This window comes from Peromyscus californicus, unplaced genomic scaffold (assembly GCF_007827085.1).
Source record: "Peromyscus californicus insignis strain IS unplaced genomic scaffold, ASM782708v3 Scaffold_16__1_contigs__length_79575227, whole genome shotgun sequence".
Classification (NCBI taxonomy): Eukaryota; Metazoa; Chordata; class Mammalia; order Rodentia; family Cricetidae; genus Peromyscus; species Peromyscus californicus.
This window is the reverse complement of record NW_026294458.1, coordinates 261,976-334,064: the sequence shown is the minus strand read 5'-3', so window position 1 is coordinate 334,064 and position 72,089 is coordinate 261,976. Positions and strand designations below refer to the sequence as shown.

General features: G+C 38.3%; 1 protein-coding gene across 4 annotated transcripts; it reads right to left on the bottom strand.

The window, feature by feature from the left end:
• Positions 1-20,905: 20,905 nt before the first annotated feature.
• Snai2 (snail family transcriptional repressor 2) lies at positions 20,906-69,365 on the bottom strand. Of its 4 annotated transcripts, none has more exons than XR_008218680.1 (5): positions 68,913-69,364; positions 67,705-68,250; positions 65,887-66,797; positions 41,263-41,326; positions 20,906-25,604 (listed from the first exon to the last, which is right to left on the bottom strand). XR_008218680.1 is itself a non-coding variant. In XM_052739934.1 (5 exons), exons 1-4 carry the CDS (start codon positions 68,989-68,991, stop codon positions 41,296-41,298), a joined length of 687 nt encoding a protein of 228 aa, XP_052595894.1. In that variant the 5' UTR covers positions 68,992-69,364; the 3' UTR covers positions 20,906-25,604; positions 41,263-41,295. The 4 variants fall into 4 exon arrangements, 3 of the variants coding, with proteins under 3 accessions (XP_052595894.1, XP_052595893.1, XP_052595891.1); XM_052739934.1 differs by having other exon boundaries at positions 65,887-65,917; XM_052739933.1 differs by lacking the exons at positions 20,906-25,604; positions 41,263-41,326 and having other exon boundaries at positions 65,516-65,917; positions 68,913-69,365.
• Positions 69,366-72,089: the final 2,724 nt, after the last annotated feature.

Genomic DNA, 72,089 nt, shown 5'->3' with positions numbered 1-72,089 from the left:
AATCTGGCTGTTGGTAGTGACTTACAGCACCAGTTTACATAAATATAATCACACTATATATATTATCTTTTATGTGACTTCTGTATTTTAGCAATAAGGGTGTGATTTTTTCATTTTCCTGATAACTAAGGATGTTGAGAAATTCCTTAAATGTTTTTTGGCCATTTGAGATTCTTCTATTGAGAATTCTCTGTTTAGACCTGTATCCTATCCCATTTTTAATAGGATTATTTGTTATTTTAATGCCTAGTTCTTGAGTTCTTTATATATTTTGGAGATCAGGATGATAATTATATAGCTTGGTCTGTTTGTGGGGCCCCTGGCAGTGAGACCAAGATCTGTTTCTGGTGCATGATCTGACTTTTGGGAACCTATTCCTATGGTGGGATGCCTTACTAAGCCTTTATGTGGGTGGGGCGGGGAGAGGAGCTTGGACCTGTCTCAACTTAGTATGCCATGCTTTATTGACTCCCATGTGAGGCCTTACCCTTTCTGTGGAGAGGATGGGGAGGTAGAAAGGAGGTGAGGTGAGGGAACAAGAGGAGAGGAGCAAGGGGAAACTGTGGTTTGCATGTAAAATAAAATTTAATGAAAAAAATAACGTTGTTATTTTTCTACTGCTAAATGAAGCTGCTCCCTCTCACTTTCCATCTCTCTCTTCCTTCCATGTGTTTCCGCTCTTCTGTGTTTTTTCAACTGTTTTCATAAAAGAGAATATTTGTCCCTTGGAACACTGCCTCTTTGTGCTGACTAAGCTTAGCTCTTTCCCACTGACAATCTTAGTCTTCGTTCTAGGCCATCTCCATTCTTTTGTGTCAGATGCCAATCCCCAGAAAGACTTTCTATCAGGGACCCCCAATAATGACCATGTACTAGGATTCATGTTGGTGATTTTCACTGTCCTTCCTGCCCTCCATTACACTCTCTCCAGACTTATTATTAGTCCTATAACAGCCTGCTTGCAATAGCTCCTCTTTTGACTCCACTTCCTTTTCCTGGAGACTTAGCCTCTTGGTAGGTTTTCTAGTATCCCAAGCTCTTCTCTACAGATTCTCTCAACTAGTCCATCTCTACTCCTTTCTGTCTACCCACTGATCCCAAGAAGCATTCTCTACCATGGACTCCATATCTATCACACTTACCTAGAATACAGAGAGAGGAACAGCAACCAAAGAACAGAACATGTACCCAATAAAAGCAAGATCAGATATGTACACCAAAAGCCACCTCAAACATCAAAATTCCAGATGCTTAGATACAAGTGCAAAAACAAAAGCATAAACAAATAGGACAATATACCTCTTTCAGAATGCAGAGAAACTATATTATATTAGGACATGGAAAACACAATTTAGCTCAAGCACAAGACAAGGATTTAAAAATAGCAATGATGAATATGTTCAAGAACCTTACAGAGGATACAAACAAATCCCTTAATGAAATCTGTGAAAACACAATCAATTTAAATAAATAATGAAAAAATTCAAGACATGAAAGTAGAATTTAAAAAACAAATAATCACTAAAGAAAACCCAGATAAATAGTATAGAAAATATTTTTTTACAAAATCATAGAAGAAAAATTTCCCCAATCTAACTTAAAAGATGCTTATCAAGGTACCAAAAGCATTTGGTGTGGTGATATATTGTGTTCCCCAAAATATTGTGCACCCTAGTAAAGCTTATCTGAGGATCAGAGGAAAAAGTCAGCCACTATATTGAACATAGAAGTCAGGCAATGGAAGCACATGCCTTTAATCCTAGCATTTGGGAGGCAGAGATCCATCTAGATCTCTGTGAGCTCAAGGCCACACTGGGGAACAGAGCCAGGCATGGTGACCCATGCCTTTAATTCCAACACTAGTTAACCATAAAGGTCTGAAGGTCTATACAGACAGACAGGAAGTGACAGAGCTGGGCAGGAAGAGGAAGTAATGTAGCTGGGTAGAGAGAAGAAATGAGATGGCAGAACAGAAAGGCATATAGGCATAGGTATACAGGAAGTAGGTCTCTTTGGAGACTGAGGGCTGGTAAGGTGAGATTGGCTGTGGCTTTTCCTATTCCTCTGATTTCTCAGATTTTAACCCAGTTATCTGGCTCTAGGTTTTTTTTTTTTTTTTTATTAATAAGACCATTTAGCAATTCATGTTACAATTTGGAATACCAAGTAGCCAGGATCATAAAAAGAACTCTCCATGATACATAATAATCAAAACACCAAGTGTAGAGAACAAAGAAAAGATCAAAAGCTGCAGGAGAAGAACACAAAGTCACATAAACAGGCAGGCCAATTATAATAACACCCAGTTTCTCAATAGAGTTGATGAAAGCCAAAATGACATGGATCAATGTTCTACAAGCTCTGAGAAACCATCAATGCCAGCCCAAAACACTATAGACAATAATACTATCAATAACAATTGACAGAGAAAGAAAACCTTCAATAATTAAAACCAATTTCAGCAAATTCTATCTACTAAACCAGTTGTACAGAAGGCACTAGAAGAAAAACCAGTCTGAAGAGGCTATCCAAGAAGACACAAGGAATGGATAATCCTAGAACAGTGAAACAAAAGAAGGGAGGGGAGACCCACACCATAACAACAAAATAACAGGAATCTATAAACACTTCTCATCAATAACTCTTAACATTAATGGTCTCAATTACCCAGTAAAAAAGACACAGACTAACAGATTGGATTTAAAAAAATCCATCTTTTCTCTTCATTCAAGAAACATATCTCATTATGAAGAATAGTCATCACCTCAGGGTAAAGGGATAGAAAAAGATTTTCTAGGCAAATAGACCCAAGAAAACTAGTGTACTCATTTTAATATCTTACAAAATATAATTAAAACCAAAATTAATTCAAAGATATAGGGAAGGACACTATATACTCATTAAAAGAAAAATCCACTAAAAGGATATTGCAATTTTAAACATTTATGTGCCTAACAAAGGACACCAAGTTCATAAAAGAAATACTATTATAGCTAAAATCAGATATTGACCCTCACACAGTGATAGTGGATGACTTCAATACCATACTCTGGACTATCACCTATACAAAAACTAAACAGAAAAGGGCTGGAGTTAAATAATATCATAAATCTAATGGACCAACCGAATATCTACAGAACATTTCACCTAAACATAAAAAAGGTATACCTCCTTCTCTGCACCTCGTGGAATTTTTTTCAAAGCTGACTATGTACTTGGCTACAAAACAAATCTCAGCAGATATATGACAAATGAAATAACACCTCGCATCTGACTACCATGGATTAAATCTGAATATCAAGAACAACAGAAACAGAAAATATACAATCTCATGGAAACTGAAGAAGTTAACACTGAATGAAAAAATGGGTCAAGACAGAAATCCAGAAGGAAATTACAAACTTTTTAGAACTGAATAAAAATGAACTCATAATATACACAAACCTAGAGAGCACAATGAAAACAATTCTAAGAGGAAATTTCACGTCACCAAGCACCTACATAAAAAAAATTAGAAAAATCACATATTAGGAAAATAGGAACACACCTTAAAACTCTAAAACAAGAAGGAAGAAATAACAGACATACAAAGTAGACAGCAAGAAATAATAAAAAATTGGGTTTAAATTAATGAAATAGAATCAGCAAGAAGAGCAAATACAATGCAAAGATTCAATGAAACAAAGAGTTGGTTGCTTGAGAAAATCAATAAGATTAACAATAAAATCCAAACTGATAAAATTAGAGATGAAAGGGGGAACACTACCATAGACACTGAGAAAATTCAAAGAATCATCAGGACATACTTTAAAAAAATAATACTCCATAGAATTGCAAAGCCTAAATTAAAGGGATGAATTTATTGATTTACATGACCTATCAAAGTTAAATTTGGGTTAAATGAGCTATTTAAGCAGAGCCACAACTCCTAGTGAAACAGAAGCAGTAAAAAATGTCTTCAAAGCCGGGCGGTGGTGGCGCACGCCTTTAATCCCAGCACTCGGGAGGCAGAGCCAGGCGGATCTCTGTGAGTTCGAGGCCAGCCTGGACTACCAAGTGAGTTCCAGGAAAGGCGCAAAGCTACACAGAGAAACCCTGTCTCGAAAAACCAAAAAAAAAAAAAAAAAAAAAAAATGTCTTCAAACAGCAGCAGCATAAAAGCTATGGCCACATGAATTCAGTGCTGAATTCTATCAGCCTTTCTAAGAAGACCCAACACCAATACTGTTTAAATTATTATACAAAATAGAAACTAAAGGAACATTTCCTAATTCTTTTTAGGAGTCCATTATTATCTGATACTAAAACTGTGCACACATAAAAGAAAATTATTAACCAGTACTCATTATTAATAAAAATGCAAAATTCTTAAAAATATTTTCAAAGCAAAGTCAAGAACACATCAAAGAGAATATCTACTATGATCAAGGTGTCTTTTTAATCACAGAGATAAAGGAATGATTCAACATATGTAAATTGATAAACATAATTTATAATTGATAAACATAAGGAAACAGAAACAGTATGACCATTTCGTTAGATGCAGAAAAGGTCTCTGACAAAATCCAACATCCCTTCATGGTAGAAGCCCTCAAAAGACAAGGGATATGAGGGACAAGCTTCAACATAATGAAAGCAATTTATAGCAATCCCACAGTCAACATCAACTTAAACAGAATGTAAAGTCAAAGGGTTTCTGCTAAAATCAGGAACAAGACAAGGATATTCAGTCTTTCCATACCTATTTGATATAGTACTTGAAGTCTTAATTAGAGTGATAATACAACTGAAAGAAATCAAGAGAATACAAATAGGAAAAGAAGAAATAAAAGTGTTTTCATTAGCATTTGTTATAATTTTATGCATTAAACCCTAAAAACTCTACCAGGACATTTCTTCAGCTGATAAACACTTTCAACAAAGTAATAGGATACAAATTTTTTATAAGTCCATTTATTAATCTTAAATAATATTTAGAATTCATACATTAAAAAATTTACCATTTTACCACCAATAGGTTATTTTGTTCAGAAGAGTCTTCAACAATTGGAAGAGAACTCCAGGTTATAGTTTCTACTCTTACATTCTTTGAGAAATTTTGAACCCAGTTATCTGGCTGTCTTTGGGATTTTTTGAGACAGGGTCTTGATATATAGCCCAAGTTGGCCTCCAATACACAGATTTTGATCACACTTGGCCACTCAAATAAGATTTCTGGAGTCTTTATCTCAAAAGGAATTCTTACTATTCTTCATGTAAAACTGAGTGGATTATGTAGCATTATAGATATTTTAGAACCTTGCAGGAATAGATATAAAACTTAAAGACTTAAAACTTCCATTTGTTTTTATTTTGTGATCTACAGAATGTACACTAAGGAACTATATTTATCCCTGAGGGAGCTGGGACTTTGTAAGTACATTCTTCACAGATAATCCCTGCTGTTTGCTTTGCCTCCAGCTTATGCATTGTGTTTCTTGAAAAAATTCCAGTTTATTTTCAATGAATTAATGTTCACTATTTAGTCATTGTTAAGTATTTGCACTTTTTTGTTGTGATGATGTTGGTATACATGTGAGGATTACTCCATCACTTCTGGAATGTGCTTTTTACAAGTAGCTTTAGGAACAGTCCTGGAACAGTGACTAAGAATAGTAGGATACAAAATTAACACACAAAAATTAGTAGCCTTCTTATATACACATGACAAATGAGTTGAGAAAGAAATTAGGGAAGCAACATATTTCATAACAGCCTCAAAAATTTATAAGGATATCTCTAAAAAAGCAAGTGAAAGACTTGTATAATAAAAACTTTAAAGCCTGGTGGTGGTGGTGCATACCTTTAAACTCAGCACTTGGGAGGCACAAACAGGTGAATCTCTGTGAGTTCAAAGCCAGCCCAGTGTACAAAGCAAGTTCCAGGGCAGCCAGGACTGTTACACAGAGAAACCCTGTCTCAAAAAAAAAAATTAAAAACTTTAAGACATTGAAGAAAGAAATTGAAAAAGACATCAGAAGATAGAAAGATTTCCCATGCTTCAGAATTAGTAAGAGTAATATTGTGAAAATGCAATCTACAGATTCAATACAATCCCTTTCAAATTCCAACACAATTCTTCATGGAAATTGAAAAAGCATTTCTCAACTGTGTGGTTTGAATAGGAGTGGCCCCCATAGACTCATGTGTTTGAATACTTGGTCCATAAGGAATGGCATTATTAGAAGGTGTGACCTTGTTGAAGTAGGTATGGCTTGGTTGGAGGAAATGTGTCACTAGGTGGTGGGCTTCGGGATCTCAGAACCTAAGCCAGTTCTCTGCCTGCTACCTGCAGATCCAGATGTAGAACTCTCAGCACCTTCTCCAGCACCATGTCTGCCTGCATGCCATCATGCTTCCTTCCATAATAATAGACTAAACCTCTGAAACTTTAAGCCAACACCCAACTAAATGTTTTCCTATATAAGAGTTGCTGTGGTTATGGTATCTTTTCACAGCAATAAAACCCTAAGATATTGGCTTCTTATGGGAATACAAAGAATCCAGGAATAATAAAATCCTGAATAGTGAAAGAACTGCTGGAGGTATCACCATCCCAGATTTCAAGTTGTACTACACAGCCATAGCAACATAGAAACAGCATGTTATTGGCATAAAAACATATTTAGTGATCAATGCAATTGATTTGAAGACCCTGATATAAACCCATACATAAGAATGCTTGATGTTGACAAAGAAGCCACACATGTACACCAGAGAAAGGACAATATCTTCAAAAATTGGTGCTGGTTAAACTGGAGGGCTTTGTGTAAAAGAGTGCAAATAGATCCATATTTATCATTCTGTTCAAAACTTAACCCCAACTTGCTCCAGGACCTTAACAGGAGACCAGATATCTTGAATCTGATAAAAGAGGAAGTGGGGAATAATCTTGAACTCATTGGCATAGGAAAAGGCTTTGTGAACAGAATTGTAAGAGCAGAGGCACTAGCAACAATTAACAAATGGTACCTTATGAAACTGAGTGGCATCTATACAGCAATGGACACCATCAATCAGGTAAAGTAGCACCCTACCAAATGGGAAAGGATCTTTACCAATTATAAATCTAATAGAGGTTTAGAATCTAAAATACATATTTTTTAAAAAGTGAAAATTAAGAAAACAATACAATTAAAAATGGACAGACGTGAACAGAGAATTCTCAAAAGATGAAACATAAATGTATGATAAAGAAATGTTCAATACCTTTAGTCATCAGAGAAATTCAAATTGAAACTACTTTGCCATTTCATCTTACCCTAGTCAGAAGAGCCAAGATTAATAAAAATAAATGACAGAATATACTGTCGAGAACGTGAAGAAATGGGCACATTTACTCATTGCTTATGGGAGTGCAATCTGGTGCAGCATATATGGCAATCAATGTGGTGGTTCTTCGGGAAACTGAGAATAGATCTACCTAATGACCCAGCTATATCAATCTTGATCATATACACAAAGGACTCTAACTCCTGTGACGGAGACACTTGCTTATCCATGTTCATTGCTGCTCTATTTATTACCAGAAATTGGAAAGAGTCTAGATGTCTATCAACTGATTAATGGATAAGAAAAATGTGGCACATTTACATAATATAATACTATTCAATTGCTAAGGAAAATTATGAAACTTGTGGTAAATGGGTGGATGTTGAAAAAAAAATCACCCTGAACTGTGGGAGCCTGTTTTCGGGTTCCTTGTGGCTTTACCCAGCATGTCCGCATAGAGGATGATTAGGACCACGGGCCTGAGTGCAGGTGTCTGAGATGGTTTGCACTTGGCTGTGCTGGGGGGGAGGTCTTTTGCCCCACCCCCTTGGCGTCTCTATAAATACCCTGGGGCAGAGACAGTCGGGCCTGTTGGAAAAGGTTACAGGCCCTCTCAAGGCTATCTTTTATTTTCTATCTGTTTATCTCCACAAGATTCTCTGCAATAAATCCTTCTATCTAATATTTCCTGCTGCTCACACTCAAGAAAACTCTGGGGAGCTGTGAGGTTGGTGGGTAAACACCCCACACTGAACAAAATAACTGAAACTCAAAATGACAAATATTCTATTTTTCTCTTAAATGTGGATGTTAGCTTTTAAGCTTCAATATATGTGCTACAATATAGGTACCTCATAAAGGACTAAGTGGGGTAGGATCTCCCAAGGAAGAAAAAACAGAATAATTGTTATGGAGAGAAATTGGGAAAACAAAAATGGTATTAAATTAAAGGGGGTAGAATAAGGGGTAAAGGAGAGCAACTAACACTAAAGTCCATTTGAAAAACAACATGGAAATCTACTACTGTATAATCTCCCCAAAATACATACATATATGAAATAAATCCAAATGGAGTCACCAAGTAATAGGGGAGATGATGCCCCAACCAGACATCTTATGCCACCAACTACAACCTTCACCACTAGGAATAGGTTGAGTCATTAGCCAAAGCAATTCCATAGAGACTGCCAAATATCATTGTCTATTGGCAAGGCTAGTAGTTACTCTATACAACTTAGATAGGGCCTTGTTGCTGAAGACAGCACTTACATATAATGCTGAACATAGAGAACTAAAGCTGGTGGCTAACAAGAAGCTTTACCCCTACTGAATAGTGTTTATGATGCTGTACGGTACCTTTTATATTACTATAGGAGAAAGTTAATCATTAATATCCCTCATCTACAAATGCTAAGAACAACAATGCCCTGAATATAAGATATACTGGTGGAATAGTACCACAATGTTGTAGGAATGACTAATCACTTTCAGATAGGAATTAAGGCCCATTCTATGAGATGGAACCTATATCTGATACTGCTAAAGTGATCAAGAACCTGGGACTACATAGGTCATGGACTAGTGGAAACCTAATAATACTATTCTGCTAAAGAAACTGTAGATGAAACCAACCTTCTTATTAAATAAGAAACACAGAACCAATGCAAAGAAGAAAGCCAAGAGGTCAGAGCTAAGAGCTAAAGCCTTACTCTTCCTCCTGCAGTGGTCCTACCTCTATGAACCAGAGTTACCCCTGTGTTAAAGTCTTTATATAGAGTTCCTGTTCTGCCTTCTCGTTGGTTGTAAACCCAACCATATGACCGCCTCGTCACAGCCTGTCTGTATAGGCCTCCAGGTTTTCCATGACTGGTATTGAGATTAAAGGCATGTGTATCCAATAATGGCTGTATCCCTGAACACACAGAGACTTACCCAGCTCTGCCTACCAAGTGCTGGGATTACAAGTGTATGCCACCACTGCCCTGCTTTCCTATGGCTTGCTAATAGCTCTGACCCCCAGGCAACTTTATTTATTAACATACAAATAACATTTTAATACAAATAAAATATCACCATATTTCCCCTTTTCTATTTTAATAAAAAAGGAAAAAAAGAAAAAGCTTATAACTAACATAAGAAAAACTATATACAAAAGTACAATAACTATATACAATATATACAAGTAGTAAATACCTAAACAATGTCTAATTCATTTGTATTTGACAAATTCAGAGAAAATAATTCCATTATCTATTTTATTGTATCTAATTCACTTTCTATCCTAATTAATCTTCAACTATAACTAACTAATCTTCAACTCCCTCAGAAACCCAAGATAGGGAATAATATTAGCTAACAAAAAAATAAAAACAGGAAGTATATGCAAGCAACTTCCAAAAAATTGTGAGTTGACAGAAACAGCCAGCTGCCTGGACAATCATCTGAGGTTTCTCCGCAGTGTTGGGCCATCATCTTCAGCCTATAGGCTTAGCGTATCTGACAGACTCATTTGTGAAGTAGGATGTACACAAGGTCAACAGTTCAACCTCACATTGGGTGAGAGCAGTCTATATACCAGAAACACCTGAATTCCACTAGTGTCATGTCATGACTCAGGATTTTAAATTCTTGAAATTGTTGATGTTTTTTGAATTCAGCTGTCCATTCTTCTTGGCTATGTGTGTATGTGGCTTCATTTCAGCATCCCGTTCTTCTCCACATCCCTCTATTAAATGCCATTCTACTGTTGAGAGGTGTGAGCTTAATTACTCTTCAAGAATAACTGTTTCAACTACCTTCCCATTGTACATCAGAAGCCATTGGCCCACTGCCTGTTAAGCTGCCTTCTAAGAAAAGGGCACTGTACCTTTCCCGGATTGCGAAGGCCACTTCAGGGATGGTGCCATACTGTCCTGGCCTCAGAAGATGCCTTTTGATAAAGCCATAACCACAATTGTTTTGACAAGAATCAGTAGTCCTTTGTTTCGTGTCCTGTCTGTCCATTTTGTCAGCAGTTGATGCTAGGATACTTTGTTGTCCAGTGGCTAACATTTGCCACAATGAAAGTTAACTCCAATTGCAGTTTTTTCAATGCCCATATTTTCTCTGAAGTAGATTGGTACTGCCAGGAGCCGACATGTCTCATAGTCATAACAAAAAAGAAAAATTTTCTAAGTTATTAAAACATTTTAAATGCCATGTTCTGTAGATCTCTGAAGGGTTTGAAGATAACCTGTCTATCTAAAATATATCTACTCAATCTTGAAAACATACCTAATATAACTTCAAGTTCTATTACAATGTCTAACTACTAACTTTCATTTCTTTATATCCTAATAATTGGTAATAACAACATTCAAGGATCAGAAAATTGCATTACATTGTTAAATGAACAGTACAATTAGAAATATACATATAGCATTTTCTAACAATATCAATTTCAATATATATAATTTGTATACAATATAAAATGATCCAATCCAATGTAAAGTATTTACATTTTTTCTTTTCTTTCTTTTTTCTTTAATAAGAACCTTAAATCTAATCTCCTTTGCTTAGCCCTTTTTCCTATCCCTTGACAACAACTTGTAACCAACCCCCCTAATCAATGAAAATTATCCCAGACCCAAAACCCATTAAAAGACCAAAAAAAACCACCTGCCCCACACCACTTCTTTGGGAATGTGGGCATCGTATTCTTGAAATTGCTTCCTGCTGGGTATGAGCGAAGGTATCTTTATCCTGAAAAGAAAAATTTTCGGTTAATTGTCAAATTCTAGGAAAGGTAACTATATACTTCGTTATCCAGTCTGTGTATAATGCCAAAGTTCAGGGTTTATCTCAAATCCTTATTCAAGTAGTCTTTGAGACTGGATCATCTCAGCTAGTCATCTCAAAATTGCTCTCAGCACTTTGTAGTTCAAAGCTGATCTGTAGATGATGTTTGTCAGCTTAGTGATGTTATTATTGTCCACATGGAATTGTTGTTGTTGTGGCGCCCCATCTTCTTCCTGGAGACTTCAGTTGATGTTAGGCCTGACCGTGATTTCCTGCAAAAAACTGATAAGAGACTCGAACACAAAGACTATATATGCGGCTTTTTAGAATTAGTTAGTACTCTATATGACCATTTATATCTTAACAAAGTTTAAAATGTATATATATATCTATATATATTAATCTTGTAAATTTTGATATAAAATTCATACTTTAAAAAAAGTTTAAAGAATCAAAATAGAATCAAAGAGTTGAGATTAGTAATAGAATAGTCCCTTAATTAATTTGACTTTTCTCCTGTCCCATAGCAGAAGATGGCTCTTTTCTTCTGGCATGATACAGGGAGTTTGCATTTTCCTTTTAACAACATGCTTGAGTTTAAAGAAGGAGAGAACCATTCTCCAACTTCAAAGTCAGTTTTAAATTTTAATTGAACTGGGACTATTAGAAGACCAATAGTGTTAAATCTTTAAAGAAAAGCAGAAACAAACATTTAGGAAGACATAAAATTTTTTAGATAACATACCCATGCGCCATTTCACTCTGTTTCTTAGGATAGATGATTTGTCCCTTTTCTTCAGTTGTCTCATTTGTCCAGTGTTCTTCAAATTCCTTAACCTTCATTCTCCTAAAAGACAAAAAAAAAAACCTTTCCCCAAGGTTTTTTTTTGGGGGGGATGTTCCTTTTTGGCAAGTTATTATCTGATTAAATGAAAAGGCAGTGTTACTGGTATAAGTTAGTTTAAATTGGATGTTCATGATAGTTGATGAACTATCACCTCCTCTAATTAAGAGGTCTCTCTTGTTCAAATTGAACCTTTATCAATTTTGATGGTACCCACAGCTTATCTTCTCCTGTAGGAATAAAAGCAAAACCTCATCCCCAATGTAACACATATCCTGGTTTCCATTCTGAGGTCAGCACATCCTTAAAGTATATAGGTTGATTCAATTCTGTAGTTTTTTTCTATTATCCAGTGTCTCTCTGCAGCTGTTGTTCCTTTCTCATTGGCATTGAGAAAATTCAAAGTTAATAGAGCATTATGTAGTCTATTTCTGGGGGTTTTTGTTACCCTTTTTGTTTATTTAGCATATCCTTTAGAGTTCTGTTTGATCTTTCTATAACTGCTTGACCTGTAGGATTATGTGGTATACCTGTAATATGGTTTATATTATAATAAGCAAAAAACTGTTTCATTTTAACAGAGACGTATGATGGAGCATTATCAGTTTTGATTTGTGCAGGTATGCCCATGATGGCCATAACTTCTAGCAAATGAGTGATTACAGAATCAGCTTTTTCAGAACTCAAAGCAGTTGCCCGTTGAAATCCTGAATAAGTATCGATAGTGTGGTGTACATACTTCACTTTTCCAAATTCTGCAAAGTGAAACACGTCCATCTGCCAGATTTCATTCTCTGAGTACCCTTTGGGTTACATCCTACTGGTAATGGCATTTGATTGTAGAAGGAACAAGTAGGACATTTCTTTACTATTTCTTTGGCTTGTTGTCAGGTTATGGAAAAATCCTTTCTTAAACCTTTACTATTTACATGATTTTTTTTATGAAATTCTGAGGCCTCCAGCACATTTCCTATTAATAATTTATCAATCTCATCATTGCCTTGTGCTAGAGGGCCTGGCAGACCAGTATGGGATCAGATGTGAGTTATATATAAAGGATGACTCCTTTTTCAGATTGTATCTTGTAATTGAATAAATAGTGAAGTTAATTCTGAAGCATCATGGATAAATTCTGCAGTCTCAATATGTAATACTACTCTTTCAGCATACTGAGAGTCAGTTACTACATTGAGAGGTTCTGGAAAATCCATTAATACCAACAGAATAGCCTACAATTCTGATTTTTGAACTGAATTATAAGGACTTTGAACCACTTTACTTAAATTTTCTGATTTGTAACCTGCCTTCCCTTGTTTGTTGGCATCTGTATAAAATGTACAATCTCCAGTTATGGGTTTTTTCCTCACAATTCGAGGCAAGATCCAATCAGCTCTCTTTATAAGATCAATTCTATTGCTTTTGGGATATTTGCTGTTAATTTCTGCCAAAAATTACTACAAGCTTTTTGCCAAGCTTCATTTTCTATCCATAATTTTTCAATGTCTTCCTTAGTTAAAGGTACGACAATTTCTCCTGGGTCTATTCTTGCTAATTGACAAAGTCTCAATTTTCCTTTCCCAATCAAGTCAGAGATTTTTTTCCACATAAGTTTTTAATTTTTTATTTGGTTTATTTGGTAAAAATATCCATTCCAATATAATATCTTCCCTTTGCATTAATATTCCTGTTGGGGAATGCCTAGAAGGTAAAATAACCAAAATGCAATCCAGCTTTGGATCAATATGATCTACGTGCCCTTCATGTACTTTCTTTTCTACCAAGGCCAATTCTTTCTCAGCTTCAGGTGATAATTCTCTTGGACTATTTAAGTCCTTGTCACCTTCTAAGGTTTTAAACAAATTATTCAGTTCATCATTTTTTACCCCAACAATAGTTCTTAGATGAGGAATGTCTCCAAATCATCTTTGAAAGTCATTAAGAGTCTGTAGTCGATCTCTCCTAATTTGCACCTTTTGAGGTCTAATTTTTTTGAAGTTCTATTTTATATCCTAAATAATTAATAGAATCTCCCCTTTGTATCTTTTCAGGAGCAATTTGTAATTCCCAGCAAGGCAAAATTTTCTTTACTTCTTCAAACATTCTTTCTAAAGTTTGAGTCAGCTAATAAAATATCATCCATATAATGATAAATTATAGATTTAGGAAATTTTTTACGTACCACTTCTAATGGCTGTTGTACAAAATATTGGCACAAAGTTGGGGTATTCAATGTTCCCTGTGGGAGAACCCTCCATTGAAATCTTTTAGCCGGTTGAGAATTATTATAAGTAGGCATTGTGAAAGCAAATCTTTCTCTGTCTTTTTCTTATAAGGGTATTGAAAAGAAACAGTCTTTTAAATCAATAACTATGAGAGGCCATCCTTTTGGTAACAGAGTAGGCAAAGGAATTCCAGATTGTACAGAGCCCATTGGCTGGATTACTTTGTTAATTACTCTAAGGTCTGTTACCATTCTCCATTTACCAGATTTCTTTTTAATAACAAATACAGGAGAATTCCAAGGGCTGGTTGATTCTTCAATATGATGAGCATTTAACTGTTCTTCTACCAGCTCTTCTAAAGCCTGGAGTTTCTCTGTTGTTAAAGGCCATTGCTGAACCCATACAGGCTTGTCTGTTGACCATTTTAAAGTAGAGCTGTTGGTGTTTTTGGAAGATTATCAGTTGTTGTGCCCCATTCTTGTATGACATGGATGGCTGGTGAGCACTCATTAGAATAATATCTTTTAATATTTCTCTCAGAAACATGTACTAATTTATGATTTGTTTCTTAGATTGGAGGGATATTAATCTGAGTATTCCATTGTTGTAACAAGTCTTGACCCCACAGTTTCATAGCTATGTTAGCCATATATGGTTTTAATTTTCCTTTCTGTCCTTCTGGACCTATACATTCAAGCCATCTTGCACTTTGTTTCACTCGAGATAATGTCCCAATTCCTAACAGTTGAACGTTTACCTCCTGAAGAGGCCAAGTTGGATGCCAAAATTCTGGTGCAATTATGGTAACGTCCGCACCTGTGTCTACCAGACTAGACAACAAAATGCCATTTATTTTTATTGTTAGTTTTGGTCTTTGTTCATTAATAGAAGTTTGCCAAAAAATTTTCTTTATGTTTTTTCCTGAATTTCCTATTTTCTCTTTTTCATCATCTCGACCAACATGATTTATTCCAATAGACATTTGGTTATTTAGTTGCTTTGAGTAGGGGTTTCCTCTACAACTGCAGGAAAGGTTTGAACTGGATTTACTGTGGGGGCCTGCTTGAGGCCCCTCTGGGAGTTTCCCGAAGCTCGAGACAGAGGGTTACCCTGTCTGTCCCTTGTTGATCTACATTTGTTGGTCCAGTGTTTTCCCTTACCACACCTTCTGCATACTCCAGAAGGAAGGGGCATTCTGTTGCCAGTGTTCCTTGAAGAAACATTATTTCTAGGAATGACCTCTTTACAATCCCTTTTCAAATGTCCTTGCTTTCCACATCCAAAACATCTAACATTTCTCAAACCTTTTGAAATTGCTTTTCCTACCCACATACCATCATGGTCATAAGCCTCAACATTAACTGTGTCTCTAATCCAATCTTCCAAAGGTGCAGATCTTGCCTTTAACGGCCTGATTATTCTTTTACATGCTGCATTTGCATTCTCAAAGGCCAAAGATTCAATTATTATCTGACTAGTCTCTGAATTCAGGACCATTTTCTGTACTGCTGAAGTCAATCTTTGTAAGAAATCTGTGAAAGATTCTTTTGGGCCCTGTATAACCTTTGTAAATGACTCAGTTTTTTTTTCCTGGTTCTTCAACTCTGTCCCATGCATTCAAAGCTGCCGTTTGACATAGAACTAGGGTTTGGACATCATATAAACATTGTGTTTGTACTGAAGCATATTGGCCTTCTCCAATAAGCTGATCCTGGCAGACTTGTATTCTGTTATCCCTCCATTGTTTTTCTATATTTTTAGCCTCATTATTGAACCACATTTTCCACTGGAGATTTTGTCCGAGTTCAAGAACAGCCTGTGCCAAATCCCTCCAGTCCTTTCGTAGAATCCTATTGCAAGTTGACCAGGTGTTTAACATTTGCTTTACATATGGGGAGTGCATGCCATAAGATGCTATTGCCTCCTTAAATCTTCGTAAGTCTAACATTTTAACTGGAACCCAAGTATTTTGTTCATTCTCTTCATCAGGGAGCTGGTGTATGGCTACCGGATAAATTAAGGGTGATTGTGTGAAAGCTGGCTTTCTTTCTGCAACCTTATGATCCAATTTTGAAACAACTTCACTGTTTATTTCTTCTGTCTGAATTTGAATTTCTCTATAATTCATTTTTACTGGTTTAACAGGTTTAACAAATTTTTCTAAGACTGTTATCCTGGCACTTAAATTGACTATCCTTTTAAATAGTAAAATGAGGATAAGAAAAGTAATAAACTGAATAATTCGATCAATATTAATCTTTTCATATAGTTGTTCCATTGTCAGAGTGTCTAAAATTTCAAACAAAGCCCAATTTTCTTCCAATGTACACATAAAGCCCATTTTTTTAATGTTGAAAAAAAATTCTCTTTTAAATAGATATGTTAATTGACTTACCAAGTCTGGGTAGAACAGTAGAATCCGAGGGAATTTCAAAACAGCCACCTGGTGTTCAAGGTGTGAATCCAGAGAGAGAGAGAGAGAGAGAGAGAGAGAGAGAGAGAGAGAGAGGGAGAAAGTGTAGCCGCTTGAGCAGAGTCAAGCCTTGGCTTTACAGGCAGGGGCCCTGTTCGGCAGGGCAGGCCTGAGTTGTTTGTAGCAGTTGCAAGTAGCTCCAGCTGCAGGTCAGTCAGGCCTGGGCCCAAGCTAGGGAGCTGGGCCGCCCAGGCCGGAAACCGGACCTGCCGCCAAACCAAGCCAAGTGGTGTTTAATGGATTCTTGTCACGTTGGGTGCCAAATGTAGATGTAACCAACCTTCTTATTAAATAAGAAACACAGAACCAATGCAAAGAAGAAAGCCAAGAGGTCAGAACTAAGAGCTAAAACCTTACTCTTCCTCCTGCAGTGGTCCTACCTCTATGAACCAGAGCTACCCTTGTGTTAAAGTCTTTATATAGAATTCCTGTTCTGCCTTCTCATTGGTTGTAAACCCAACCACATGACCGCCTCGTCACAGCCTGTCTGTATAGGCCTCCAGGTTTTCCATGATTGGTATTGAGATTAAAGGCATGTGTATCCAATAATGGCTGTATCCCTGAACACACAGAGACTTACCCAGCTCTGCCTACCAAGTGCTGGGATTACAAGCATACACCACCACTGCCCTGCTTTCCTATGGCTTGCTAATAGCTCTGACCCCCGGGCAACTTTATTTATTAACATACAAATAACATTTTAATACAAATAAAATGTCACCATAAGAAACACCACAATAAAATATCTCCTAATGGCAAACTGATATAGCCATAGATCAGTTTCTTCCTCAGCCCTCATTAGAAAGTTTCTTCTTTTAGTACATGGGAACTAACACAGAGACACACAAATGGAAAATTAGTAAAGAATGAAAGACTTTCGACCACTCAGTTATAAATGGAATGTCCTTTTCAATGCTACCCCACCCAAGTCTCAGGAATTTCTGGAGGATGAGGCCAAAAGATTGTTGGAACCAGAGGTGATGAATAAAAAAGAAACAGTTTCTTCCCAACATGACAATACTGCTACACATATGAACTCACAGTCTGTGGCAGAATGCACAAAGCCTGCATAAGTTTGGGCTTAATGGTGTCCCAGCATAGAAAGGGGGATGTGCACACAGGATTCCACCCCTAATTGTGAATTTATCTGCAATTTATACCCACTGGCAAAGAAAAAAATTGTTTCCTCTAGTAGAGTTTCACTGGATGTATTAACCATATTTCAGGGCAGACTCTATGGCCAGAAGTTGTTGGCCAACACAATATAAGTATTCTTGTAGTTTAAAAAAATATCATTTTGCTTTGTTTGAACACTTTTTTTCTTATTAGTCTTTCGTTTATTTATTTTGATTTGTGTGTGTTTTTCTTGTTTTATTGTTACTGCTTCCTTTGTTTTAAAGAGAGAGAGAAAGAACAGAAAGTTGTGTGGGTAGGAAGTTAGGAAGTATCTTGGAGGAATTGGGGGATTGGAGGACATGATCAAAATATATTGTACAAAAAATTTTTTAATAAAAAAAGGAATATTTTCATAGTCCTACATGAACACACATACAAACACACACACACACACACACACACACACACACACACACACACACACACAACTGTAAAAATAAAATCTCTATATAAAAATTTAGGTTTAGGTAATTGAAATGAATAGCTACTTGTTAGAACAAAAGGCTATTTTACCATTAGAGAGCACTCTGAATGTTCAGCTGTGAGACTGTCATAATGAACTGTATTACTCTTGGTGTTCTAAACACCACAAAACTATCTGACTCCTATATATGTTATTTCTTAGGCACACAGAAAATAAAGTATAGTTATATTTAAAGTAAACTAACTACAAAATATTTGATATTTCAACTCTCAGAGCCTTTGCATATTTCACTCTTTCAGTATATCAGAGTCTTACGGAACATGCTAATATGAAAGTTCATGGAGTGAATCCTGTCATAATAAGGGCAAAGACTCTGTTACTAAAATAATAATTACATTCACAATACATTTTTATTAGCAAATTTTAGCCTAGTGTTATGTACTGTGGAATAATGCTTTTGTATACTGGTTTAATAAAATGCTGATTGGCCAGTAGCCAGGCAGGAAGTATAGGTAGGATAAGCAGACAAGAAGAATTCTGGGAAGAGGAAGGCTGAGTCAGGAGATGCCAGTCCACTGTCCAGGGAGCTGCATGTAATGGCACACAGGTAAAGCCATGAAACACATGGCGACATATAGATTAACAGAAATGGGCTGAGTTTAAGTGTAAGAGCTAGTCAGTAGTTAGCCTGAGCTCATGGCCAAGCAGTTTTAATTAATATAAGCCTCTGTGTTTTCATTTGGGTCTGAGTGGCTGCAGGACCATGAGGATGTGGGAGCCAGGTGGGCACAGGAAGTCTTTCAGCTATAGTTATGTGATTTGTGATGTAACCAAATAAATTCCAGAAGGGGCATAATAATATGCATTTTGTATAGCTAGTTTTATACATATACAAGTATAATGTCTAAATAAAATATACCTGTCATTCAAACAGAAACATTCAAAGCACACAAGCCATCAGGCTGTAAGAAAGATAGCCCATATCAGCTTTATCATGAAAAGTGTAAACTTTACCCTAAACTGAGCTTGATCATCGTTATGACAACTTGGTTTGTTAAACATTACAGAGCTCCATGCTCCAGAGCAGAGTTGGGATTAGTTGTCTTTTTGTGCCTTTCTTGCCTAGCTCTCCTGAGAGCTATGTCTAGTTTTGTTAGTTGTTTTTTTTTTAATGTATATTTTTACCATGGAAAAATTTCAAATATCCACCACAGTGGAATGGCAAATGGATTTGATTATTTGATTTTCCCAGCACACAACTTGAAAATTTTCAAGTTTGCCCATGTTTTGTGTATGTGTATTTCACATTCTAGAAATTCTTCTCTTTTCCTGACCTGGCTATTATAAAGCATGTCCCAGACATCAGGGGATGCCAGCCTTTAGCTAAGAGGCAGAACACACCCTACATATGAAGGAAGCTATGTTTTGCTATCTTATTTACAAACTAGTATGTAGGTGGTCTTAGAGTAATGATGATTTGATTTGAATTATTTAATTATTTTAAAACATTTATGTATACCCATTTGAATGTATTTATGTGTACCAACTGCATGCAGGAACTGTTGAAGTCGAAGAAAGGGTTGGATCCCCTGGAACTGGAGTAATAGGAACTAAACCCTGGCCCTCTGCAAGAGCAGCAAGTCGTCTTACTACTCTCTAGTTTTGACTCAAATTTTAAAACTCATGGGAAATCAGAAGATATTTAATGGAATTGGAATTTGGAGTTTTGCTCATTTTTCATACTTAGCAACTATGGTATGATCCTCTCTTATGATTTAGCATGCTAGACAGTGACAGCAAGATTCAGCTCAGTCATTGATATGAGCATAGAGAAGGATGACTAGCACCTCACAGTGTGTTGTGTCACTAAGTTCTTTGTAGATTAGTTAGTCAAACTAATGGATTATTGTTTGAGAGGCAGTCTTACTAGTGAGACTTACCTGATTCAGCCTTCTGAGTGCTGGGATCATAGATATATGACACAGTGCCCAGCTTAAGATATCTTTGATTCATGACATTTTCAATTTCTGATTGGATTACAAGGATATGATTTCATGGCAAGTTGAACAGAAACTGAATATTTTCCAAAAATCTTATATTTTAAAAGTATTAATATAAAAAAATCACATACAAATTATAAATATAGAACTTTAGAGGATGCTTTAAAAATAGTGATTTTCCAAACACTCAAATTAGTGGAAATGCTTTTAGATTTTTTTCCTGTGTAATTATATTGCTAAATCCAGTGTCATTAATAATGGTGTCTGTGCATACATGACTTATTAAAAGTATTTTTTTTCAACATACAAGTAAATAATTTACAGAATAAAAGGCTATAGACTGAAATAAATCTATGCACTACTTGGAAATAGCCATTGTTGTTGCATACTTTTTTTCTTTTTTCCAATGAAGATATTTTATGCAGCTAAGTCAGACTTATCAGCACATATTTTTCGAAGATTAGATGTTGTCCATTTTTTCTTTTTAAAGGCAAAATATTGAGTAACTACAGTTTGTAGATATTCAGAGATCAGCAACCCAATTGCCTAAAACACTAATTTTAGAGTAAACTCCTTAAGACTTAAATTTTTATTCTGAAATTTTATTGAAAAATTTTCCATGACAAGTAATTTTTCCAATGAATACATTTTTACATTATTGTCAAAGGAAAAATAAATTTATTTTTTAGCAATCATAGCTCCATTTTATATGCTCTGGACTCCTTAATCAGGTGAATAACAGGACAAAGACACAGCAGTCTGATGACACCTTGCACTTCAGATGCAGGACTTGAAGAACCTAAGTTCATTCTAACTTGAAAGTCTCCTCTGTGAGAACTAGCTTTCGTGGTTCTAAATCATACCATGCAAATTTCCAATGGAGGAAGTGACCAACAGACTTATATTGCTGCAAGGCCTATGAATCACAACAAAAAGACAGCGTAGCACCATAATCCTTAGTGTGTAGTAGTGATATGTGTAGGTTTGCAGTGATAACCAACAACTCTCTAATTAGACTTAAGATCTACTCAACAAGGAAATCCTGACTCATATAGGAAATCTCTCCAACTACTAGGGGTCAATAAAGTAATTGATATTGGTAGAGAACCTACAACTGCCATTTTCCTAAACCAGAATAATCCTTAACCATACTCTATACATTTGCCCTTATACCCATAGATGAGTGTGGTCTTCAGCCCTCATCAAGAAAACTACTTTTTTCAACAAATGAACAGCATTACAGAAAAACACAATCAATCATCATGCAGACTTCTGGAGCTCAGTACCACCTGACAGATGGATCTACAATACAACTCCTGCGCCAAAGGCCCAGAGATAATTGCAAAAGAGAGGGGAGGAAAGATTATAAGAACCAAAGGAACAAGGAGTTTGCTGTGAGATTGTGTCTCATTCAAATATCAGAAGCTATACCCATGAAGTCTCACCAATACAGCTTCCTAAATATGACCTAAACAAGGAAAACACCAAGCCTTGCTAACATGGAATAGAGAAAGTTCATGAGACCTCAACCCTAGACTAAAGTACTACAGGGAACTAAGGAATGAGGAGAATGGGAAAATAGTCTTCCTTGTGGAAGAGTACACCAATTGGTTATCCAATACTGTAGCTAGAGTTTTCCTGCCTGGCCCACAGTCAAGACAAATCTCTATCACCTGCCAGTCCCACAGTCGCTCAGACCCGACCAAGTAAACACAGAGACTTATATTGGTTACAAACTGTATGGCCGTGGCAGGCTTCTTGCTAACTGTTCTTACAGCTTAAATTAATCCATCTCCATTAATCTATACCTTGCCACATGGCTCGTGGCTTACCGGCATCTTCACATGCTGTTTCTCATCGTGGCGGCTGGCAGTGTCTCTCAGACTCAGCCTTCCACTTCCCAGCTTTATTCTCCTCCTTGTCCCGCCTACACTTCCTGCCTAGCCAATGGCCAATCAGTGTTTTATTTATTAACTAATTAGCAACACATTTGCCATACAGAACATTCCACAGCACTTCCCCCCCCTTTTTTTTTTCAAAAGGAAGGTTTTAACCTTAACAAAGTAAAATTACATACAATTTGGGAATTTGGGCGTAGCTTCTCTTACTACTTCCTGCTGGAGGGGGGCGCTGTATCTTATGGGGATACAAAGAAAATTTTAGGATTATGGAATAGTCTGTGAGGCTGTATCATCTGAGCCAGTTGCCTTGAAACCATTCTGGATGTTGGATCATCTGGGCCATGGTGTCATCGGAGACTTTCAGGGGGTCTTGGCTGGTCAAACCTGATGTTTCTTAATCTTGAACAAATCCATAGCCTCTGGCTTTCTGTGGAAACAAAAGAGACTCTTTTCCAAAGCAACATATCCTTATATCCAAATTTTGAAGTCAAGGTACCTTTAAAGTATACATTTTGACATAACTCAACAGCTTTTACAATCAAATGTTTTTCTGCAGTTAAAAGTCCCAAAGACAACACAATCCAGATTCTCTGTGTAATATCCATTTTTACGTGGCTTATTTTTTATACTACCTTTACTGTCTCTTTAAAGACTTTATTTTTTAAAACTATGTATTTGTTTCTATAACTCTATATATCACCTTTTTTGTCTCTTTCAAGCCTACGTATATTTTACATACATTGTAAACTATTACATCTGAATCTGTCTTATTGTGAATCTATTGCCTTAAACTGCAGCAGCTGTAGCTGCTGGCTCCACCCACCTTAGCTTCCCAACATGGCTACGTTTACCACCAGCTCTGGGAGCTATCGTGGGTCTATGCTTTTAGTCAAGCAGCGTGTAGCCCAGAAACCTCCCCTTTTGCTCTGCACCAGCAAAGGCTAAATCCACCATGCAGCTCAAAGTGCCACTTGCAAAGGCCTCATTCCCGCCATAGGCAGGTCGAGCACGCACGCTAGGAACCCACCAGTAGCTCAAACCAGCAGCTGCCGCTCATTTGAGAGAGACAATTAGGAACTGTTTTTAGCTCCGTTTTAGAATCTTTTCTCAGGTTTTAGGTGGAAACTCTTGCCACCACGTTGGGCGCCATTTGTAGCTAGAGTTTTCCTGCCTGGCCCACAGTCAAGACAAATCTCTATCACCTGCCAGTCCCACAGTCGCTCAGACCCGACCAAGTAAACACAGAGACTTATATTGGTTACAAACTGTATGGCCGTGGCAGGCTTCTTGCTAACTGTTCTTACAGCTTAAATTAATCCATCTCCATTAATCTATACCTTGCCACATGGCTCGTGGCTTACCGGCATCTTCACATGCTGTTTCTCATCGTGGCGGCTGGCAGTGTCTCTCAGACTCAGCCTTCCACTTCCCAGCTTTATTCTCCTCCTTGTCCCGCCTACACTTCCTGCCTAGCCAATGGCCAATCAGTGTTTTATTTATTAACTAATTAGCAACACATTTGCCATACAAAACATTCCACAGCACAATACCAAGTGGATAACCCTAAAACTTACACATACAAGCAACATTTCCTGGCCTGAACAGGTTGTATTTATATATTTAGCAATATGTAATATTACATAAGGTTGGGCAGTGTGATGGTTTAAAAGAAAAATGGCCCCCAAAGGGAGTGACACTATTAGGAGATATGGCCTTATTGGAGGAAGTGTGCCACTGGATCTCAAAGGAGGTCTTTGAGATCTCATATATGATTAAGATACTTCCCAGCATCTCAAACCACTTCCTGTTGCCTGCAAGATGTAGAACTCTCACCTACCTGTCTGCCTGTATACCATCATGTCTCTCCATGATGATAATGGACTGAAGCTCTGAAATGTAAGCAAGCTACTTCACTTAAATGATTTCCTTTATAAGAGCTGCTGTGGTCATAGTGTTTCTTCACAGCAAGAGAAACCCTAAAACTAAGACAGGCAGTGTTCAGTGTTAACATTTAAAACAACAGTACATTGAAATTCTAGAAAAGAACTGTTTTATTAGAGAGAGACAAGGAGAGAGGAAGAGAGAGAGAGAGAGAGAGAGAGAGAGAGAGAGAGAGAGAGATGGAGAGGGAGAGGGAGAGAGAGGGAAAGAGAGGGGGAAGGAGAGAGAGGGAGAGAGAAGAGAGAAGGGAAGGGAAGAGGAAAAGAGAAGAGAGGAGAGAGCAGGGAGGCTTACAAGACCTGTGAATCATTCATATTTACATTGCTTTAAGTTTGAAATCTAATTGGTTATTTTTGGTTAATGAATAACTGGTACTTTAATTTGGGATACATAATTATAAAATTGCTGAAGAAGTTCTTGGTCAGGAATTGGAAACTAACTTCCAGCTTCTGAGTGGAACTTTGGCCTCTGGTCTTTTTTCCTTCTGTGAGACATAGTGTAGTCTAGCAATTCAACTATGCTGTGACGTGTGAAAAGGCCCTGCCACATAGCCTAAAATCCACTTGGTCTGCTTTCAACACACATTCACCATTGGTGAGGAACACCTTCCATATAGACTGCTTTATCTATTTTATAGTTCAGTTTTTAAGTGCAATTTGTTTTCTGACATTATACTGCAATTACATCAAGCTGCTTTTGCATGATTTATTTGACATAATCATATCCTAACAGCTCAGCATCACAGACAGTTCGGACTTACATTATCATATAATTTACTGTGAAATCATACCTACACTAATATCATCTAAATAAAGCATTAAATGCCATGCCATTATGATTGGTGCCCACTATAAGCCTAATTGCTGTAATTATGGAAGCTGTTATTAATGAGATTATGAGTAGCACCCTGTGCTTTTCAAAATTGTAATATGAATGGCCAGATGGTTTTGTAGATTTGGGTTTCTCACTATGTCTATTGATTATATGCCATGAGATTAGTTCTAGCTGTTCCATTAGATACTGACATCAGAGTAGTACATATTGTACAATTCATTTAATTGATCACAGAGAGTCATTTGAAGCCTGCAGATAAAAACTGGGCAGTATCTTACAATCAGAAGATGTTCTGACAGGAAATCAGTTAATATTGCACAGTTTAGTATGAAACAAGAACTTACAGATTACTTTTTCTTCATTTTTTCCTTTTATTGAAAATAGATTCTTTTCTCATGTAATATATCCTCATTACAGTTTCCCTTCCCTCTACTCCCCCCAGTTTCTCTGCCTCCTCTCCCTTCCAGATTCACACCCTTTCTATCTCTCATTAGAAAAGAACAAGCTTCTAAGATATTAACAACAAACATAAAAAAATATAAGATAAACAAAAAAACATGACATTTAGGCTAGCAAGGCAATCAAACAGAAGGAAAATTGACCCAAGAGCAGGAACAAGAATGAGTGACTCAGTTGGGGATTTAGCTCAGTGGTAGAGCGCTTGCCTAGCAAGCGCAAGGCCCTGGGTTCGGTCCTCAGCTCTGGAAAAAAAAAAGAGACAAAAAAAAATAAGTGAAGAATGAGTGACTCACTTGTTCACATATGTAAGAATCCCATAAAAATACTAAACTGAAAGCTACAGGACCTGGAGCAGACCCATATAGGCCCTGTGCTTTTTGCTTCAGACTCTGAGAGTTCATTTGAGCTTTGCTCAGTTGACTTAGAGGGTCTTGTCCTGGTGTCTTCCATCCTTTCTGGCTCTTATAATGTTTCTGTCTCTGCTTCCACAGCATTCCCTGAGGTCTAAGGGAAGTGATTTGATGGAGACATCCCATTTAGAACTGTGTGTTCCAAGAACTCTCTCTCTAGGAATGTCTGTCTGTGGGTCTCTCCATCTGTTTCCATCTGCTGCAGGAGGAAGCTTCTCTGATGATGACTAAATAAGGCACTGATCTCTGAGTACTCCAGAATATCATTAGGAGTCATTTTATTGATACTTGCCCCCCATTTTTAGACCAGTAGTGTTTGGTATTACCCTAGGTCTCTGGGCTATCTGGTCTCTGGTTCTTGGTAATCCAAGCAGTATTAGGTATGGGTTCTATCTTGTGGAGTGGGCCTTAAGTCAAATAAGATATTGGTTGACTGGTCCCACAAGTTCTGTGCCACCACTGCCCTGACATGTATTGCAGGGAGGAAAGATTGCAGGTAAGAAGTTTTGTGACTGGGTTAGTTTTTAATGCCTCTCTTTTGGTAGCCTTAAAAGTATCTTCTCACATCAAAAACACTAGAATGTACAGGTGGAGGCTTCAGATAAGCACCAGCTTGAGCTCTCCACATTACATGAGTTGTGTGGGTGTTGTCTTCAGTATTGGTGTCCCAATTTCCTTTTGCAAACAACACTTTGGGTTCCTTAGGGCTTTGCATGAGACCCCATTGGTCAATAACTTAACTGAATGCAACCCAGTCCTACTATTGGAAATCTTGTTTGTTGACAAGAGATAACCAGTTTTGACTTCAGATTCCCCCATTATTAGGAGACCTCATTAGGATTGACTTCATGTATCATAAGAAGATTCCACTGCACTAGATTTCCAAATCATCCTTCAAATGTATCTCAATTCTTGATTTCTATCTCTGCATTCCCACCCTCAACTTTATCTCCCTTCCCTCTCTCAACCTGTTCCTCCTATTCCTGTCCCACCCACACCAATACACCTATAAAATCTGTATTATTACCTCTTCCCAGGGAGATCCATGTATACCACTAGTCCCTTCTTTCATGCCTAACCTCTCTGGATCTACAAATTGTAGGTTGGTTATCATTTATTTAACCCAAAATATCAGGTATAAGTGAATACATACCATATTTATCTTTCTGAGTCTGGGTTACCTCACTCAGGATAATTCCTTTCTAGTTCCATACATTTGCCTGAAAATTTCATATGTCATTTTTTTAAATAGCTAATACTCCATTGTGTAAATGTACCACATTTTCTTTATGCATTGTTCAGCTGAATTGTTGCTGGATCCTAATGGAGGGTGAAGTCAGAGCATCAACAACACAGACACCAGGAGTCAGTTGAAAGAAAACAGCAGACTCGTTTATTCAATTACAAGGAAGGTCTTATATACTCTCCTCCCAGTACCCAAGCTGTGTCCTAATCTGGTGGCATTGTGTGGCCATCCCTCATTGGCTGGGCACAATCAGGAACTCTGACAGTGATCAGGAATTCTGACAGCACCTGTTGCTAGGCCCTCAGGCAGACTCTAGGATGGCTCATAAGGAAGCATGGTAAGTGCATGCCTTGACAACTGGTTTGAGCTGATTTCCTTGACCCTATGGGCCTGTCCTACTAAATATCCACCATTTTATCTTTTTATGTGGGTGATCAGCAGGAGTCAGAGTCCTTTGCTCCAGCCTTGTTGACCCCACCTCAGGGGGGCTCAGCAACTGGACTGTACATTTCTTAGGTTGGCTTGCCATACAAGCTCTTACTCTTCATTGACTATTAGCCCTTGAAAAGTGTCCATCCCTGGGGGGGTCACTCCAGATGGTGGGGGCGGGGTCAGGCAGTAGCCTTTTGATTTTCAGAAAGCTAGGCACGCATAAACTCCTGTGGAGGGCTATGAGTTGAATGTCTAAGAGCCATTAACACCTGTAGAGTCACCTTAGTGGCTGCTGTTGTTGCCAGATGTGCTGTAAGAGACACTTAAAAAGGAGAAAGATGTAAAGCACCATCCCACCAATCAAAACATGAATGAGACTCCAGGAGGGATCAAACAGCTCTTTTATATCATGCCAAACCTATTAAAAAAATAAAGAGTCAAAATTGGAAAATTTTATGTGTTAGCTGTAATGAATAATATAGAAACTTAGCTGACCATGGGCTCCTTAATACATTTGGCTAGCTAATCTAAAGTTCCTCATCTCAAAAAAACATCATACAAAATGAGGAGGAGTGAGGATCCACAAGTCCTCCACCTTTAGAGGGGTAATGAGAGCAAGAAAGGGGACTATATACATACATACATACATACATACATATATATATGTATATATGTATATATGTATATATGTATATATATGTATATGTATATATATATATATATATATATATATATATATATATATATATATATATATATATACACATTACCCATCCTGGGTTATTTCCTCCTTGATAGAAGCAGGCTAATCCATGGCCAGGTGCATTATCTCTTGCTGGGACCCACACTGGCATAGTGGCATTCTGAGGAAAAACACAAGTATACCCTATCCTAGGGGTCAGCAGGGTGGCTGACAGCTACCATTAGAGGGCATCTTTCCATATCATCAGGGGGAGGGGCATGTTCCTTGGTAGAGATGCTCAGTGCTTATAGGTTAGGCTGTGCCCCTTGTCATCAAAACTGAGAAGGTTCATATGGAAAGGACATCTGTTAATGCCAAGTGAGTATCTCTCCTAGCCTCTAGCAAGAAAGTCCTTGTAAAAAGCTCCTTAAGAGTTCTCTTAGTCCTCTCCACAATGTCTTGTCCTTGTAGACTGTAAAGGATGCCAGTGGTATGGGAAATCTTCCCAGACCCCAGAAAGTCACTGAATTTTTGAGAGACACAGGCAGGGCCATTGTCAGTCTTAAGTGCCCAAGGTACCACCATAACTACCATGGATGACTTAAGGGCCTTGATAACATTGATGGCCTTCTCCCCAGAAAGGGCAAGGGTTACACAAAGGAGGAGCACATACCCACTATCACATGAACATATCTAAGATTGCCAAAAGGAGCATAATGTGTAACATTCATTTGTCAAATGGCGTACGCTTTGGGAAGGGGTTGTGAAAGTGGCAAAATGAGATGGATTTTGAAAGGGGAGAGTACCTGAGGGGGTCTTACCTCCCTTGGTCCAAGTCCCTATTTGGGATTAAAGTGGGGAAATTGAGTCAGTTTCACTTAGAAAGCAGGTTAACAGCAAGCAGCTCTGGTTTCCAAAAGATTAGACCAAGGAAATCTGAACCTCAGAGTGGCCTCAAACTTGTGATCCTCCTGCCTCCGCCTCCTTCAGCAAATCCTACCAATATGCACCACCACAACTGGCCCTGCACCCAAGGAGCTAAAGGCTAAAGCAGTCCTGAGGAGGAGATAGCATCAGTGGCAATGCCAGAGAGGAGAGTGGACAATGGCCTGGCCCCGGACATAGCACCTGAGGAGATGAATGAGTCCAAGGAGGAGGACTTGGTGGATATGAGTACCTACAGTAGACTCAGGGAAGACTCTGAGGCAGTGCCTTGGAGGAGGACTGTGAAGAAGATGAGGAGGACAGAGAGCCCTCCCACTAGCCAGAGTCAGGGTTTGAGGAGATTCCCAGTCTCTCAGAGGAAGAGGATCTGGGCCTGAGCCAGAAGATCCATTTCAGCCCCACACTGATCCAAATATTCAGCACCTACTCCAATGAGGACTATGATTGATGGAATGAGGATGTGGATCCTATGATGACTTCTGCAGAATATGAGCTAAAGAAGTGTATGGAGAGGTTAGAACTGTTTCCTGTGGAGCTGGAGAAGGACTCTGAGGGCCTGGGCATCAGCATCATTGGCATGGGGACTGGAGCCAGCATAGACCTGGGGAATCTGGGCATCTTTGTTAAGAACATGACCAAGGATGGCACAACCCATTGAGATGACAGGATCTAAGTAAATGATCTACTGCTAGCAGAAGAGAACATAGCTGTCAATTTGGGCCTGCAAAATCGGGCAAAGAGAACATAGTTGTCTGTAGATGAATTTCTAAACAGTCTTATTAAATAAAAAATACAGAGCCAAATACAGAGGTAATAGCCATAGATATCAGAAAAATAGGAATAGCCACCAGCTAACCTTAGCTCATCACACTGCCACTGTAGCTTCCCAAGCAAACAAGCTTCTTCCTGTCTAACCTGCACCTTTGTTGCCTTGCTGTTTTGCCTTCTCATTGGCTCTTAGCCCAGCCACCTCACTTCCTCATTACTGCCTGTCTCTACATACCTCCAGGTCTCTGTGGTTGGTACTAGGATTAAAGACATGTGTTACCACACTTGGCTGTGCCCTTGAACACACAGAGACTGCCTGCCATGAGATCTGATTAAGGGCGTGTGCCTAACTTTTGTTTATGGCTGGCTATGTCCTCTGATCTCCAGGCAAACTTTATTTATTAACATACAAATAAAATATCACCACATTTCCCCTTTTTTCTAGTAAAAATAAAAAATTATAACTAATATAAGAAAAATTATATATAATAAGTACAATAACTATATGCAATATATACAAGCAATAAATACATCAACAATGTCTAGTCCATTTGCATTTGACAAACTCAGAGAAAATATTCCATTATCTATCCTATTTGGTAAGTCCAAAATGTACCTGATTCACTTTCTATCCTAACTTATATTACAAACAGAGAACTATCTTATAATGTCTTTCAAATTTATACACTTTACACCTCTTTAGTGTGTTTCTTTTCTGAAATTCTTAACAGAAAAACTATAACTATAACTATCAAATCTTCAGCTCCCTCAGAGACCCAAGAAGGAAAAAACATTACCTAGTAAAAGAGGAAGTACAAACATGTGACTACCAAAAAAATGTGAGTTAACAGAAACAGCCAGCTGCCTGGACAGTCACCTGAGGTTTCTCCAAAATGTTTGGGCATCATCTTCAGCCTATAGGCTTATCATATCTGATAGACTCATTCGTGAAGTAGGATGTACACAAGGCCTACAGCTCAACCTCACATTAGGTGTGAGTATTCGATGTACCAGATAAACATGAATTTCACTAGTGTCCTGTCATGACTCAGGATTTTAAATTCTGGAAATTGTTGGTGTTTTTGAAATTCAGGTGTCCATTCTCCTCAGCTTGTGGGTGGCTTCATCTCTTTTATTAAATGCCAGTCTACTGTTGAGAGGTTAGACTCTGTCAGCCTAGTTACTCTTTCAAGAATAACTTTTCACCTACTGTTCCACTGCACACCAGAAGCCATCGGTCCATTGCCTGTTCAGCTGCCTTTGAAGAAAGGGTCACTGTACCTTTTCCAGATTGCAAAGGCCACTTCAGTGATGGTGCCATATTGTCCTGGCCTCAGAGGATGCCTGTTGCTAAAGCCGCAACCACTTTTGTTTTGGCAAGGATCAGTAGTCCTTTGTTTTGTGGCCTGTTTGTCTATTTTGGATATCATACTGTCCGCAGTCAATTTGAGGGCACTTTGTTGCCCAGTGGCTAACTTTTGTCACAATGAAAGTTAACTCCATATGCAGTTTAGTCTTCTATGATAATCAAGCTTATACTCATGTTAGTTAAGTTTTCTAGGTATACATAGATATTATTTCAATTACGTAGGCAATCTTCAAACACTTCAAAGACCTACAGAATATGACATTTAAGATGTTTTAAAAAACTTAGACTTTCTGGAGAGTGAGACATATCTGCTCCTGGCAGCACCAGTTTATTTCAAAGAGAAAGATGGGCACTGAAGACACTCCATATGGAGTTTATCTTCTTCTTGGCAAAAATAGCCATTTGTGAAAGAAACTGTTCTTGCCTGGACTGATTGACAAAATGTTGAATCAATTGGACATGCAGGACCCATAGAAAGGTGACAACTGAACTTTGCAAGGTGAGATGGTCCTTCATCTTCCTGCTTTGCAGAGGAGACTGCCAGACATTCTACAGGACATAGAAAAAAAATGACTGAGAGACTAGGCCTATGGACTGAATATGGATGCCCCAACATTACAGAAGATCTTTGGGTAACTGTCCAGGCAGACAGCTGTCTCTCTCATTTCCAAAATTTTGGAAGTTGCTTACAATACATTTGCTGTTTACTTAGGTAATATTATATCCTTCTGGGGGTTTTGATGTAGTTGAAGACTAGATAGTTGTAATTGTCCTTAGTTATGATAGAGATAAGTTAGCTATGAAATCTTAGACTAACAAATATAGGATATATAGAATATTTTCTTTGAATTTGCCAAATATAAATAGACTAGATATTGTTACTGTAATTCTTGCTTGATAACTATTTCATTATACATCATTTTACTATGTTAAAGTTAAACCCTTCCTTTTGATTAGACAGAAAAGGGGAGGTGCTGTGGGATATTATGTATGCTGTTAATGTGTTGCTCTGATTGGTTGATAAATAAAATGCTGTTTGGCCAGTAACCAAGAAGGAAGTATAGGTGAGATAAACAGACAAAGAGAATTCTGGAAAGAAGAAGGCTGAGTAAGAAGATGTCAGACTGCCATCCAGGGAGCAGCACATAATGGCACACAGGTGAAGCCTGTGGCTGAAGTAGCGACATATAGATTAACAGAAATGGGCTGAGAACTAGTCAGTGGTAAGCCTGAGTTAATGGCCAAGTAGTTTTAATTAATACAAACTTCTGAGTGATTATTTTATAAGTGGGCCACGGAACTGAGGGGGCTTGGTAGGACCCAGAAAAAACTTCCAGCTACTAGGGGGATGCAAGTGGGAGAGATTTGTCCTGACTGCCAGCAGGCCAGGACACAGAAAAGTTCTGACTACAGCTGTCAGTTTTCTTCCTTGAAATCTGCCAAGGAGAAGGCAGCTGTCATTAAGTCATGTGCTGCTCCCCACACTGCTCCACCACCACTGTGGGCAGCTACACCTCTACTGCAGTATTCTTGGGGTGATCTACTGCAGTATCTGCCAGCCTCAGGAGGTGGCTACTCTCCTGTGGTGCTAGGCACCATGCAACCTTTACAGCCTGTACCACTGTCTGTCTGTAAGCCCATAGAAGCCTTCCCAGTTAATTTGGACAGCTAACACACAAAATTTTCCAATTAAATCAGACAAAGGCAGAGGTTACGGCTTTTGACTCTAAATTTTTTAATAGGTTTGGCATGATATTAAAAGGGTTTTGATCCCACCTGGATTCTCACTCATGTTTTGATTGGTGGGATGGTGCTTTACATCTTTCTCCTTTTTAAGTGTCTCTTACAGCACATCTGGCAACAACAGTAGCCACTAAGGTGACTCTACAGGTGTTAATGGCTCTTAGACATTCAACTCATAGCCCTCCACAGGAGTTTATGCATGCCTAGCTTTCTGAAAATCAAAAGGCTACTGCCTGACCCCGCCCCCACCATCTGGAGTGACCCCCCCAGGGATGGACACTTTTCAAGGGCTAATAGTCAATGAAGAGTAAGAGCTTGTATGGCAAGCCAACCTAAGAAATGTATAGTCCAGTTGCTGAGCCCCCCTGAGGTGGGGTCAACAAGGCTGGAGCAAAGGACTCTGACTCCTGCTGATCACCCACATAAAAAGATAAAATGGTGGATATTTAGTAGGACAGGCCAATAGGGTCAAGGAAATCAGCTCAAACCAGTTGTCAAGGCATGCACTTATCATGCTTCCTTATGAGCCATCCTAGAGTCTGCCTGAGGGCCTAGCAACAGGTGCTGTCAGAATTTCTGACCACTGTCAGAGTTCCTGATTGTGCCCAGCCAATGAGGGATGGCCACACAATGCCCCCAGATTGGGACACAGCTTGGGTGCTGGTAAGAGTGTATATAAGGCCTTCCCAGTTATTGAATAAAGGAATCTGCTATTTTCCTTTAACTGGCTCCCAGTGTCTGTGTTGTTGATGCTGTGACTTCTCACTCCCTCCCTTGAGGGAGCTATTAGGATCCAGCAACACTGAGTTGCACCCAGTTTATTTCCAGTTTCTGGATATTATTAACAGAGCAGCAGTTAACATTGTTAAGCAAGTATTCTTGTGATAGGATAAAGTGCCATTTGAGTATATGCCCAAGAATGGGATAGCTGGATATTGAAGTTGATTCATTTCCATCTTTCTTAGAAGTCATCATATTGATTTCCATAGTATCTGTACAAATTTCCACTCCCACCAGCAATGGGTGAGTGTTACCATTATTTTGCATCATCACTAGCATGAGCTGTCACTTGTGTAATAGATTTTAGCCATCTGACAGGTGGATGAAGGAATTTCAAAGTTATTTTGATTTGCATTTCTCTGATGGCTAAGGAAGGATGATTAACATTTTTTTTAAAGTCAGTTGTTCTCAACTTTCCTAATGCTGCAACTCTTTAATACAGTTCCTTATGTTGTGGTGACCCCCAACCACAAAATTATTCCATTTCTACTTTATGAGTGTAATTTTGCTAGTGTAATGGATAGTAATGTAAATATCTGATATGCTGGATATATGTGACTCCTAAAGGGTTTGCAATTCACAGGCTGAAAACCACTGTTTTAAGTGTTTTGCAGCCATTTGAGTTTCCTCTATTGAGAATTTTCTATTTCAACCTGTACCACATTTTTAAAATGGATTATTTGGTTTTTTGATATCAAGTTTCTGGAGTTTTTTATATAAGTTAAATATTAGTCCTCTGTCAGATGTGGAATTTGTAAAAAAAAAAATTTTGTACTCTTTAGGCTACCACTTTGAATGACAGTGTCCCTTGCATTATAGAAATTATTCAGTTTTATAAGGTCCTATTTATTAGTTGTTGATCTTAGTACCTGTATAATCAGTGTTCTGTTGAGAAAGTCTTCTGTGCCAATGAGTTCAAGGCTACTCCTCATTTTCTCTTCTATAAGGTTCAGTGTATCTGGTTTTATGTTGAGGTCTTTGATCAATTTGGAGTTGAATTTTGTGCAAAGTGATAGATACAGATTTATTTGGACTCTTTTACATACAGCTATCCATTTTGACCAGCACAAATTGTTGAAGGTGCTATCCTTTTTTCCACTGTGTATCTGCCTTCTTAATCAAAAATTAGGTGTACATGGGTATGTGGTCTTATGTCTCAGTCTTCAATTTGATACATTGATGACTGTGTCTGTTTTTGTGCCCATATTCTGATATCTTTATTATTATAGCTCTGTAATACAATTTGAAATTGGAAAATGTGAGACTTCCCAGCAGTTCTTTTATTATTCAGGATTGTTATAATTATCCTGGGTTTTTTTTCCCATATGAAACTGAGAATTGTCCTCTCAAGGTCTGGAAAGAATTTTCTTGGAATTTTGATGGGAATTGCATTGAATTTGTAGACTGCTTTTTGTAGGATGGCCATTTTCACTATGTTAATCTTATGAATCCATGAGCATGGGAGATATTTCCATCTCCTGATATCTTCCTCAGACTCTTTCTTCAAAGTTTTGATGTTTTTGTCATACAAATCATTCACTTGCTTGATTAGAGTTACCCCCAATTTTTTTTTTTATTATTTGTGGCTATTGTGAAAGGTGCTGTTTCCTTGATTTCTTTCTGAGTCTGTTTGTCATTTGTATATGAGTGCTCATGATTCTTGTGAGTTAATTTTGTATCCAGCTACTTTTCTGAAAGGTTTTATCAGCTATAGAAGTTCTCTGGTGAAATTTTTAGAGTCATTTATATATGTATCATATAATTTACAAATAAAGATACTTTAAATTCATTTTTTCCAATTTGTTCTCCTTTAATCTCCTTCAGTTACCTTATTACTCTAGCTAAGACTTCAAGTATTATATTGAATAGATATGGACAGAGTGGACAACCTTCTCTTGCTCTAATTTTAGTGAATTTTTTGAGTTTACCTCAATTTAAGCTGATGTTTGTTATAGGCTTGCTATGTTTAGGTGTATCCCTCTATCCCTAATCTCTCCAGGAGTTTTTTCATTAAGGAGTGGTAGATCTTGTGAAGGGCCTTTTCTGTATCTAAAGAGGTCATCACATGTGTCTTCTTTCAGTTTGTTTGATCATAGTAAATGAGTTTTTGATGTGTTCTTGTATTTGAGTTGCAAGCATTTTTTTGAGTATTTTTGCATCTATGTTCACAAGAGAAATTGGTATGTAATTCTCTTTCTTTTTTAGGTTTAAGTGTTGTTTGGATTTCAGGTTAATTATGGCCTCAAAATGAATTGGGGAATGTTTCTTTTGTTTCTATTTTGTGAAATAATTTAAGGATTATTGGCATTAACTCTATTTGAAAATCTGATAGAATTTTGTGCTAAAACAGTCTGGCCATGAGCTTATTTTAATTGGGAGACTTTTAATAACTGCTTGTATTTCACAGGCCATTACAGTTCTATTTAAATTGCTTATCAGATCTTAATATGGCTTTGGCAAGTGGTATGTATGAAAAAATTATCTTTTAGATTTTTCAATTTGGTGGAGTACAGCTTTCTAAAGTATGTCCTTATGCTTCTCTGGATTTTCTCAGCTGTTTTTATGTCTCCTTTTCATTGCTATATTTTTAATTTAGATATTCCGTCTCTGCCTTTTAGTTACTTTGGATAAAGCCTTGTTGTTCCTATTGATTTTTTCAAAAAACAACAACAACAATATCAACTTTGTTTTATTGATTCTTTGTATTGTTCTTTTTTATTCTATTCTATTCTATTCTATTCTATTCTATTCTATTCTATTCTATTCTATTCTATTCTATCCTGATCTCAGTTCTGAGTTTGACTATTTGATTATTTACCATCAAGTACTCTTGGGGGTGATTACTTCTTTATGTTCTTTAAGTTTCAGGTGTGCTATTAAGTTGGTACTATGAGATCTCTTCAGCTTTGGATTTGTTTTATATGTACAGACTCAGTGCTATGAACTTATCTCTTAGAACTACTTTCATTGTGTTCCATAAGTTTGGGTATGCTGTGTATTCATTTTCATTGAATTCTAGAATTCAGTAGAGACTTGGTCAGTTACAATGAGTTTGTAAGGTTTCTTTTTTTTTTTTATCCAGCTTTAATCTGTGGTGGTCTGATAGAATGCAGGGTGTTATTTCAATTTTCTTGTATCAGTTGAGACTTCCTTTGAGTCTGAGGTCAGTTTTCAAGACAGTTCTGTAAGGTACAGAAAAAAAAGGTATATTCTTTTATGTTTGGGTGAAATATTCTTACAGATTATTTTTTTTAAATGAGAACAAAAATGTCCTCAATTTAGTTATTACTATATGAGATTAGGATTAGAAATTTCTCACATGAAATCTTTTAAAAGATATGGTTTTACTTATTCAACCAACATCTGTGTTTTGCTGAATGTGTGCTCTGAAGTGTGGAGAGAGCCTGGGAAGCCTGTTTAGTCTGGTTGGGCTTGTGGAAATGATGTGAAACCATCTGACTATGTACTCCACATGCTTATATAAACACTGTAATGTCCTGTTCTTATCCTGGACAAGGAAAAATCAAGTACTCCTTCAAATGGTGGTGGCCTAGCATAACATGGAGGAGAACTAGAGATGACTGGTTAGGGAAAAGGAAAATTCAAAGATCATCACCTGTGAGCAAAGCCACAGAGGAGAGAATCAGTCTCAGATCACAGGAAAATGGAGTGTGCAAACCAAAAGCAGTTTAACTGCTAGGTTAGATATTCTGGATCCCTCTCTTTGCACTTGGGAGCTAGTTACAAATATGAAGAAGACTTTAAGGGCTTATTTAAAGTCAACATTGTCTTCTGTTTAAGTGTTACTCAAATTTTCATGAGAGTTGAAAGTGTTCCTTGGGAGCCCCTGACTCTGCTATTCATCTCAAGTGATCTTTAACATTTTTTTCTTTTTTTGTTAGACAAGTATTAGACCAGTGGTGCCCAGTATTCTCTGGGCAATAGACATCACTATATTTGAGGGCAATTCAGTGTGGAGAAGGGGGATTGGAGGATGAAGATCTCTCTCTCTCTCTCTCTCATTAACATATGCCTACTGTTTAATCCCATGATTTGGCTGATACTCCTCCTTAAGACATAGAGCAGTGTGTTTCAATGCTTTAACCACATACTTCCATTCAGTGACAACAACAACTTCAATTACAACTTTCCACATGGTGCCATAGAATCCTGAAACCCTGCTGGATTTTTTCTGTCATGGACAGTCAAGATCTTTTCTTTTGGTAGTGTAATGAAGGTGAAGTATTGTTGCAATCTACAGAATGATAGTATTCAATGTATTTGTCCAATTAAAAGTGGAAAACAGATTAGGGCTGGTTTGGACAAGTACACTGGATCTTATAGCCTAGCCTAGTGGAAGGCAATACAAATGCAGGTCCCAAGGTCCCGGATGTTGGCCTACATAGATGGACAGAGGGCTTATGCTGGAGCCTCTTTGCTCTGCTTCTTCCCATGATGCTTCCTTCCTTTAGTCTTAGTCTGTGCTTGGTAGCTCTGTGAAATGAAAACAGTAACATCTATATCCTACAGGGTTTGCTTGAAGATAAACTAGTTATCTTTTCCATGAACCTGGAGCACTGTCTGGCAATTAATAAGTTCATTTTTCTTCATTGTGATGTAAATATCCAGTGCACAATTGATAACTGAGTATTTATTTACTTAGTAGATAAAAAATGGGAATAGTAATGGAGGAGAATTGTGCTAACGGTACATTTTTTGTTTATGGTACATGCTACCAATACAAACCACATACAAACAATATACATGTAGCACATACACTCACATGCCACACATATAGGGCACACATGGCCTGTATAACACACATACACCAAACTTACACACACCACATCCATGCATCATAATAAACACCATAAAAATGTACCTCCACATACATGCCACATATAGTATTCACATGCATCATGTATATAGATATAACAAAAAAATACATTATGCATACACACACATACATACCACATCATGTGTGAACCATACTTCTGTATACATCATGGACATGTGTAGGTACCCCATGTACCACACATGCACAGTACATAAGCATACATCATACTTGTGTCACAAACATATATACATATATTATATATTATTATATACCACACATATTTATACTCCTCCATACCAGACACATGTGTCACATTCATATATATGTATATGTATATGTATACACATAAATATTTCTAGCACATAGCACAGGTACCATACTGCAACCTGAAACCATGTGCATTTTGAGATGAAGGTATACTCTATCTCATCCTGTTCTTGTTACATACTCTTCTGTGTATTCTTCCTAAGTGAGTTCTTGACATCACAGCAAGGATTCACCATTAGCTGCTCTCTAAACAAAGTCTGGAAGCAAAGTCCTATGAAGTGTTTTGGCAAGGACAATTTGAAGAGTTCAAATGGTTTTGAATATTGGTTCACTCAAAAAAAATCTGTGGTTCAGTAAATTGAGCCCAACCTGTGTGGAGTGTCCTGTTGGGCCACATACACTGATGTAGAATTTCCTGAGAATAGTCCCTAATTAGGATGCTGGGGTCAGAAAAGCACAAAACTCAGAAACAGTCAGTTCTGAGGAGTAGAGCTTCCAATGATGCTAGGGAAAGTAGGATGAGTGGCATTGCTGAAGTAGGCTGACAGAGGTCAAGAGAAATCTTTTGACACAACTTTTTAAGTCATGTTAAATGGAAGCCTTTGGCCATATTTGTTAATGCAAAATGTAAGACTTAGGAGATCTGCATATTATGTATACAGTTAAGAGTCTTGCTACTTTGGTTGTATTGAGAGATCTTACCTGTCACTATTTGGCACACTTGAGGAGTCAAGTCCCCATAACTCTGGTATATTTTCACATAGATCTAAAGCCTACCTTGAACACTGAAATCCTAGTCATTTTCACGGTGGTTTCTTTAAGTGAATTTGAATATCTGTGGTGATATTGTGTTCCCTAAAATATTGTACAGCCTAATAAACTTATCTGGGGTCAGAGAACAGAACAGACACTAGATATAGAGGCCAGAAAATGATGGCACACAAACACACCATTAATCCTAGGCAGAGATCTGTCTGGATCTCTGTGAGTTCAAGGCCACACTGGAAATAGCCAAGCATTGTGCCACATACCTTTAATCCCAGGAAGTGATGGCAGGAAGCAGAAAGGTATTTAAGGAGTGAAAATCAGGAACTAGGCCTATTAAGCTTTTAGGCTTTTGAACAGCAATTCAGCTGAGATCCATTTGGATGAGGACACAGAGGCTTCCAGTCTGACAAAACATGATCAGCTGAGGAACTGGTGAGGTGAGGAAGCTGTGGTGTGCTCTGTTTCTCTGATCTTTCAGCATTCACCCAAATACCTGACTTTAGGTTTGATTTTAGTAATAAGACTCTTTAAGATTCATGCTACATATATCCTCTGTTAAAACATCTGAACAATTTGATGTGTAAATACTACCTTTGAGATCATCCGATTAGATTCACTCTGTCTGTAGGTAGATTTTGTAAGTGGAGGGGGAAAGCAAACATGTTTTCTTCCATGTCAGGGCCTCTGAACTACACAGCAAAGCCCTCTGGGGATGGTGACTGTGGTTTCCATTGCTGGTCACAACAGTTTATACTGGTCAAATGTTAGTAGACTCTGGCCCATAAGAGGTCTTGTTCTAAAACTCAGTGGGTGACCTGAGATCTGCAAGGTGACCACAATCTTGGATATGGTGCCATGTCACTTATAGAGAAGCATGTGTATGTAGAATTGGAAAACTACTCTTTCAATAGTTGGGAAGAAAATAAGGCCTACATGACAAAGTAAATACTCAAAATTTATGGAAGAATAGAAATTCTTGGTGGACTTGGATGAAGTTATCCAAGAAACTGTCCCCTGGTCAGAATGGAGTAACTCAGCCTCAGCAATTGTACTGACTTTCAGAAATCCATAATCTTTGGCTTTCTTCCTGTTGTCAGAGATCTTCAACTGCTTACCCCCTGAGATGCATAATCCAGTGTAAAATGAAGGAGTACATGACTAGGTCAACTGTCTCTGGGTATATGTCTGAGGAGGGAAAGGAATTGCTAATGTTAATTTCTCTAATATTTGTATTAAAACTGTGCATTATAAAGAATTGAGTAGCTGTGAGATGAATAGTGAGACATGAAAAGTGAAATGATGATGTGTAATATTATGTTTTCACAGAAAATGAAGATGCAGTATAACTTCTGAGTCATTCATGGAGGCACTTGGAAAACACCAAATGCAATACAGGTCAAGTCCCAAACTTCGAATTCTTGGTAGAAATTATCCTAACTGAAAATATGAGAAAAGTACTTAATGGAGTTTACTTAAAATTAGAGTGTACTTAAAGGGAAAGAAAGACGGTGAAGAGATAGCAGGGCTATCTCTGAAGTTTATGTCTGCTAAATATTAAAACAATCATGCTGTCTCAGGTGTAGAAATTTCAATCTTTTCATATACACAGCAAAGCAATTTCCTAAGAAAGGATTTCAGGAAGACATGCCTCACCTGGTCCACATGCTCTTCTGCGTTTCTGCAATGCTAATCCACATGGTGTATACCTAAAGATTTCCTGAAAGAAAAGAGTCACACTGGGATGTCAAAACAATGCTCCCATTAAAGAACAATGACAGACTATTCAGCAAATGAACTTTAATTCTTACAAAGTAAGAAGAAGAGACATTTATACAAGCATCCTTCATGTCTACTATTCCCAAAATAAAAAAGAAGCATAGCAGAGCAGACTGCATTGGCACATACAGCTACAGGGTGTGAAATGTGGATGATGAATCCTTCTGTCAGTACACCATTCTCTTGCTCTCACAGCCCAGTTGTCTTTGACTAACACAAATTTTGTTTGTAGTTTAAAAGGTATTTTCTTGAATGAAATAGTCACCAATATTTACCAATCAATTATCATATTTGAAGATACTGATTTCTTATCTATACGTATCTATAGCTGTCAGCATGTATATATGAACATGTATAGTATAAATTCTTATGCAGATACACAGGTGTGTATGTATATTATTTCTTAGTTGTTTGCCTATAAAAAAAATCAAAAGCCTGATTTAAAAAAAGAAAAGAAAAAGGTGAATTCAAGTTTCTCTGTATGCCTCAGAGGGAAAGCTTTTGTGCACTATTCCATTTTCCTTTAAAACTGCCCTGGTCAGAGTGTGTGTATATGTGCATGTGCGTGTGCTTGTGTGTGTGTGAGAGAGAGAGAGAGAGAGAGACAGAGACAGAGACAGAGACTGAGACAACAGACAGAGACAGAGACAGACAGACAGAGACAGAGAGGGGAAGGAGATGTGCATGGTACCTAACCCACCTACACACACACACACACACACACACACACACACACACACACACACACCAGCTTATGGAGCCAGGAGAACACAGGTAGATGTTGGATCCCTCCCTTCTGTTGTGGTATTGTGAATGCCACAGACCACAGAAGTCCAGGAAATGAGAAATCTGCCATCCATGTGGAATGGAAAGTTTTAGGAGGTTGAGGATGTGGACAGTGGACAGTTGGTGCCTGACATAGAGGCTCAGAGTGATTTTCAGGTTTACTTGTTTATTTTTTCTTTAAAAGGAAAAAAAATAAGAAAAAGAACAACAAAGCTGCTAATCTATTTTGACAGGCTAAGCACCAGGGATTCTTCTGTTTCTTTTAGATATTTATGATAATTTGTACTGAAGATTTTTAAACATATCTTCAGAGGCCATAGTAGAACTAGAAACAGGCAAATGTTGTGCTTATTTGAGAGTTTTTATTTACACATGAAGGAGACACAATTTGGGTAGTTTGCCTTAATTTTGGACTGGGATTTCAGTGTTCTTGGGGGACAGAGAAGAAAGTCCTTTTGATTATAAGTCTGTGCAAGGAGAAAGAGAAAGAGGGAAGCTTGCTCCATGGAGTCCCTCCTTCAAAGGCTGTCTGGGAAACTTTATGTTTGTTCAAGTGAGTTTCAAAACTGCAAGTTTTAGATCTGTGAATTTTAGACAAAATGGTGTTTCTTTTGTGAACTTGAGTGCCCCATGTGTGTTTAAAGTTGTAATACCTTTATGATGAATTCTCCCTTTAATTAGTATGAAGTATCATTCTCTATCTCTTCTGAGTAGTTTTGGTTTAAAATTTATTTTGTCAAATATTATATTACTATGCCTGCTTGCTTCATAGTTCCATTAGCTTGAAATACCTGTTTTTTTCATTAAAGGAGATGTTTGTCCTTAATGGTGAGGTGTGTTTCTTAGAGGCAGCAAAAAGATGGATTCTGTGTCCTAATGGAAGCTGTTAGTCTTTGTCATCTAACTAGTGAATTTTGACTGTAAATATTGAGGGTTTTTAATTGGACAATATTTATTAATTCCTGATATTATATTGTTTTGGCATTGTTTTCTTAAACTTCTTTTTGGTTAACTATTTTGTGATTATTATTCCTTATGATCTCTAAGGTGTGTTGAATTTTCTTTCAGACTGAAACATTACCTTTAGAATCATCTATAAATCCAGCTTGGTGAAATAAGTAACTTAAATCTATTTTTATCATGGCATATTTTTCTGTCTCATTCAACTGCACCTGACAGTTTTTCTGGGTATAGTATCTGGGCTGGCATCTGTAGTTTTTCAGAAATTGTAGAACACCAGTCCAGGCCCTTATGGTTCTCAAAGTCTTTTATGAAAAGCAAGTATTATTCTCATGGTCCTGCCTTTATATGTCATTTGGCCCTTCTGTCTTGTATTTTTCAGTACGCTTTCTTTGTTCTGTACAGGCAAAAGCACCAAGGATCCTTCACATAGAGTCCTTTTTTTCTGGTCCTATGTCTTTGGTGTTTTGTATGCCTCTTGATATATATCTATTTCCCTGGACTTGGGTAATTTTCTTCTATGATTTTGTTGAAAATATTCTTGTGTCTTTTACTTGAGTTTCCTGTCCCGCTTCTATTAATAACTTTGGACTTTCATTGTTTCCTTATCTCTCATTCTACAAAAAACAAAACAAAACAAAAAAACCCTCAACTCTAAATGAGCCAAGGACCTCAACATAGGACCTTATACTCTGAATCTGACAGAAGTGAAAGTAAAGAATACATTTTAATTTATCATCACAGAAAATGACTTTTTGAAAGGGACTGTGATAGCACAGGCACTAAGACCAACAATTGACAAATGGGACCCCATGAAACTGAAAATCTTCTGTAGAACAAAGGACGCCACCATTCGGGAGAAGAGGAAGCCTGCAGAATGGGAAAAGATTCTTTACCAAGTATATATCCAATTAATGCATGGAGCATAGAATTAAGTAGGGAGTTCTAAAAGATGAAAAATAAATGTCTGAGAAACACTTTTAAAGTATTCAACATCCTTAGCAATCAGAGAGATTCAAATAAAACTACTCTGAGAATTTATTCTATATCAGTAATAATTGACAAGATAAACAATAAACAAATGACAGCAGATGCAAGTAAGGATTCAGGAAAAAAGGAATGTTCATTCATTCCTCGTGAGAGTGCTAACTGGTGCAACTAGTATGGAAAACAGTGCAGAGGTTCCTTTAAAAAAGCTGGGGATATATCTATCCCAAGTATCATCTATACCATTCTTGGCAATTTACCCAAAGGACTCTAAATCCTACTATAGAGATAGTTGCTCATCCATGTTTATTTCTCCTGTATTTATAACAGCCAGGAAATAGAAGCAACCTAGATGTCCATCAACTGATGAATGGACAATGAAAATGTGGTGCATTTATGAAATGGAATGTTATTCAGCAGTTAAGAATAATTAAATTATGAAAATTGCAGGTAAATGATTGGAGCTAGAAAATAAATCATCTTGAGTGAAGTAACCCAATCCCAAAAAAGACAAACATTACATGCTTCCTTTTATATGTAGATGTTAGCTTTTAATCTTTAGATATGTGTGTTTCATTTGGTATACCCATAGAGGTTAAGAAACTAGAAAGGGACCACAGGGGAGGAGAGGAACTTTTAAGCAGTGGGAGATAAAATGTAGTGTTATAAAGGGGGAGAGGAAAATTGGAATAAGAAGGATTAGAGGGAATTATTGGTGGAAGGGCAGGGTGGGGGGATATGAGAAGGGAAGGCTAACACTAAAAACCTTTTTTAAAAGCTATATTGACTCTTATTTCTTGTTCTCCCTTTCTGTTCTTGATCCAGTTGGGATCTCCCTCTCCCCTAAGCTCACTTTCCTTCAAACCTTGCCCTTCATTACTCCCACTCATGTCCAGGTTGTTCATGTAGATCTCATCTATTTCTCTGTCATTGTGTGATTCCTGTGTCTTTCTTAGGGTCCTGTTTTCTAGGTAGCCTCCCTGGAGTTGTGAGTAGCAGTCTAATCATCTTTGTTTTACATCTAGTATCTTCCTATGAGTGAGTACATACCATGTTTGTCTTTCTGAGTCTGGGTTACCTCACTCAGGATGATTTTTTCTAGATCCATCTATTTGCCTGCAAACCTCATGATGTCATTACTTTTCCCTGCTGAGTAGTATTCCATTGTATATGTGTATATGTACCACATTTTATTTATCCATTCTTCAGTTGAAGGGCATCTAGGTTGTTTCCAGGTTCTGGCTATTACAAACAATGCTGATATGAACATAGCTGAGCAATTACCCTTGTGGTATGATTGAGCATTCCTTGGTTGCATACCCAAGAGTGGTATAGCTGGATCTTGGGGGAGATTGATTTCCAATTTTCTGAGATAGCACCATATTGATTTTCAAAGTGGTTGTACAAGCTTGCATTCCCACCAGCAGTGGAGGAGAGTTCCCCTAGCTCTACAACAATGATAAATAAAGACCACATGAGAATAGGAAGAAGAAAAGTGCTAGAGAGGTCCACAGAAATCCACAAAGATACCTCCACAATAGACTACTGGCAATGGGTGAGAGAAAGCCCGAATTGACCTACTCTGTTGATAGAATGACCAAACACCCTAATTGTCATGCTAGAAATCTCATCCAATGACTGAGGCCACTGGATGCAGAGATCCATGGCTAGGCCCCAGGTGGGGCTCCAGGAGTCCAATTGGCAAGAAAGAGGAGGGTTTGTATGAGTGAGAATTGTTGAGACCAAGATTGGAAAAAGAACAGGGACAAATAGCCAAAGGAATGGAAACACATGAATTATGAACCAATAGCTGAGGAGCCCCCAATTGGATCAGGCCCTCTGGATAAGTGAGACAGTTGATTAATTTGAACTGTTTGGGAGGCATCCAGACATGTCCTCAGTGCATGAGCTGGCTGTTTGGAACCTGGGGCTTATGCAGGGACACTTAGCTCAGCCTGGGAGGAGGGTACTGGACCTGCCTGAACTGAATCTACCAGGTTGAACTCAATCCCCAGGGGAGTCTTGGCCCTGGAGGAGATGGGAATGGGGGGTATGCTGGGGGGGAGGTGGGGTGGGAAGGGGGAGGAAAGGGGAATCCGTAGCTGATATGTAAAATTAAATTAAATTATAAAATAAAATTATTAAAAAAGCTGTATTGAAACCTACTACAGTAGAATATTCCTAATATAAATATATATAAAAAAGTTAAATGGAGTTTCTCTGTAATGATGGGACAACATACCAACTAGATGATATATGCCATCAATTAAAAGTCCCATTACTAGGAAGAGTTTGCATTTTTATGAGTTGTTGTCCAGTTGGATTCCATAGACATGTGTAGAATATAGGCTGCTGCTACTGCTTTTGGTTACCCTATAGAACTAAACAATAAGATCCTATATCTAAAGATATCACATACTCGTGGAAAAATCAAGTGGATAATTTATCTCTATTGCCTATCATTCATACTCCTAGAGATATTAGGTATGATATTAGAAGGAAAAAGTAACTATCAGTCTTACATAGTCGTACACCCTGTGAGCCACAATTGCATATCTGGCAAGATATGCCCATTGGTGCAATAATAACATAAATGTTACAGGAATAACCAACCACTTTCTGAGTGGATTTATAGTCAGCTACATGAGTGAAACCCATACCTGACATTTTTAATGGGACCAAGAACCTTTGGGTATACAGGTCATATACCCAAAGGAAGAACACACAACAACTGTTCTGCTAAGTGGACATAGTACAAAAATGACTACTAATGACATATTGCTATGCCCAAATATCAGTACATCTCTCAACTCTCAACACTTCTGCTTAATTGCAGTAGATGTCAATAAACAAAGAGACATACAAATGGTCAAAGTGCAGAGATTAAAAGACTTTGGAGTACTCAGTCTTAAATGGAATGTCCATATTGCTCATGAAGTCTAAGGAAGTGAGGCAGAAAGATTATAAAAGTCAATAATGGTTGATAACTTCAACAAAAGAGTACTTTCTAAGCACAACAGGGAAGACACACATGTGAACTAACAGTGATTGTGACAGCTTGCACAAGACTTGCACATGGCCAAACCAAACAAAATCCAAGTATTGATGGTATGTACATAGTCCCACCTTTAGTTAAGAAAATATTGTCATTTGACAGCTGCTTGGAAAGGTAGAGTCAGTTTTCTTTAATGGTGTGATCTCTGGAATATCAACCACACTCCAGGGCTGACCCTACATAGTGTTGGCCAGTAAAAACTGGACATAATTGGTTGAAAGGAAGGGGGAGATAAATTGGATGAGTAGAGAGGTAGGGATGAATCTGAAAGGAGTTTGGGATGAATGTGTCAAACCATCTTGTATGAGATCCTGAAAGAAATAATAAAAGTGTCATTAAAAAAAACTGCATGAGGTGACAGCATTCTGCCCCAGGAGGAAGCACGAGTGCAGACACATTTGTCCCTGGTTGGGGAAGCAGACTCTGGCCTGCACATTGCCTTCTGTGGGTCTACTTGGAAAGAGGTGGGACACAGGTTTAGAGGAGTCCTTATTCTCTGCCTTTGCCTATGTATCTCTTCCATCACTCAGGATTTCTCTGAAGAAACCCTTCTTGACCATCTTTCTGCCCTTTCCACCTCAAAGAAGAATTCTAGAAATACTTATGTATCTTTAAAACTAATCTTAATGTCAGATATCTACACCTCTCTTGGGTCACACTCATGGTAGTTTGAGAATAAACCACATATGAAATCCAAAAGGCAAAAATGTCTTATTTTTCTCCCTGCAACATGTTAGATCCATAATGGGTCAGTTCTAGATGAACATGAGGGGTATGAATGAACTGTATCTTGAGCTGGGCATCTTTAGGACTAGTGCTGGGCTGTTCTGGGCACAAGCCAAGCCTCTGAATAGTATCAGTTATCATTGTCCAAAACTTCCAGAAAAAAATACCTCTTTTATATAAATATGAATTATTATTTAAATTTAGTAGAAGAAAAAATCTTTTGATTTTCCTACAGTGCTAATGTTTGCTTCTTGAAGGATAGTGGCCTTGAACCTTAATGTCTACCACTCTTGTCCTCCAAAAATCCAGCTCCTTGAACTGATTTCAGTGAGTTTGAAGGGAAAATTAAAAATCCCCTGGGAGAATTCTGCAAAGCCAGGATTTAAGCCTCTGCTTCTTTCTTTTTTCTTACAATGTGCTTTCTCCAACTCACTCTGGGCAAAATCCCCTTTCATCAGGCTGTGGGATAAATTCAAAGTGAGTAGCAAAAATGACAACTTATCTATATTTCTACATGGAAATGTGGTTTCTCCAGATGTTTCTAATGTTCCAAAGACTCAGCTCTGAGCAAAGCCATTAGTCGAAGGGGCTCAGGGATGGTGCTTCTGTTTCACACACACACACACACACACACACACACACACACACACACACACACACACACACACATGCACACATACACACACACACACACACACACACACACACACACATGGGTGAATGCACACATAAATCACTGACATAGCTTAAATCTGAATACAAAAGGAGGATCTAAAGTGAAACTTTTCGTCTTGGACCTGGCAACTGGTTAGACATAGATGCCAGGCCACTGCTTTGTTTACAGACTAGCTAGCAGTGTGAGATGCTTTATTCAAACCAGAGCATGGAGGGTGGGTGAATCATTCCCAAGACTGATTTCCAAGACCACAATCAATCAGAACATCAACCCAGAAGAGACATCAAGAGAATGCCACACCAAACCACAGGAAAACCTTATATGTGCTGATGATCTAGAGATCAAGGGCACAAGAGATGACAAGATACAAAGCTTCTACACATGCCATATGGCTTAGATACAATTCTGTGATTTAACTTTCCCATAGGGAAGGGATAGAAGCCAGAGTCAAAATATGAGGCTTTTAGAAGAGTGTTATGACAGTGTAGGTTATTGACCTACACCAGACATTTATGAATAATCACCTATAGTATTTCTTTTTTTATAAATCACATTTAGCATTTCTTTGGTATAGCTGAAGTTTTCCTGTGTTCACCCAGCTCCTGCAGCCACTCAGACCCAAATAAAGACACAGAGACTTATATTTCTTATAAACTGTATGGCCATGGCAGGCTTCTTGCTATCTAGTTCTTAGATCTTAAATTAACCCATTTCTATTAATCTATAAGTTTCCACGTGGCTTGTGGCTTACTGGTACTTTCACATCTTGCTTTCTCTATGTCTGGCTGGTGACTCCTGTCCCAGCCTTCCTGTTCCCAGAATTCTCGTCTCTCCTTGTCCCATCTATACTACCTGCCTGGCTACTGGCCAATCAGCATTTTATTTATTAACCAATCAGAGCCACACATTCACAGCATGCAGAGTGATATCCACAGCACTTCCCCTTTTCTTTTTTTCAAAAAAGAAGGTTTCTAACTTTAACATAGTAAAATTACATATAACAAAACAATTATCAAGCAAAAATTATAGTTATAATATCTAATCTATTTATATTTGCAAAATTAAAGAAGATATCCTATCTATCCTATATTTTTATTCATTTTACATACCAAACACAGATCCCCCTCTCATCCCTCCTCTCACACCCCCACCTGCCCCCCAACTCAACCCCCATCCCCTCCTGCAAAAGGGTAAGTCTTCCCATGGGGGGGAGGGCAAAGCCTGGTACATTCAGTTGAGGCAGAGCCAAGCCCCTCCCCCCTGCATCAGGGTGAGCAAGGTATCAGACCATAGGTAATGGGATCCAGAGAGCCAACTCACGCATTAGGATAGATCCTGATTCCACTGCCAGGAGCCCACAAAACATACCAAGCTGCATAACTGCCTATTGCATGCAGAGGGTCTCTTCCAGTCCCATGCAGGCTCCACAGCTGTCAGTCTAAAGTTCAAGAGTTCCCATGAACTTTGTTCAGTTGTCTCTGAAGATTTCCCCATCATGATCTTGACCCCTCTTGCTCATGTAATCCCTCTTCCCTCTCTTTGACTGGATTCCCGGAGCTCATACTGGTGCTTGGTTGTGGACCTCTGCATCTACTTCCATCAGTTACCAGATAAAGGGTCTATGATGACAGGGTATTCATCAATCTGATTTCCAGGATAGGCCTGTTCAGGCACCTTCTCCATTATTGCTATTAGTCTAATCTGGGGTTGTCCTTGTGGATTCCCGGGAATTTCCCCAGTACCAGGTTTCTCCCTTACCCCATAATGTCTCCCTCTATCAAGATATCTCTTTTATTGCTCTCCCACTCCATCACTTCCCAGCTTGACCATCCTATTCCCTCATGTTATCATCCCCCATCCTCTCCCCTATTTCTCCCCATCCCCAGTTTACTCATGGAGATCTCATCTCATCCATGCATCTCCCTTAGGGTCCTCCTTGTTTCCTAGCTTCTCAGAAGCTGTGGTTTGTAGTCTAATTATCCTTTGCTTTATATCTAGTATCCACTTATGAGTGAGTACATACTATGTTCATCTTTCTGAGTTTAGGTTACCTCACTCAGGGTATTTTCTAGTTCCATCCATGTGCCTGCAAATTTTGTTATGTTATTGTTTTTTACAGCTGAGTAATACTCCATTGTGTATATGTACCACACATTCAGTATCCATTTGTCAGTTGAGGGGCATCTAGGTTGTTTCTAGGTTTTGGCTATTATGAATAATGCTGCTATGAACATAGTTGAGCAAGTGTACTTGTAATGTGATTCAGCATCCCTTGGGTATATGCCCAAGAGTGGTATTCTTGGGTCTTGAGAAAGATTGATTCCCATTTTTCTGAGAAGTCGCTGTACTCATTTCCAAAGTGGCTGTACAAGTTTGCACTCCCACAAATGCTCCACACATCCTCTCCAACATAAGTTGTCATCAGTATTTTTGATCTTAACCATTCTGACTGGTGTAAGACAGTTTCTCAGTGTCATTTTGATTTGCATTTCCCTGATGACTAAGGATGTTGAGCAATTACTTAAACATATTTCAGCCATTTGAGATTCTTCTGTTTAGATTTTTCTGTTTAGATCCATAGCCCATTTTTAAATTGGATTGTTTGGTATTCTGCTGTCTAATTTCTTGAGTTCTTTATATATTTTGGAGATCAGCCCTCTGTCAGATGTGGGGTTGCTGAAGATCTTTTTCTACTCTGTAGGCTGTTGTTTTGTCTTATTTACTATGTCTTTTGCCTTGCAGAAGCTTCTCAGTAACAGGAGATCCCATTTATTAATTGTTGCTCTCAGTGTCTATGTTACTGGTGTTATATTTAGGAAGTGTTCTCCTGTGCCAATGCATTCTAGGCTACTTTCTACTTTTTCCTCTATCAGGTTTAATTTATCTGTATTTATGCTGAGGTCTTTGATCTATTTGGATTTGAGTTTTGTGCATGGCAATAGATATGGATCTATTTGCAATCTTCTACATGTTATGCCAGCACCATTTGTTGAAGACGCTTTCTGTTTTCCATGGTACAGTTTTGGCTTCTTTGTAAAAAATCAGATGTCCATAGGTGTGTGGATTACTGTCAGGATCTTCAATTCTATTCTATTTTTCCAATGTCAGTTTTTATTCCAACACCAAGCTGTTTTTATTAATATAACTCTATAGTAGAGCTTGAAATCAGGGATGGTGATGCCTCCAGAAGTTGATTTACTGTAAAGGATTGCTTTAGCTATCCTGAGTATTTTTTTTTTTAGGACTGTGAATAATTGTGTTGGGATTTTGATGGGGATTGCATTGAATCTGTAGATTGCTTTTGGTAAGATTAACATTTTTATTATGTTGGTTCTACCTATCCATGAACATGGGAGATTTTTCCATTTTTTGATATCTTATTTAATTCCTTTCTTCAAGGACTTAAAGTTCTTGTCACACAGGTCTTTCAATTGTTTGGTTAGAGTTACCCCAAGGTATTTTATGTTATTTGTGGCTATTGTAAAGGGTAATGTTTCTCTGATTTCTTTCTTGGCCCATTTATCATTTGTATATAGGAGAGCTGCTGATTTTTTCTTACTTAATCTTATATCATGCCACATTACTGAAGGTATTTTCCAGTTGTAATAGTTCCCTGGTAGAATTTTTGGAGTCACTTATGTAGACTGTTATATAATCTGCAAATAGCAAAAGTTTTACTTCTTTCTTTCCAGTTTGTATCTCCTTGATCTCCTTTTCTTCTCTTACTGCTCTAGCTAGAACTTCAAGTACTATATTGAATAGCTATGGGGAGAATGAACAGTCCTGTCTTGTTCCTGATTTTAGTGGAATCGCTTTGAATTCCTTTCCATTTAATTTAATATTGACTGTTGGCTTGCTGTAAATTGCTTTTATGATGTTTAAATATGTTCCTTGTATTCCTGATCTCTCCAAGACCTTTATCATGAAGGGCTTTTGGATTTTGTCGAAGGCTTTTTCAGCATCTAATCAGATGGACATGTGGGTTTTTTTTTCTTTGAATTTGTTTATATGTTGGATTACATTGGCATATTTTTGTATGTTGAAGCATCCCTGCATCTCTGGGGTGAAGCCTACTTGATCATGGTGGATGATTTTTTTTGATGTGTTCTTGGATTAGGTTTGCTAGTATTTTATTGAGTGGTTTTGCATCAATGTTCATGAGGGAGATTGGTCTGTAATTTGTTTTCTTTGTTGCATCTTTGTGTGTTTTGGGTATCATGGTAACTGTAGCCTTATAGAAAGAGGTTGACAATGTTGTTTCTGTTTCTATTGTGTGGAACAATTTGAGGAGTGTTGGTACTAGCTCTTCTTTCCAATTCTGGTAGAGTTCTGCACTCACAACATCTGAACCTGGGTTTTTTTTTTTTTTTTTTTTTTTTTTTTTTTTTTTGGTTGGGAGACTTTTGATGACTGCTTCAATTTCCATACAAATTACAAGTCTATTTAAATTATTTATCTGGTCTTGATTTAATTTTGGTATCTGGTACCTATCCAGAAAATTGTCCATTTCTTTTAGATTTTCCAATTTTGTGGAGTACAGGTTTTTGAAGCTGATGATTCTCTTGATTTCTTCATTGTCTGTTTGTGGAGTACAGGTTTTTGAACCTGATGATTCTCTTGATTTCTTCATTGTCTGTTATTATGTCTCTCTTTTTGTTTCTGCTTTTGTTAATTTGGATATTCTCTTTCTGCCTTCTGGTTAGTTTGGATAATAGTTTGTCTATCTTATTGATTTTCTCAAGGAATCAACTCTTGTTTCACTTTTTCTTTGTACTGCTCTCTTTGTTTCTATTTTATAGATTTCAGCCCTCAATTTGATATTTCCTGGCATCTACTCTTCCTGGGTGAGTTTTTCTTCTTGTTGTTCTAGAGCTTTCAGGTGTGCTGTTAAGTCACTAGTGTGAGATTTCTTCAACTTCTTTATGTAGGCATTTAGAGCTATGAACTTCCCTCTTATTGCTGCTCTCATAGTGTCCCATAAGTTTGGGTATGTTGTACATTCATTTTCATTGAATTCTAGGAAGTCTTTAATTTCTTTCTTTATTTCTTCCTTGACCCAGTGGTGATTGAATTGAGCATTATTTGATTTCCAAGAGTTTGTAGGTTTTCTGTAATGTGTGTTGTTGTTGAATTCTAACTATAAGCCATGGTGATCTAATAAAATACAGGAACTTATTCCAATTTTTCTGTATCTGTTGAGATTTGCTATGTGATCGAGTATGTGGTCAATTTCAAAGAAGGTTCCATGAGGTGCTGAGAAGAAGGGATATTCTTTTGTGTTTGGGTGGAAAGTTCTGTAGATGTGCATTAAGTCCATTTGAGTCATAACATCTGTTAGTTCCCTTATTTCTCTGTTAAGTTCCCATCTGGTAACCTTTCCATTGGTGAGAGTGGGGTGTTAAAGTCTCCGACTATTAATGTGTGGGGTTTGATGAGTGATTAAGCTTTAGTAATGTTTCTTTTACATATGTGGGTGCCCTTGTATTCATGGCATAAATGTTCAGAATTGAGATTTCATCTTGATGGATTTTTCCTGTGATGAATATGTAATGTCCTTCTTGTTCTCTTTTGATTAATTTTAGTTTGAAGTCTGTCTTATTAGATATTAGGATAGCTACACAAGCTTGCTTCTTAAGTCCCTTTGATTGGAAAGACTTTTCCCAGCCCTTTACTTTGAGGTGTCTGTCTTTGAAGTTGAGGTGTGTTTCTTATATGCTGCAGAACAATGGATCCTATTTTCACACCTATTCTGTTAGCCTGTGTCTTTTTGTAGGCAAATTGAGTCCATTGACATTAAGGAATATTGATGACCAATGATTGTTAATTCCTATTATTTTTTGGTAGTAGTGTTGTGTGTTTTCCTTCTTTGGGATTTATTGGTGTGACATTATTTATTGCCTGTGTTTTCATGGGTGCATCTAACTTCCTCAGGTTGGATTTTTCCTTCTACTGCTTTCTGTATGGCTGGATTTGTGGATAGGTATTGCTTAAACCTGGTTTTATCATGGAATATCTTATTTACTCTCTATATGTGGATTGAGAGTTTTGCTAGGTATAATAGTCTGGGATGGTCTCCATGGCCTTTTAGAGTTTGCATAATGTCTGCCCATTATATTCTGGCTTTCAGAATCTCCATTGAGAAGTCAGGTGCTGTTCTGATGGGTCAGCCTTTATGTTACTTGGCCTTTTTCTTTTGCAGCTCTTAATATTTTTTTCTTTATTCTGTATGTTTAGTGGTTTTATTGTTATGTGGTAAGGGGACATTTTTGGGGGGTCCAGTCTATTTGGTGTTCTGTAAGCTTCTTGTGTTGGTATTTCCTTCTTTAGGTTGGGAAAGTTTTCTTCTATGATTTTGTTGAATATATTCTCTGTGCCTTTGAGTTGGTATTCTTCTTCTTCTTCTTCTATCCCTATTATTCTTAGGTTTGGTCTTTTCATGGTGTCCTAGATTTACTGGACATTTTGTGTTATGACTTTGTTGGTTTTAATATTTTTTTTGACTGACAAACCTATTTCCTCCATCATATCTTCAATGCTAGAGATTCTTTCTTCCATTCTGTTGATTATGCTTGTATCTGTAGTTCCTGTTCATTTACTCAGATATTCCATTTCCAGCATCCCCCTGATTTGTGTTTTCTTTTTGTTTCTATTTCAGTTTTTCAAGTTTTGAACTATTTCCTTTACCTGCTTGATTGCTTTTTCTTGGTTTTCTTGACCATTTTTTAAGGGATTTATTTTTTTCTAATTTTTTGTTTGTCTTTCCCTCAATTTCTTTAAGGGAATTTTTCATTTCCTCTTTAAGGGCCTCTATCATCTTCATAAAATGATTTTTAAGGTTGTTTTCCTCTGCTTTTCTATGTTAAGAAGTTCAGTTCTTGCTGTAATAGAACCACTAGGTTATGGTGGTGCCACATTGCTCTTTATGTTGTTGAATGTATTCTTGCACTAGCATCTATTCATCTCTTCCTCCAATTGGTACAAATGGTATCTGTGTCTTGGAGCCACTCTTGGTCCAATCGGTACTAGCAGTGTTTGTGTCTCAGGAAGCTCCTGGGGTCTCAGGTGGGTGGGTGGGTTTGGGTGACAGACTGTGGCTTGTAGATTACAAGATCCAATGGGGGGTTGTGGTGGAAAATCCTGCCCTCAGTATTCTTGCCTGCTGGCCTGCAACTGGTGCTGCAATTGGTTGGGGGTATGAGTGTGCAGGTTGTGCCCCTAGACCCAAGGCCTAGAGGCTGGGGTGATTGGTTAGGAAAACAATGACTCACCTGTTGGTCCAATAGGAGTTGGAAGAGTCTGTATCTCATGGAGCAGCTGTGATTTTGGTGGATGGGTGGGTTTGGGGGACAGAGTATGGCTTGTAGGTTACAGGGTCCAATGAAGGATAGTGGTAGTCAAGCCTGCCTGCAGGAGTCTTGCCTGCTGGCCTGCAACTGGGGCTGCAGCAGGTGTGGGTATCTTCTCTTTTAATTTCTTTAGTTAATATAGAAAAATAAAACAAGGACTTTCACCTACCAGTCTAATTTCCCTCTCATTTCTGTGAATGATAGACTGGACACTCATTGTTATTAACTGAATAACTCATAGAAGGGATATGAAATAGACAGTTGGGACATCTAATCAAACTCTAGGTGAACTCCACTGCACTGGACCTACTGGTCTTTTTGGAAGTATCTACCGGTGTCCACAGCAATCAACCCTTTGTCTGAATCTCAAGTAAAGGTCAAATTAATTCTCATAATCTGATATTTTTATGTTGTGTGTCCAGTCCCAGATGAGAATGTTGGCAAAAGTGATCATGGACAACAGCTGGCAATTGTATTCATGAATTGAATAAGTTAAAATCTGATTCTAATCTCCACTTTCAGTTCTTCTGCTTATATGTACTCTGAAACACTACTTTTTTGTTTTTCTGAGTAAATGCATTTGCTTCTGTTTAAAAAATTATTTCACTGCTTAATAGGTAAAATTTGTGGTGAAATATATAAAAGTTAAGCAGTGGGCACAAGGTGAGGAAACAGCAAGCTGTAGCATTGGAGTTGATATTTGAAGAAACACTTCTGACTTTATAAGTTGGGCTTGTAAATAGTTGTATCTGTTATGTATGGAATAGTATTTTTATAAGGTATTCTTATATTGAATAGATGATGAAGAATTATCCATGTACTTCAGTGGTCTGTAAATCTGAGGGTCATCTTTATGACTTTAGAGGTTCTGTATTTCATTGTATGGCTATGCTATACATACATATTCATCCATGAGGCAAATTTCTCTAATCATTCCTGTGTTAGATGACTTTATATCAATCAAGGACAAGGAATAGATGAGAGACTCATGAGGGAAAGATGAATACTTCTTTCTCATAGAAAAAATATTATTTTCAGCAGAGAATAAGGGAACTTTAAACCTTTTTTTTTAGTATTGTTGTGTAAAAATTTAACGTCATATTCCATTTTAAGAATGAAAGTGCTTAGTTTTCATATCATTGAGTATGGAATTCTGGCATGTGTTAGCTACAGGTTCCTGTACCTACCTTCATTGTCACTGTCTGTCCTCCCTGCCTCACAGAGTTGATAAGACAGAGGGCATCTTTATCTTAGGTACCTTGTATGTAAACTGTGGTCAGTGGGATAATTTCCCCTGACTATTCTTTCTACTGATAAAACAAGACCAGAACAATCTGGATAAAGACATGACTGCATTCATTGGTTGTTTTAAAAAGTAGTGTCAAGTAGCTTAGTGGTGAAATGCCTGTTTCACATGTGTATGGCTGTAGGTTATGTCCCTAGCATTGCAAAAGAAAACAAAAAGAAAGAAACAAACCATGACTACTTCAAGCAGCCAAAAAAAATTAGTGCAGGACATCTAAACATGTAGGCACCCTCTTACCAAAGTCTTAAAAGTTTTAGGCTTAATACACAGACATAGACGGGGTGAGTGGAGTTGGAAGGAACAAGCTTTTGAAATGAAGTCAGGCTGTAGACTGTCTTGGAAAATTACCTAAGCTGTTTCATTTGCCATGGGCATAAGCAGCTAAGGGACCTAGGACTCTCACAGAAATATAGTCCTCTTTGGTCCAGCAGCACACACAGGCAATGGACTGGTCTGGAATTACAGAAGTTTTCCTAAATTATAAAAATCCAAGAGTTGCATTTTAGAATAAATTTTTCTCCTAATTTTCTTTTATTGCCTTGTTTTGCCACAAGGAAGCAATAACAAAAAAGACCCTTTCACATCTCCTTTAAGAAGCAGAATCTGAGAGGGATTTGTCTAAATATGTTAGTAAAGAAAAATCTGTAGCTGATCAGGGTTCATCCTACCTAGCACTAGCTCCATTATGGCAAATGCACATGGATCTTTCTTTAGAAATTTAAGAAAATGAGGTCATAACTAGATGTGGTGGTACATGCCTTTGTTCCCTGCATTCAAGGAGCAAAGGCAGGCAGATCTCTATTAGTTCAAGGCCAGCCTAGTTAGACTTAGAAAGTTCCAGGCCAGTGGAGAGAAACAAAGTGAGATCCTGTTACAAACAACAAAAACAACCAAAAAGGAAAACAAAAGAATCCCAAACAACAACAAAAAAACCCATAAAAGTATACAAACAAAAAAACAAGAAAGAAGGTGACTTTACTTTCCTAACAGGCAAAAAGAAGCCAGGTTTGCTTGATATTGCAAAAAAGCCATCACAGTTAGAGGGTTCTGGGTGCCCTCCTTCATTATAAAAACTCTTTCCTTAGAGAGAGAAGTTGACAAATGGTGGCCTTCCACAGATATTTTCAGTCATGACTGTTTTTGAAAGGAGCTGATATATAATTCAGAATCTCAAAACCATGTGAGAAGGCTCCTTCTTTGTTCATTCAAGAATCTTGATTAATAATTCCTCCACTGCATAGCTGATGCAGTCTGTGGGCAATGAACAATAGAGAGAGAGAGAGAAAGTCTTCTAAGTGTGAAAACCCAATCCACAATACATATTTAGCAATCACAGCTGTCACCTACTCTTTGTCTCCACCTCCTCTTGATGTGAGTCCAAAAATCTCAGAGTGTGGTCCACATACCCACTATGTCAGACTCACTTGGTAGCAGATTGGAACAGCTTTCTATGAGCCCTTTCATCAGACAATCTGTGGGGTAAACAGCAGAGGCTCCTCACCAAACTGGTAGATTTGGATGCCTGCAAAAGCCTAATTGCCACCAAAGCACATGGTGAAATGCAAAAGAATGTCTTAACCCACTAATATGAATAACTTCTATTTATGTTCAAGCACAGCAAGATGAGGGCACAGTTTGGTGGGCAAGGAAGTCCTAAGCAGCTCACTTCCTATGCTAAAGCCAGTCGTTGACCCTCTGTGATATCCTCTTACCACATATATAGGATGGTATTCACTGATGACAAGTGAGGCTTAGGAACTGAACTGGATGGACATCTGCCATAAAAAGGAAGCTGACATTAACTGATTATCTGTATGCTAGGAAATAAATGATGCATTTCTGTGTGGCACTGCTTCCCAAGAAGGCAAGCTGTTTCTTTAGCTTCTTCCTGATCAGTTATAGTCATTGAAATCAATCCTTCACTTTGTTTAGGTTTTGTAGGCTTAAGGTATGACATCTTTATTTTGTTTGCAAAGCATGGTTTTAAAATCAGAACATTCTATACAAAATTTGAGAACACACTGCAATTATTGCAGTGGTAATAGTATAAATTCTTCTCAACACTAAATGTAACTATAGCATAAGCAACAGGTAATTCCTTCATATATATGCATACATATGCAATGTATCTGACAGAAACACAATGAGGAAGGATTTGTTTTGCCTCAGTTTCAGGAGATTTCAGTTTACCATGATGGGTAAGGAATGGTTGTGGTAGCAGCCCAGTGTGTTCCAGTAAGAACATGAGCAGTCAGGTTGGGCACACTATGGCTGCTGGCTAGGAAGCAGAGTGCCAGCTGGAACTGGAAGCATAAATAACCTTCATAGGGCTTCCTCCAGTGACCTAAATCTACTAACTAGGCCTCACTTCTCAAAGGTTCTAAGAAATACCACCGGCTAGTGGTTTACATACATTATCCTATGTGGGAAAGTTTAGCTTTAACCCCCCACCTCTCTCTCTCTCTCTCTCTCTCTCTCTCTCTCTCTCTCTCTCTCTCTCTCTCTCTCTCTCACACACACACACACACACACACACACACACACACACACCACATATCATGCACTACCAAGAGTATGCTGGTTAGTTTTATGTCAACTTGACACAATCCAGAATCATTAGAGAAGAGGGAACCTCAATTGAGACAATCTCTCCGTAAGACTTGGCTGTGGGGAACACTGTAGGGCATTTTCATAATTAGTGATCGATGTGGGAGTGCCCAGCCCATGGTTGGTAGTGCCACCCCTGGAGAGGTAGTCCTTGGATGTGTAAGAGAGAAGACCAAGCAAGCCAGTAAGCAGCACTCCTTTATAGCCTCTGCATCAGATCCTACTTCCAGGCTCCTGTTCTGCTTGAGTTTCTGCCATGACTTCCTTCAGTGATGGATGTTAGGTAGTGTAGAAGGCTTGAGATGGTGAGTGTGAAGTAGCCTGACCTGTGTGCATTGACAAAGGTTTTGGGGAGTCTCTCTGATCTTCTTCATGTCTCAGTTATATGTGATTTATCTGGAAGGGTAAAATAAACCCTTTCCTCCTGAAGTTCCTTTTGGGTTTAGTATTTTAATATAGAAATAGAAACTCTAACTAAGACAGAGTAATGCACCAGGTGGTGGTGGCACATGCCTTTAATCCCAGCACTAGGGAGACAGAGCCAGGCGGATCTCAGTGAGTTTGAAGCCAGCCTGGTCTACAGAACCAGATCCAGGACAGGCACCAAAACTACACAGAGAAACCCTGTCTCGAAAAACAAAACAAACAAACAAAAAAAGACAGATTAATGCTTGTTACAAACTCATACTAATTTTTGCTAGGGAATGCCTATTTGCAATTTTTTGTACTAACTAATAAACGAGTAAAATAAGATTAAGTAAATAATAGTATCCCAAGATATGGAGAAAAATACACCAGATACCACCCACTTGGCAAAATGACAAACATTAAAAAAAGATAATAAAGATCAATCAAGAGAACCATGAAACTTACTCAGGAGAGATGTCCACAGACTCTCCTAGAAAAAGTCCAGAGGATACTTTTTTTGAGACCATAAATGGAAACCTCCAAATGGTGTGTGAGGTACCTTCATCCCAAGTTTTGGTACAGAAGTTTGTCTGAGACCAGCAGTAGAAGACCTGAGATGGGGTGTGTGAGGGAGCCTGACCAGTGCACGGACTGACAAGCAGACCAGAGCTTCTCTGCTCATGGTTCATGGCACAATTACATGTGGTTCCTAAGCTTTCATGAGAGAATCCACTTAGAGGCCTCATGCTGAGTACTAAGCCAACCAGCTTTCCCAGTTGTTAGTAAACTAGTAAGAACTGGTATGACATCCCTCCACCCTCTCACCCCACCCCCGTTAAATCATCTAAGGCTTGGCAGGACTCCAGTACAAGAGAAATTAGAGTAAACTCAGAACCAAAAGTCAGTCTTGTCAGTCTGCTGCAGGGTCCCTCAGAATCCACAGGGGCCTCCTTCCAGGACCCTCTAGTGCCAAATCCAGAGATGTTCAAGGCTCTCAAAAAATAGTGTTTGCACACAGGCCACTAACTCTTGTGTATAGTGTAAATTTTTTCTCAATCACTTACAATGTCTAATACAATATAAACAATGTGAAAAACTTTTACTTTATTATTTAGGAAACAATTATTAAAATATTTCTATATTCAATATTGAGGTAGTTTTTCACAAAAACAATTTTGGTATGGTTGAATCCATGGTTTCCTCAACAGAGGAGTGATATATCAGGAATTGTGGTGTTGCTGGTTATTAGGAAAGCAGAGAAGGCAGGAAAAGAAGAGAGTTGGCATTGGTGGAAATCTATTTGTTCTTGCCTCCCTCCTCCCACTTAGGCACACATGGAGCAAAGGCACTTTCTAGATTCCACTTGTGCTCTGCCATTCTCCCAGTGGCCATTTTGACTACAACTATACAACTACAACTATAGTTGCCCAAGAAGCCAGGACCTGGACCCGGGCTTGAAGGTCAGTTCCCTCCTGGGTGCAGATAAGACCTGTCCTCTGCAGGGGGGCATCATCTGGGGTAGAAATGCAGACTCTCAGGCCCTCAGAGTCAGTTGGCAGGAGATTAGCAACCCATGGAGGACAGAGCATGCTGAAATCCCTGAAGCACTGGCCCTGAGCAGACAGGACCACAGACTGCACAGCTCAACAATCCAGGTACAGAAAGAGATAAGCACCTTTTGTGTTGGCCTTTCTGCTAATTCTTTGGGGAAATATTTTAACACAATACAGGAATTTCCTATACCTCGTTACATCTGTGTGTCTATATGGAGCGAAGTTGGAACTTAGGAGAAATAGAACTGCATTAATTGCCTTTGGCAAGAGAAGTTGTCACTGTTTTATTCAGCTGGAACTTCGCTTCTCATTTCTTAGCATTGACTGAATGTTTCAGTAAGTCCGCTGATGCCCCATACCTGAAAGGCACTTGACTCAAGTCCCAAGAATAAATCAGGAGACAGAATCACATCCTCTCCACCATCCCAGCTGCTGAAGCAAACAAGTACCAGACCTTTATCTTTGGTTTGTTGTCAAGGAAAACTACTTAGGGACAATTTAAAGGACTTCCTAACTATTTCAAGTTTCTTGTTTCACAAGAATAAGCTGAATGGATTCAACTGTTACAACAAATGAAGCTTAGTGAAATGAATTGTTTCACAATGTTCAAATATCCCTGCTTTCCCTCAGAGCAGCTCTCCTGCCCCTGCTATAAATACCCACCCTGTTCCCTTTGGAGTCAGAGGACATGGATATGCTGCCATTTCCTCTGCTAATCTCTCATTGTTCAGGAGTCTGGCCTGGTGCCACAAAGGAAAAGCTGCCATACTTGCTGATCTGTACATGTGCTTTCCTCACAGGAATGATTGCTTCCTGGAGGGTTAAGGACCTGGGCCCACTACTCAGTAGCCATTCCCTCCTGTACTGCTAGATCTTGCACATTTACTGTTAAGAACAGGATTTCAAAGTATCCCTCATGCAGCTATCTTAGATAAAGGAGATGTTGCAGTCCTAATGTCCTCTATGACAGAAAATAATCTGATTTGAAAATTAGTTCTTCCCTAGATGACAGAATACTGAATCTCAAATTAACTTTGTTAAAATGTTTCTTAGATATAAATAGGGTCAACTTCCATGATGTAGCTGTTATCCAGGAAAGCCTTATATTTTTCAAAATTTTGATTGTTTCATTACCCCAAAGTATCCACATTTTAGTGGGGGAAGAAATGGCTGTTTAGCTTGGAAGACTTTTCAGTTTGAAAAGATAAAAGCAGGATGAGAAGTGTGGGTGTGGGAGGGAGCAGCAATGGCCTTCAGAAGATGAAGTGTTAATGTACAGAGGATGGAGAGCAGCTGCATTTCATCTCCACAGAGAATAAGCCAGAGGAAATGGGCTCCCATTGAGATGTCAGCCTGAGTAGCTGTAGGGTTAGCAAGGAGGGCCCAGGCTGGAGCAAGAGGAGCCAACAGGGTGTCTACAACATGAGATAGACTTCTGAAGAGTGCTGATATCTGTAGTATCATTTCTGAATTGTGATATCTCCTAAGTATAGCATTAACACATTGCATTTCAGAACATTATTGTTGTCTTTCTTACCAAGCTTGTAACCAAGACCCATGATGTATAAATTTCACAATGTTAAGTATAGGTGAGCAAGTTTCCATATTTTCATAGTGTGGGAAACATGGAAACTTGGAGGGAAAAAGTCTAGGTACAGTTTTTTGTTCTGCAGCTTGACCCCTTTGCTACCTTGGTCCCATTTTCAACCTGCATTTTGTACCTATATTGGTGAAATAGCAGTATCTTCTGTTGTTATCATGGCTAATCATATGCACAATTGTATGTTCTACACAGCATCAGTATGTACTACACACATATTAATACACATATAGTAAGCATTAAATAACAGCAGTAGGGATCTTCAGTTCTTTTTCTGCAGTACCAAGACTCTGTTCCTATTTTGTGCCTTAGGAAATTAGGGCACAGTGTGATCCCAAACTTGCATAAGGACATAGAATGAATGGGGGCAGGAATTTTCTTGAAAATTATCATAACTGCAGTAATGAGGAGATATACTGACTTTCTTTTGACTCTGTAAGCTTTTCTATCAATTCTGTTGCTTTTTCAATCAATTCATTTAATATTTATTAAAATGCTGTGCTAGTGCTATGCTGAGCACTGGGAGCTTCCACACTGACAATGGCCCATATAGTAAAAAGGGAAAATAACCACCACCAAAGCTTGTGACTCAGTAAATGTCATGGCATGAATGGAACAACATTTCCGAAGATTTGTGGATGCAGAAGGGCAGATATACATCAAAGCCATAGTACAAATTCAGGCATATTTAAAGATTATCCTAATATCCACTGTACCTTCTGACCCATGATGCTTTTTTAAAACTGTAATATTTAAATTAAAATGAAATTAGAGTAGTGGTAATACATTGAAAAATGTATTATTCTTTCATTGAGGAATTAAAGTAATGAACAGATGTTTCCATTTGGAAAGGTAGTTGCTTAAATTTTGACACCAAGAAACTTTGCTTATAGCTCTAACCAGTGAGAACGGGAAATGGGAGTAACTGTGGCTCCTGAGGTAGCCACCAAAGCTTTCACAAAGACTTGACTCAGCTTTTCCCTTTACAAGACAGTCCTCATGTTGGCTGTGCTGGAGACTCTCCAATTACTACTGCAATATTACTTTTCCAGATATACATTATTCAGTTGGCTTTTTAAAACAACTTTATAATGCTCTAGCAAAATGATAGGCCATTGCTTTCAAACCTATAAACTACTGTGCCAGATAATTTTGACTCTGAGAACTATGACCTGAGATATCCAAACAATTTAAAAGTACAATATTCAAACTGGCATTTTTCATCAAATACAAAATTGCTGTATACATAGGCTAAAATGTAAATGTAAAATACCCAGTAGGGAAAGCACTGGCCAAGCATTTAGTGTTGGTTCTTTTGGGATAATAATACCAGCTTTTGTTTATATCATAAAAGAATCAAAAGAAAAAGATGATTTTACAACTTCTGATCATACTAGAGTTAATAGCAAAAACCTACTTAGCAACAGCCTTCAACTTTGGGTTCACATATGCGCTGGTGAAGTTTCATCATGGTTAGAAAACTAACATATCCATTTAGACAACATGATTTTGAATATGGAATATATGGTTAGATAATATTTTATGAAATATATCCTGGGCTTGGGTGGAAGATTGCTCAGCTTGATCATACCATACAATAACACTTCAGTGTTTTAGTTTAACCCTAAGGCCACCATACTTATTACCTACATCACTACCAATGGGCTTTTGTTTACATGGTTTAATTTTTCCAATGTGTATTACTTATGATAACTCTATTTTCTATCATGTAGACTTTCTTTATGTTTCTCTCTCATCTCATTAAATATTTCCTTTAAATTTTTATACTATTTCAATGGCATATGAAAAGACATAAATGATTAAATTTGTTTTCATAAAGTCAGTAAAACTAACATTAGAATATTTTGAAAAGTGTTTTTGACTATTAACATGAGCATTTATTGCCCTAGAAACTTGCCAACAAGCTACCTCATGTTACTTTCTTTTCTGAATGTGATAGTACTTTAAGAGTTATTTTTAAAAGGGCAGTTTACTATAACCTAGCATAATAAATTGATACTTTATATGTATAAAAATACCATTTATGTTTTCTCTTAACACAAAAATAAATTTTACTATAGTATTTGATATTAAAACAAATGAGGTTTTTGAAAATAGTATATGAGCAATCAATTTTAAACCAAAAATGTTTATTGTAAAAAAAAAGACCTTGAAATTTACTTTTTAAAAAAGGAACATTGATTTCACAAGTTTTCAGGTTGTATATAGGCACAGTTATAGACCTCACCTCACTTTCACACAGAGTTCATTCAGTCATATAAAAATAAACACAAATTTACATCAACTACACAATTCATTAAAACAGGCACTTGGAGGGGCATTGTATTATTGCATCCATCATATGCATTTTCAAAAGTGTAAGTACATTACTGAATGTCTAAGATGCTCTCTTGCATTATATTGTCTTATTCATTACATTGTCTTATAAATCACTAAGATTCTTTTAAAAAGTAAGACATGGCACACGCACCAGGAATGTTTGAAGCTTGTCCTTTCCTCCTCTTCCAAGGCACACATGGCAAAAATGAAACAAAACAAGAATATTTTAATACATTCTCCTGTGTTCTGTTCTTTTTCTCATATTTTTTTTCTCTTAACAATAGAGTTTAAAGCATTGTAGGTAATCCAGAAAAGGCTTTCATTCACCGATGACAACCAGACATCCGACATGTAAGGAAGTAAACTTGGAGTATTTTATAAGGCACCTGAGATAGCATCTGGCAGACTCTCTTCCTCTTGGAAACACTATTACAGCTCTATTAACAAGCAATACTGTTCCTTTTAGTTGAAATGGTTTGGCAGCAATGTAAATCTCCGCATTCTTTCTTAGTAAGAAAAGATGCAATGTGCTTTTCACTTCATCTTTAAAGAGAAAGGTTCTTGTCTTTTAGCCTTTCAATCTAGCTGTCAGTAAATAAAACTTTAAATTTCACATAGAAAGGATTAATTTTAAGCATATAGATTCTGTTCTGTAGTTTCATGTGTGTGTGTGTGTGTGTGTGTGTGTGTGTGTGTGTGTGTGTGTGAGAGAGAGAGAGAGAGAGAGAGAGAGAGAGAGAGAGAGAGAGAGACTCTTGTTTGTGTCTGTACATATTATTTGGTAGGTAAGCACAAGAGAAAATGGCTTTGGACTTTCATTTGTCATTTGTCATTGGAGTGATGAAATGTATTCTGTTCGAGTAAACACTAGTTACGCCACTCAGTGTGCCACACAGCAGCCAGACTCCTCATGCTTGTGCAGAAGAGACATTCTGGAGAAGGTTTTGGAGCAGTTTTTGCACTGGTATTTCTTTACATCAGAGTGGGTCTGCAGATGTGCCCTCAGGTTTGACCTGTCTGCAAAAGCTCTGTTGCAATGAGGGCAAGAGAAAGGCTTTTCCCCTGGTTTGTGGGGGGGAAGGGTAAGAAAAAAAAAGACAGTCAGTGTTTTTACAGGACACAAAGTTAAATAACATTAATGAATATCAACAATAGTTTATCAAAAGAATAAGAATTAGTCTAGCCTGATTATATCCCCCCCATGGTAGGTAGCTACATTCCTGTCAGGCCTTTTAAAGCAAAATTTCCTTTAAAAATACCAGCCAAATAGCTTCAGTTCTGCCAGACATCCAGAAGTAATTCAGAGTTAAATGGCTTTCTCTTGATAAGGGTTTCTGCTTCAACAGGTGCAGGTAGGATGAGAAACTCCCCACATTCCCAGTATTTATCCTCTTTCTGTGTGATGACTAAGGCTCTATAAATGCCATGACTCCCTGCATATGCTTTTGTGCTAAGGATTTAAAAAAATTTCAGCAGCTAGAAAGTGAAATAACAACACAAAGCCCCAGAACAACAAACAGACAAACAAAATAGATCAAATTCATTTCCATTTACTTAACTAGTTAAGAGTTGACAGATTTCACAGTGAAGATGTAGCCAAAAATTATGGAAAACCTCTTTGTTTATCAAATCAACAGTAGGATCCAGGCACTTGTATTTGCTGACTGCCAGAGGCAGTTCTGCAGAACACACATCAATTACCTCGCTCCTGCTTTCTAACTGATCTTTGAGACCAAACCTCTTGCATGTACTTTCCAAAGTCTAAATGCTGTTTACAGTCTCTGGAGCAGAAGCTGTTAGCAAGGAATGGAGCATTTGCTGCTCTAACAAGCTTTTGAGTAGCCAGGAAGCAGCTACCAGTGGTTCATCCTATGCAAAGCACCCCCTTCACTACCTGAAGGCACCCCACAGACATCCCCAACACACCATTGTTTGAGCAGAGAAGCATTGTTTTCTACACTTCTCTTACCTGTGTGAGTTCTAATGTGTCCTTGAAGCAGCCAGGGTCTGGAGAAAGCCTTGCCACAGATCTTGCAGACACAAGGCAGTGTGTGGGTCCGAATGTGCATCTTAAGGGCACCCAGGCTCACATATTCCTTGTCACAGTATTTGCAGCTGAAAGATTTCCTAGACTGGGCATCACAATGCAACTGCTTATGTTTGGCCAGCCCAGAGAAAGTAGAATAGGTCTTATTGCATAAATTGCACTGAAACTTCTCAGCTTCAGTGGCATGGGGGTCTGAGAGCTTGGATTGCAGTCTTTCCTCTTCATCACTAATGGGACTTTCTGAACCACTGTGGTCTTTGGATGAAGTATCAGATGGAGGAGGGGGGCTTACTCGCCCCAAGGGTGAGGAGTATCCAGTAAGAGGAGAAAGACCACTGGGTAGAGGGGAGTGGAATGGAGCTGCCGATGTCCACATAGTAATAGGGCTGTATGCTCCTGAACTGAGGATCTCTGGTTTTGGTATGACAGGCATGGGGTAACTCTCATAGAGATACGGGGAAATGATCACTAGGAGAAAGAAAAGGGGAAAAAAAGTAAAGAAAATTATGGTAAAATATATTTTTAAATATATGTACACAGTCTGAGACAGCACATAACAACCCATACAACACTCCATAGTGAAGACAGACTCGCTCACAAGGACACACATAAAGATGAAACATTCCCTTCATCTGGGCTTAACGTCCTTGTGCAAGCTGACAGGTGCCCTGGCTCTTCCTAATGGGCATTCTGGACGAGCCTTACTGTCCTCATTTAGAAAAAACTAGACACCATTTTAAAACTTTCTATAGAATTGCTTTCCATTTCATGCATGGTCTATTCTACACGTGCCTTGACTGTTGGGGCAATGGCATGTAGGAATCCAGCTGCTTTCCCAAGTTCCTGGCTCCCCAAGGTAACAACAGCTCACCCTCGGGGAAGGGTGCGCTCACCTCGGTGCACTCATTATGCATGTACACCGCCTCTGAGAACCACACTGCAGGACCGGAAAGGGGCTTTCCTTGTAAGTAAAGAGCTCAAAAGTTTTGAATTAAAACTTACTCTAGGTAACTCAGAGATTGCAAGAACTGTTTTAGGACAACATTGAAAGGAAAGCACCCCAGTGTGTGTAGAGTAAAGCAGTGGAACCCCGGTTCAGTCGCACACAGATTTGCAGGGAGTATTTTTACCTGTGTGTGTGTCCAGTTCGCTGTAGTTGGGCTTCTTGGAGGCATTGAAATGTTTCTTGACGAGGAAGGAGCGCGGCATGGTGGCGGCGGGCGGGCGGATAACGGTCCAGGCGGCGGTCCTACAGCATCGCAGCGGCTCAGGTGCGGCGGGGGACAGGCGGGAGCCTCTGAAGTCACCCGGCTCTCTGCCCGACTGAGCTCTTCTGGGCTGGGAGGGGATTTCTCCCTGGCTTTTACTAGAAACATCCAATCACAGCCGAGAGGTTCGGATTTCAGCTCCTCCTTCTGGGACAGCTGTGAACAGATGAAGAATCTGTTGTCAGACTAAATTATTCTGGTTAAAAATGGGCTGTTTAAGGCGTTGCAGGGGAGGCCCAAAATACATTAAATGTTTTCAAAAGAGGAAATTTCCGTTCTTGAGCATTGCGGGAAGGCGTTCCCGCGAGCTGACTGCGGACGACTTGGCTTCCAGATGTGGGCCTTGCCCAGCGCTGAGTGGGCGGGAAGGAAGGGCCGCCCTCGGGACCGCAGAGCCTCTGGTGGCTGGAGAGCCTATATTTGGAAGTAGCACTTGGAGCGGGTTTATTTGCACACGGGCCTATGATGGCTCGGATTTTTAGGAAAAGGGAGGTGTAGGCGCCCGGCAACCGCAGAGGCAGGTCTGGCCAGCTCCAGGACCGCGTGCCGGGAGGTTAACTTACTGGTCGCTGCATTAGCCTCTTGAAAGGAATGCCTTGCGGCCTATCCCAGAAACTGGAAGAGTGCAAAGATAAAAGGGAAGGCTTGGGCAGACTCGGACAATAGGCAAACTCTAGGAGAAGAATGAAAAGTTCTCATGCAGACATGTGAACAAGACTTCCTCCCTTTGTACCACACCATGTTTTAGTGAAAGAAAAAAGCATTTGAGAATCTTTACAGACAATTTACATTAATTCTTAAATAGTATGTGCTTTTATTTAGTGGTGTTTTCGCTGGTAGGAATCTTCAACACCCAGCCCCACCCCAGCTCCCTGTCACTTTCCTGGTTTGCCTTAAAAGATGAAAAGGGGTTCCTTTGCAAACTACCTGACTGACAGCTTAGGCAGTCCAGAAGGCAATCAATCACTTGCATTTGCATATAGGAATAGGTCTAAAAAGGCTCCGAAGTGACTCATTTTAAAATTGTAGTTTTCGCCATACATACGTATTTCAATGTATCTTGCCTCTTCCCAACAAAACTGGAGAAACAAATCCCCCTGAAGACCACTGACTTTTTTTCTAACAGGTGCTGGAAGAAAACAGAGGATAGAGAATACCACCGACGGTGTTGAGACTTGTAAGAGAAAAGTGCATTGTCAGGCGACATAACTTCTTAATCTGGGGATGAGAAAACAGGAGTGTGTGGGCGGGGGAGGAGGAAACACATAGACTTCCCGGTTTAATTTCAATGATTCCTCTTTCTCCTTCCAACAGTCACTGGTTTAAATGTCAAACACAGAAAGGAGTTTATATGAATTAAGGAACTGAATCTTCGGGAGACAGGAAAACATGAAAATGCATTAGCTTTCTCCCCAGGCTACCATAAGTGTGATCAGAGCTGTAGTCTGAGCTGGCCTCTTCCTAGTGGGTTTGCTCATATTTAGGCGCCTGCTTTATAGAACAAGAATTCTCCTTCCCCTTGCCACCTAATTTCTGGCAAAACACACCGTTTGTTAGAGATTCAATATTATTGAGAGAGCACAAAGCCACAGGACAACTGGGAATGTTAAGGGACGTTTAAGTACTTATTTACTAATAATTATAACACACAGAATAACCTGCTAAAGTGAGTTCTTGCTATCTATTTAAAATTTAGTAGAAATTCACTGTGATTGAAAAACAAAAGCAAAAAGAATCCTTGAATTTGAACTATAGATGCATAAACCAGCTGAGTTTTGTACTCTATGACCTAGGGCTGGGGTCTAAGTTACAGGTTACAGCAAAGGTTCATGTTCCCACTTCTGCAAGGAGCCTGTGCACTCCAGACTGTTCTTAAGGCTAGCCACTACATAGAGACAGGTTTGAACTAAATGTGTGAGGTCTTTTCCACTTTAGCAGGTGAGAGTCCACAGCATGATGACATAAATCACATTTAACAGGTGCTCTGCTCAGGCACAGCAGAGGACAATTGGTACTAACCTGATGTGGTGAAAATGCAGTAATGGAAGTCAAGCACACCCAAGGCCAGCTGTGAGGACTCTGCTATCCCTGCAGACATTGGAATTCTATGGGTGAGGGTGCTGGCTTTGGCCACTGACAGAAAGATTTTGTTTTGCTTAGATGGCATCACCATATTCTAAATGTTTCATTCTGAATTCAAATAAAAGAAGAGAGAGGTGGGTTAGTGACCAGTAGCCTTTGCTAATGCAAGGAATTAGTCCTAGGCAGGAGAGAAACTGGTGTTCCTTAATTAGGCAGCTTAGGGAACCAATTTATGAGAAAGATTCTTCTTGTGAAAGAGAACCTCAGCCAAGTGAAGCTAGAAATACCAGGTAAGTTAAATTAAGGAAGGCTCAAACTTAGACTGTAAAATGTAATCCAAGGAAAAAGAATCACAAACTCCCATGACCTTTTGTAGTGGGCCTCAGAACTCTATAGGCTTAAGGCTTACACCCACTGGAAGGCAATCTTGAACTGTTTTCCATGGAACTGATTCCTGGGTCTGATGGGATTCTAGAAAGTTCATGCCATCTCATTTTTCTCATTCTCAAATTTCCCCTACTTTCTGGACAAGCTAACCAGGATGACTTAAATCTTTCCCACAAGGCTCCCTGGATTTCTGGGGTCTTTCTTTTTCCTGGCTTTTTTATTGTTGTTGTTAAGGAAAGACAGTCCTGTTCTTCCAGCAGAGAAATGCTTTAGTGGAATAGCTGGTACTCACTTTGCACACATTTTAGGTCTTCACACATACAGAAAGCAGGGTTGAGTCTGCCAGTTATATTAAGGAAATGAAGTAAATCTATTATTAGGTGATACTTCCAGGCCTTAAAGAAGTAGGATATTCCATGTAGTTCTGTACCTATCCCTAAAATGAACCATACTTCTTTGGAACTACAGCATGTGGCTGGGCTGTTAATACCTGTGAAGAATGTGAAGTGATGAAAAGTCATTTGGTTTGCCTGCAGTATCTGGAAATTATCATAAAGTACTATTAATTAA

What these genes read in the sequence shown, in the direction of transcription:
- Snai2 (XM_052739931.1), bottom strand. Translation starts at nt 68,991, where the DNA reads ATGCCGCGCTCCTTCCTCGTCAAGAAACATTTCAATGCCTCCAAGAAG. An exon ending in CGAACTGGACACACACACAG is followed by an intron (nt 68,251 to 68,912) that starts GTAAAAATACTC and finishes TCTTTCTCCTAG; the next exon opens with TGATCATTTCCCCGTATCTC. An exon ending in ACACATTAGAACTCACACAG is followed by an intron (nt 66,798 to 67,704) that starts GTAAGAGAAGTG and finishes CCCACAAACCAG; the next exon opens with GGGAAAAGCCTTTCTCTTGC.